At 38.6% G+C, this 64,864-nt stretch overlaps 2 protein-coding genes across 6 annotated transcripts in view; both read right to left on the bottom strand.

Moving 5' to 3' along the window:
* Positions 1-9,307: 9,307 nt before the first annotated feature.
* On the bottom strand, positions 9,308-45,272 carry fermt2 (FERM domain containing kindlin 2). 4 transcript variants are annotated; one of them, XM_083543877.1, is made up of 17 exons: positions 44,958-45,251; positions 44,143-44,302; positions 31,937-32,170; positions 25,835-25,963; positions 24,039-24,071; positions 21,880-22,105; positions 21,687-21,789; positions 21,250-21,357; positions 19,664-19,798; positions 19,410-19,459; positions 18,882-19,006; positions 18,693-18,799; positions 18,366-18,584; positions 13,839-13,859; positions 12,363-12,487; positions 11,949-12,090; positions 9,308-11,493 (listed from the first exon to the last, which is right to left on the bottom strand). In XM_083543877.1, the coding sequence occupies exons 2-17, from the start codon at positions 44,297-44,299 to the stop codon at positions 11,320-11,322; spliced, it is 2,088 nt and encodes a 695-aa protein (XP_083400003.1). In that variant the 5' UTR covers positions 44,300-44,302; positions 44,958-45,251; the 3' UTR covers positions 9,308-11,319. The 4 variants fall into 4 exon arrangements, with proteins under 4 accessions (XP_083400003.1, XP_083400004.1, XP_083400005.1 ...); XM_083543878.1 differs by lacking the exon at positions 13,839-13,859; XM_083543879.1 differs by lacking the exon at positions 24,039-24,071.
* A 6,298-nt stretch (positions 45,273-51,570) lies between these two features.
* Positions 51,571-64,864, bottom strand: part of ddhd1a (DDHD domain containing 1a) — a 21,813-nt gene continuing 8,519 nt past the window's right edge. For both annotated transcript variants that reach the window (XM_083545572.1, XM_083545573.1), the window contains 11 exons: positions 62,496-62,624; positions 62,177-62,324; positions 56,068-56,177; positions 55,738-55,844; positions 55,343-55,596; positions 55,143-55,218; positions 54,829-54,978; positions 54,688-54,752; positions 54,262-54,434; positions 53,008-53,181; positions 51,571-52,724 (listed from right to left, as the gene is read on the bottom strand). In XM_083545572.1, coding sequence (XP_083401698.1) covers positions 52,540-52,724; positions 53,008-53,181; positions 54,262-54,434; positions 54,688-54,752; positions 54,829-54,978; positions 55,143-55,218; positions 55,343-55,596; positions 55,738-55,844; positions 56,068-56,177; positions 62,177-62,324; positions 62,496-62,624 — 1,571 coding nt within the window. In that variant the 3' untranslated portion in view covers positions 51,571-52,539. The remainder of the gene's footprint in view (positions 52,725-53,007; positions 53,182-54,261; positions 54,435-54,687; positions 54,753-54,828; positions 54,979-55,142; positions 55,219-55,342; positions 55,597-55,737; positions 55,845-56,067; positions 56,178-62,176; positions 62,325-62,495; positions 62,625-64,864) is intronic.

The raw sequence follows: 64,864 nt of genomic DNA, 5'->3' as shown, positions 1-64,864 counted from the left end.
GGCTTAGTGTTCTTTCTAAATACAAACATTTGTTATTAATGCAAAAAAGGAACATTTCTGTTATCAAGGATGGTAACATTTATAATCCTTGAGCTCAATTTAAACCTAGAAAATTTCAAAAATGTAGATAAAAATATCATTTCATATATATATATATATATATATATTCCAGTCATTGTTTGCAGTGCTCCATAATACAAAAGCATTTTAAGTGCTCACATCAATGTGATGTGGAAAATAAAGACAAGGAGCCATGGCAGTCATGCGTTGGCAGCTGTAGGTGGCTGTGCCCTTGTCTGGATTAGCAAACACTCAATTATTGTAGCCAAAGACTATTTGTTGTTTTTGTCTTCCCTGGTGCTCAGGACATCTTGATGCATGCTTATCAGCAGGATATTTTCCCCTTTCAGGGGAGGCAAATATTGAAGGATTTATCTTCCTGTTCTTCAATGAAAGAAGCTCAGAAGAATGCAATGGCTTGTTTTTTCTTACAGTCCCAACATGGTAGTTTTCCACTTTTAGCTGTTCCTTACACAGGGCCTACAATGTGAAAAAAGATCACATAAAAGTATAACCATTCAGGTTTTTTCCCTGGAGCTTTCTCAGTGTATAGTACACCATATGCTGCTTATATTTTGAATGTGTTTTTTTCCAATTTGCTGGGCATGTATTGCTTGAAGGGACAAAGTCCACAAAATGGAAACAGACACAGTGATGTGGCAGCCTGGATGTAAAGAAAGGTTAATCGCTGGACCAACTTGTGTAATACATCCTGTAGCTGCACCTTATGACTTGAACATTCCTACCTAAATGAGCAGCCCAATGTAGGCTTGCAAGTGATCACATCTAAGTCTTTTCAACTTTTCAAAACCTTTATCGACAAAAAACTAAAACCACTTGCTTAGAGGGCATTTTCAACTGTGAGAGCGAGACCATAACATGAGAACCCAAAGAGCACTAAGAGAAGTGGTTTAGAAATTGCTGAGAATGTTTTTCCCTCTACCAAGATGCAGGAAATATCAAAGTTCTCATGAAAACTACATTTCCCTCTTGCCATGTCATGTAAAATCCCAATGGTTCTTGCAATACTACAGGTAAGGTTATGTTTGATTAGGGCCCTAAAGCAGAGGAAAGTTCTTTAAATTATAAAATCAAATGTTATTATGATCTTAATATCATTCAAAACAAACGTGTTGATTGTTTTTTTAATGTTTTACACAGCAACAACAGCCTGATGGTTTGTCCCCCATCAAATTGGGATGATTAAATTAAAATCCCTAAGGATTCCAGGGTTAACATATTTTATACAATTCATCCTGTACTAATCCTCATTTTTTATTTAATTAATTTTATTTAATATATGATATGAATACCAGGTGTGAGTCTTGCTCTGCAATAGCAGCTTGTTTGGCTGTAAATTTCCCAATAATATTAATTTCCCATAATGTTTTTATTTAATTTAAAGAGGGTGTACTAGATTCACATTTCACTATTTATTTTAGGAAAGTATTTTATGAATTGTTTATTGACAGAACTTACCATATTATACTTACTCTTACTATAAAGGTGTCAAGTAGTGTTTATTTAAATTGTTAATGAATTATTAGCTTGCCATTCAGAAGCAACAGACACCTCAACCTGATGGCCCAAATTGCTCAGCTGAAAGTCAACCTCGGCTCAAATGTAACTAAAAAAAAACATGGCATCTCATTATCTAATATATATATATCTCCTTAAAAATTAAAATAAAGATGTAGTATAAATATAAGACTTCTCCATATTTAGCTGATATGCTGACATTTTGTTTTGAAGGAAAATTCTAGCATATAAAATGAATTCATGTTTCTCGTCATTTTATGGGACTTTATAAGGTTTTAATGGGGATCCTCAAAAGCAACAAACTGAGGAACATTTTAGGGTGGAAGTACACAAATCCCCATTCTGTTACATATGCAAGTATTTATTTTTTTAGGTTTGACTTATTATAGATTTTTATTATTAGTTATATACACATTATATACACATCAATCCAGACAAATTGAATGTATATGTTTTCCCAATGTAATGTATAAACCCAAAAATATATACATATTTTTTAATAGAACATGCAATGGCAATGCTTTTAAATGTTAGCAAAAGTCAGTTTAACTATGCCTGGTTGCACATATCTACTCTAAGAGAGCTGTTTTTTGTGTTGTGAGATTATTAACTATTACCCATTACACTGTACTCTGTATAAGAGTATAGTCTTATAGCTCAGAGAATACAACCTTTCTCTGGATCGCGACTGTATACAGTACAGTTGTATTGTCTGATTTATTTATTTTTAAGAATGCTGACAATATGCATCATAGCAAAAGTTGCTATTTGTTATTTGAGCGCACATCACCAAATGCATTTCTATGCATATCTGCATGTGTGGCAGAAATAGGATATAGACAGTGAGTTCACATTAGACTGGTTCTACCTAAAGTCTTAACACAAATGTCAATGAGCAAGTGAGTATTTCAGTGAGTCATGTGGTATAAACATTGCTGGCTGGTAAAAAAGAGGGACCAATTGCATGCTTAATCCATCTGGGAATTTGATCAAAAGGGTTGGAGAAACAAAACTGGTTTTACAGAATGGGTTGAGCAAGAGCAAGCCGGTAAATAGAAATGTAGGCTTTCGAGTGGAAACATAACACGTTTTGCTGCATGCTGGCAAATGCTGAAATATAAAAAATACTGTATGTTGCCTTTCCAAGACATCGACCCAGAGAGCAATCCCTAGGTCTTGTGTGTAGAGCACGGTAAACAGTGTCCATCTGTAAACTACACACACAGTTTTGCTCCTCCTCTTTTCCCAGTGGCTAAACTCACACAGTCATGCTCAACAAGAGCAAACACAAGCTTAGTGTTTGGCATTAAACCAGATAGAAACCATCTGCAAATAAGCAGAACTGGGCCTATTTATACATTGGAAAGATCCCCAAATTTACATTAGTGAAATTTTACAGACTGATAGATCGATACCTTTTGCCTTTATTGCTTAGTCAATAAGTTTCCTTCTTGGAAGAAATTAGGACAGTAGCAATGAAATTGCTTTAGTGCCACAAACCCCTTCAGATTGATTCAAAGTCAACAGTTCATGTCAGTAAGAGATGTCAAGCATTGTGCCAGATTTAATACAAAATTCTGAGCAGGAAAAGACAGCGGTAAAGCAGAAAAATCCTTTATCTCCGCTCTACTGAGTGGTGGTCTGATGATGATTAGATTAAAAAAAAAAAAAGTTTTCACTTTTCACAAACTAAAATAAAAAAGGTACCTTAATCAACTTTCATTACTATCTCAAAAAATGGTTAGGCTTCTTCATTCTCCTGACTGTTAATCTATCTTAAAGCATCACCCAGAGGAGGGTATCGCTGTAGCAGTCCCCTTTTAAAAATGCCCCAATCTTTCATCTCATTGAGACGTGCACATGTCAAGTCAAGTCAAGTCAAGTTTATTTGTATAGCGCTTTTCACAACAGACATTGTCTCAAAGCAGCTTTACAGAAAACAACAGTGAAGGTGAATGGTGTGCGTTTGTCCCTGATGAGCAGCCGTGGCGACAGTGGCAAGGAAAAACTCCCTTAGATGATATGAGGAAGAAACCTTGAGAGGAACCAGACTCAAAGGGGAACCCATCCTCATATGGGTGACATCAAAAGTTTGGTCATAAATCTTTCAACAATACAGAACAATTTGTGATCATCATAGATCCAGCATCAGCTTCTCCATGCCAGGGCCTTTAAACACTCGGCATCTACTTCTCCATGATCATCCATAGGTCCATAATCTTCACGAGGTGGGACGTGACTGGAGCTGGCCAAACCTCAGGAAGCCTCGGGATGGGGAGAGAAAGAGAAGCAGTGGAGAGGAATTAGCGTAGCTGCTGTTCATGATATTAACAGCACAAGTTGATAATGTGCATGTGATCAGATGTTCTGGAGCACAAGGTTGTGATGTGATGTGTGTGATGTGTGTTATGTGTAGGCTTTGCTAAAAAGATATGTTTTAATATGCACTTAAACTGGGAGAGTGTATCTGAACCCCGAACACTGTCAGGAAGACTATTCCAGAGTTTAGGAGCTAAATGTGAAAATGCTCTACCGCCTTTAGTGGACTTTGCTATTCTAGGAACTACTAGAAGCCCAGAGTTTTGAGATCTCAGGGAGCGTGACGGATTGTAGCGTGTTAAGAGACTGGATAGATACATGGGAGCCAAACCATTTAGTGCTTTATAAGTGAGTAGCAGTAGTTTGTAGTCTATTCGAAACTTAATAGGAAGCCAATGTAGGGACGATAAGATTGGGGTTATATGATCGTATTTTCTTGACCTAGTAAGAACTCTTGCTGCGGCATTCTGAACTAACTGAAGCTTGTTTATTAATGATGCAGGACATCCACCTAGTAATGCATTACAGTAGTCTATTCTAGAGGTCATAAACGCATGGACGAGCTTCTCTGCATCAGATATAGATAACATATTTCTTTGCTTAGAAATATTTCTAAGGTGAAAGAAGGCTGTTTTTGTAACTTGATTGATGTGATTTTTAAAAGATAAGTTGCTGTCTAAAATAACTCCCAGGTCTTTTACCGTTGAACTAGTAGTTACAGAACAACCGTCTAAATGCAGGCTGAGATGCTGGAGCTTCTGTGTACTATTTTTTGGGCCGATGAGCAAAATCTCCGTTTTATCAGGATTTAATAGCAGAAAGTTATGGGTCATCCAATCTCTTATTTCTTCAACACACTCAGTTATGCGAGCTAATTGAGCTGTAGCGCCTGGTTTGGATGAAATATATAGCTGGGTATCATCAGCATAACAATGGAAGCTAATTCCATGCCTTCTAATAATATTTCCTAATGGAAGCATGTATATTGTAAAAAGCAGGGGTCCCAGAACTGACCCTTGTGGCACGCCATAATTTACTAGCATTATCCTGGATAGCTCTCCATTTAAATCTACGAAATGGTAACGATTGGACAGGTAGGATTTAAACCAGCTTAATGCCTGTCCCTGAATACCGATGTAATTCTGTAAGCGATCGAGGAGAAGATCATGATCTATAGTGTCGAACGCAGCACTAAGATCTAGTAAAACTAATAGGGAGATGTAGCCTTGGTCTGAAGCTAAAAACAGGTCGTTAGTGATTTTAACTAGAGCAGTTTCTGTGCTATGATGGGGCCTAAAACCTGACTGAAACTCTTCAAAGATATTGTTCTCCTGCAAGTGGTTACATAGCTGGGCAGCGACAATCTTTTCTAAAATCTTAGACATAAATGGGAGATTTGAAATTGGTCTGTAATTCGATAGCGTGTTTGGATCCAGATTAGGTTTTTTAATGAGGGGCTTAATAACTGCTAACTTGAGGGATTTAGGGACATGACCTAACGATAGTGAGGAGTTAATAATATTTAAAAGAGGCTCACCAGCTGTATATAACACTTCCTTCAGTAGTTTAGTGGGAATTGGATCTAACTGACATGTTGTTGATTTAGCTTTCATAATAGCATCATACAGCTCTTCCTGTCCTATACATGTAAAACAGTGTAGTTGTGGGGTTGTAAGTACGATTGTGTCGGGAGATGCTGTCAGAGGTTGAACTGCCACAATTGTTTTTCGAATGTTATCTATTTTTTCAGTGAAGAAATTCATAAAGTCTTCACTACTAAACTGTGATGGAACACATTTTTCAGATCCCTGATTTGTTGTTAATTTAGCGACTGTACTGAAAAGGAACCTGGGATTGTTTTTGTTATTTTCTATGAGTTTGCTCAGGTGTTTAGCTCTAGCAGCTTTTAGCGAGACATGTGTCCCTTATGGCCAGCAACCTCTCAGTCTCATTGCTTTATTGTGTTTCTGGCAGGTAGCCTTCAAATCTTGCTAATTTATCCAATCAATGGTCTGTCGCCCATGGTCTTTAGCAGGAGCACAGGCTCCTATACAGTTTTCCAAAGTTAAATTGTAAGGTTAAAGCAAGGAAGGCCTGACACAGCATGTCTTATACACAGACACCATCAATAATGCAGAGATGAGTGCACAAAACAAGGAACAAATTCAATTATCCCTATTTTACTTGGAATGAATTGTCACCGGTACAAATTGAAATCTTTGACTATGTCTGTGTCTTTTTTTTATTCATTTTACACATCACTGAGAAGGGCAACTTGACTTATTGGAATTTCAAGTCAATATGTCATGTCACATAAATAAGTATAGCAATGCCAAATGTCTGTCACACATCTCATTAGGAGTTCCTGCTGATGCATTGTATCTGCCTGAATTTCTGACTTTGGGATCAGTTTAAATCTTTGTGAATTTAGACCCTCGTATCTACTTAACGCTTGCAGGCAAATAGAGTCAGAGGAACACTGTGTCTTCGATAGCCTTCGGCAAAACCGACTCTGGCTCTCCTGACACTGGCAACAAGGCTACATATTCTAATCTTCATGCACTTTTTGTTCTGCTGTAGCTTTGGGGAAGAAAATTGAGCTGGAATGCAAACACAAGGATAATCATGCTTCCATTAAGAGGAGGTTAATTATTCAGAAGCAACTAATCTGAAAGGCAGATGTTTTTGTTTCCCTCCGTGTGCAGTTTTGTTGTCAACCAGACCACACATTTGGCGCTTCGTTTCTTACAGAAACAAGTTGATGAATGAAGCACAGACCGTCTTTTTAAACCGTGCGTCACGACCTTATCAGTACAGCACCTGCTTCCCATTTGTATTACACAATCTCTATCTGAGAACAGTTCAAGGTCAGAAGTCAGAAACTTTATCGTCAGGTTACAGTGTTAGCAGAGGTGCAGCAATCAAACACAGGGTCAAGAGCACGAGGCTCTTTTGGTATCAGTTCATGAAACTGGTAATAGCAGCCAAGCAAGGCCGAAACTGTGGCATAAAAATGCAATGAATGGCCTTTTTCCAAAATGTTACTTCTACTGATATATGATATGAGATGATATCATTACCCTGAGACAAGATGAATATGTTGTTTAATTTAACACACTAAGTTCACTACAATTTAATATTGTTCAAACTCAGGCTTCTCTGTTTCCTCAGGACAGCTGGCCCGAAGAAGTGAGCAGCACACATTGAAAAGACGTCATATGCAGCCGGTTCTAAACACGAGCACAGAGGGAGTTGTAAAGATCCTAATTTGCCTTAAGGTGATTGCAGCAACGAATGCATGAAAATCCCCTCAGAGCAAGAGGCCATTACTGCAGAGGCACGAAATGGAAAGAACCATTAGACCTTTACGGTGACTCACAAAAGCCATGAGGTGATGAAAAGCTCAGTGCTAATAAGGAGTGCAAGCTCTTTGTCAAGGATCGCACAAATGCTCATAACAACAAGCTGTGCGACTGCAGGCCTCACATCGTTAGCAAATCTCTGTTGCTGAGGTCTCTGAGCTTAAATATCAGTTAGGGATATTACAGGCCTCCAACGATTGACGTAACACAAATGTTTTGACCAGAAAGGATTCTCGACTAAAGTAAATTGCAGGTCCAGAGTCGTAAAGACCTTAAAAAACCATGCAATTATTCACGAAATTAGCCAATCAGCCATTTATATAGCACCAGCAAAACAACTTCAGAATGGTGAAAAGTGATTTAGTGACAGGGTAGTTGGTGTCAAAAAAGCATTTTCCAGAAATTGCTGATGTCTTTGTTTTTTGAGATTGTTGCATGAAAACCCGTCAATGCTTTGCTGATGAAGGAGGTCAGAGGAGAATAGCCAGATTGGTTCAAGCTGACAGGTCTTTACAACCACGATGAGTAGAAAAGTATTTCACAACATGAAACATCAAAAAATTCACATGGGAGGACTATAATCTAAAATTTAACCTTTTCCAATTTTTAGCTGACCAGTGTTCTGACCCAATGTAGCATCAGCTTCCATGGTAGTCAGTGATTTGACTGAATGCAGCTGGAACAAGCTGCATTTCATTTTAAATTTCACATACAGTATACAGCCTCCTCATTCAGTGTCTAAAGCTGTACCTTTAAGTACAGGAATCTGGGACTGTGGTAGATACAATGTAATGGATGTATTCAGTACATTAGGATGTGATTGTTAATTTTGGAATTATCTCCACCTTTTACAAAACCCATGAATGTGCATTGTCAAAAAAACGAAAAAATGCATGGTTTTTTTTTTTTTTTTTTGGGCAACCAACATGATGGACAAGCAGAGATGATTTTTCTGTCATTTTGTCTTTACCGAGTAGATGTTGATAGTCCACATTTGAATTTTTTTTTTCCTTTTTTGAAATTGACAGCACAGCTGCTGGACTTTCTCCTCCAATCTTTGGCCCATCAGAAAGTTGGTGATGGACGTTCCAGTCTGCTATACACACTAATTAAATGCTATTCAAACAGACCGTTTCATCTACAAAGTAAATTAATATGCATCCAGTTTATGAAAAAGATGTGACTGCATATCCCCCAACATCCCTCCTACCAATTATTTAAATAGCCCTCCTACACACCACACACTGGAGCTGCAAGCACATGTGGCTTTCAAGGATTCAGTCAAGCAAGACCTAAACTGTGGCATAAAATGCAAAACGTTGTCTTTTTCCAAAACTTTACTCCGTTAGATCTATGATATCATTATCTTGAGACAAGATGAATATATTGTTTAATTCAGCTCTCTCAGTACACCAATTCAATCCAAAATTCTAGAAGAGTTCTGAGGCGTCTCAGGGTTTTATTAACTGTATTAAACAGCTGGGAGGTTTGTGAGTTTAAGGAATAGCAAGGTAAATCATATTCATGTAAAATACATCATAAAAAAACAGAATCTTATAGATTATAACACACAAGATGTACACGAACCTTACCACTCACCAGGTAACATGGCAATGATTATAAAGTGTGTGTTTGTGTCAGATGGCCAAGAACATGTGCCATATCCAGCACGGTTCCACTGTGCTCTGCAGGAGAGACAAGCAGAGCACAATTCCGTGATCTCAATGCAGCGTTACAGATGAACTACTCTCTGCCTCTCCAAAAAAAAAAAAAAAAAAAAGGCCCTAATTACGTACACGGTAATTGAAGTGGTATTTGCTATACAGATATTCAGCGACATCTGCTGGTCAAATGTCAATGCAACATACAGTAACGTTCTTCTCATTGGCTTTTAAGAAATAATAAAAAAAGTGTTTTATTTTTTTTTAATAAATGCATTTTTACAGTCTAAAACCAGCAGGACATGCACTGCTGTTAAAATCTGAGGCAAACAAAAACAAAAAATAAATACAAAGAAAGGAAGAAGCTATGCTAAATAAAAGCTTTTATTGTACTTCATTTTATGACAATTTGTCTCAAACTCCAGAGGGCGATGGTTCTCCTTCATAGCCAAACACATTCATAGAGCACTATTAAACAGCTTCTAACATTTCACTAGTAACTTGCAATAATCGACAGAGAAAAGAATATCGCTGCTGAAAGATAATTCATTCCTGTGTGCTAACAAATAACACCATAAAAACTAAATAACTCTCAAATTCTCTAAAGCGTCAAACAAAAAGTAACATACAAGTAACTGTGTTTAATTTAAGGCAAGGTAAAAGTAACAGAAAAATGCAACAAGCCCTTTGATGTGAGTGTTGTGCAGCAGCTTAACCTGGAGCTTGAGACATGCTTCATCACATTATATATACTTATATATATATATATATATATATTTTTTTTTTATCTTAAAAACTCAATAAGACCTTAACATGGGCAAGTACACATATCATACCAAGCAATGCTCAAAAAGATGGCTTTTTTCCTTCTCTTCTGGAAAAAAAAATGCATTTCCAAAAAATTACAGAAAAAAGCAGCAACAAAAACAAACAATACCTGTACAATTCTATAAAATTGTTTTTACATTAGTTACAAAAACTAATACTTCATTTAGCATTCCTTCATATTCATTGGAAAAAAAAAAACAGTGACCTATTGCTGGTGCATGACAATATAACAGCTTAGAATAATACTATATGGTATAGTGTAAATGATAAAAATAAAGAGAAGGCTGTACAGAAAAATATGAAACAAACACGTCACGGTGCTTCTTGTAGCCAAGAGCCAGCAGGCTCCAGAGCACAACTGAGGTCATCTTTACCAACTCCATACTGAATAAAAGGGTAGAGGCTGTGCTCACTTAGATGACACACAGGCCCTAAAACTGCACAAAGGTCTGCTTTTCATTAGCATTTTCTTCAAGACGTGTCATTTATTTTAGAGATTCTGTAGCAAGCAGGTTAAGATCCCTGGAGTAATTCCTTCATCATGTGGCCTTCATCATTGTGTTTATGCGCATTTAAAACGGCTTGTTGCAAAAATAAACCTAAAAAACTGCTGTGTTTACTTGGGGGGAACAAAAGACCCAAAGGCCATCGACTAATGGTTATAGTGCTGAAGATCAATACACTGTCTCATGCTGACTCGGGAGTTCAGACCAAGAAAAGTAAACTTACAGCTTATTAATGCGGGGAGCTTTAATTCAACGTCGCAGTGCTTGCTATCTCGTCAAGAGATCACACTAAAACAAAAGCCTCTTCTTAGCTGTAAAATTGCCTGTAGTGTTGCGTATTCTGTTCGGCACTGATCCCAAAGGACCCTGCAAACCCATCTCATGTAGAGCAATACGTGAGTGCTGGATATTTCCTTCGATAAAATAGCTGCTATTTGCCAAAGGTGGTGTTAAAAACATCTGGACAGTGAATGGAATATAAATTGACGTTATGACGTACAAAATAAATGGCGCAGCTTCGGGACTGCAGAAGAATAAAGGCAAATGAGCACCTTGACAACCATAAAAGTCTTTGGGGAGGGAAAAAAAAAACCCAAATCCGAACCCGAGCAGTGACATTTAAAACAAGCATGCAAGGTGGAAAAGGAGGCCACATTAGCCCCTCTACTATGCATGGTGTATAGAGGTGGCGAAAAACCATTCAACACTGCAGTAACTATACACACTAAGCACTCTGGAAAAAGAATAAGAAGCAGCAGTCTCTGTAAAAGTAGCTGCTTGTTTCAAGAAACATACGTTTTTGTCAGCAGAAGGTGAAGCCTTGGGCGGATGAGAACATTCTCATTGTTCCTCGGAGTCAGCTCATTAGTGTTTTAAAAAGGTGTTTGTAAGCTTTAAGGCAGGAACATAAGAATAAAAAGATGGTAGATTTCAAACATATCTGTGGCCAGACATGTGGCATGATTAAAAAAAATAAAAACATACACAACAGTAAATGAACAAAAATCCCCCCCCCTGTATGGCTGCCTTCAGAGCTTCTCGCTCTCAGACCCAGCCACTGGTGAGCTTGTAGAACATTTCCTCATCAAGAGACTCGTTCTGGTCCTTGGCCCTCGTGGACAGGAAAATGTAGCCACCGATGAACTCGTGCACCACCTTACAGTCCACCTCGGCACAGGTGAACGACAGACTGGGCTCGTCAGCAAACTCCACGGTCACCTACAGATGAAAATGAGAGCAAAATAAAGAAACATTCCAGCATCTTTTTCCCCAATCTAACCCGTATCCGTTGCCCAAAAATACAGTATATACAATAATCACAGTGCAGTGAATAATGTAGAAGGTCTGCATAAAGCGGTTTTAAGTCTGTTATGAGAGTGATTTAGGAATCTATGCATCACAAATAAAACAGAACTTTGTTGGGAGCCATAAAAAAAAGAAGACAGGATTGACACATTTTGAACCACCCTCTGGAGGGCGCCCTAGGCAATTCCATATATACATATATATTTTGTCTGGTTCATCATTCCCCATATTTATCTCATCCTAAGGTTTATTTTTTATTGCTTTTATTTAAGAGACAGCTGCCCTTAAATAAAGTTATTTAATAGTGTTTATTTACAAGATCAAATTGTGGATTGAAACCGGAGTTTCAAATAAGAAAACCACTTTACCATCTTGATCTCCCAGTTGACGTTCCACTGCTTCATGTTGCTGAAGCGCCAGGTCTTAATGGCGTCTCTGGTGCTGGCGTCTATGCGGATCAATCTGTTGTAGGTGATGCCAATCAATTCCTCTCGTTTACTGCCTTGGAACCTTGAAAAGACATTTGAAAAATAACACTCGTTTACCATTGACATTAATTAACACACAACATAGATGCTGACCACATTTACATGCTTTGAGTCTGACTTGTACATTTATTTATTTATTTATTCATTTATTTTTATTATAACAGAATGGAATGATAAAAAATAATAATTTGTAAAATGGGTGTGCCTGTTTTGCCTGACTCACAAAACATTTGCAGGAACCAGAGTTTGAAGACTTGTAAAAATGATTAACAAGATTATGCACAACACACTCACTTGGCCAAGAAGTGAGTGATCCCAAACTCTGGCAGTGATTGCCAGGCCTGAATGAAACGCATTTTGGCTTCGATGAGACTCATCTGAGCCACATTTTGATGGGCCTCTAGGATGCGAGCAGAGATCTGCAAACAAATGCAAAAACACGTTTAACACTGCTACTCAGCATGTCACCACCCACCCAACATGCGCACACACACACCAACACCAAGGAATAGGTGATGTCACAAATCTTCATGCTATTACAAATGGTTACCAAACAGGAAGTGAATGCAGTAAAGAGTGAGAGTTGATGAAGCAGAAAAGGCTCTCCTCCCCAGTGAGAGAGCTCAGTGGTGGGGTTCACTTACACCTAACCACAGTAAAGTGATGCATCAGACACATGACTAACCAAATCACTGCAGAACAACATTCACGCCTAGTGAATAGGTTAAAGTACTATTAGTTCCCATTTCAGGCTTTCTCTAGTTCTGACACCACCACCATTTAGTCTCCAAACATGTTCACATTGGGTTAGTATGGAAATGTAAAAGAAATCCAAGTAGTTAACAGAGAAGATTAGGCAACACAGATTTAAAGTAGGGCCCAATTTAAATATCAGTACACCAATTTAATTAGCATATATTAACATTTTTGAATATCCAAACATGCTGTATCACTCGCTTTCATTTAATGAGATTTGTAAAGTTTACTTTATGGGTAAATACTTTGCAGTTAGGTACATTGCTTACTTTCTTAAGACAGATATTCACATGAAATCGATGTAGGCACGTTTGTATAATAATAAATTATTAAAAATACTGCACCCACACTAAGTGCAAAAATGAAGGAGAGGGGAGATAAAAAAAAAAGAAAAAAAAAAATCTCCCTCCACCTCCTGGATTTTGTGGTATTTAATGGTTTACAGAATATATTTATCCATTTAAACACAGCTCAGCCATTTCAAATGTTTATGCACCAACATCCATAAATTATGTACTTCCAAGATGTTTGTCACAAGACCACAATAAATGGTCATACAAGTGTGGTCTGTGGACATTTTTACAGCTTCTTTATTTTAACTTGAATATATTGCATCATAACTCATATTCATAGTCATACAAGAGCACATTGTGAACAAATAACCGAGCAATATATTCTAATGCACATGCAATTTCTACTGACTTGCTTTTCCTACAGAGAATAATACACTCATTGTGTTTGTATTTTTGTTGTCACACGTATTAGCAGTAGGGAGTCTGTATATACACATGCAGCCTAAAGCTACATTAACTGCATATATTATTCATATTGCTTCGATCGTTTCATCATATGTTGCTGTCTGTAAACCTTTTTTATTTTTTTTATTCGTTTTTGTTTAAATTATTCAGGCCCTAATTTAAACCACACAATTTCCCTACTTCACCACCAAATTAGTAAAAACAAAAAAGAGAACAACAAAGTAAGGAATGAAATCACTGCAAGCAACTGACTTACCAGGTCCCTGATATAGCCTGGCTGAGAAGGTCAGGGGCAGGAGAAGAGCAAAAGAAGGGAAAAAAGAAAAAGAATGTAAAAATAAATAAGCAAACAAATGAACAATAATAGCAAGTGAGAAAGTAGCAAACAAGCAGACAAGTTTAAAACGGAACAGACAGGCTTTTATCCATAAGAATGTCAAAGAAATAGATAAAAAAAATAATAAAAACGCAAAAAACAAATGTTAGCGGGCGAAGCTCATGCAGCGGCTACATACACAAGAAAAAAGGTGGTGTGTAAATAGCAGCGAACACGCTTATTAAGAAATATACCATAGATGAAAAGAGATTGCATAAAACAGCACAATTTCATATTTGTACTTAATATTGATCAATGTGTGAGTAAACTTTAGATTAATACTACAAACAAAACAGTCAATGCCTAAACCGCTAATACATACTACCAATTAGCTACATATCCTATATAGACAAAAAACTAAACACAAGGCACGAGAGAATATTACTGACAGATACTGTACATTTCCACAAGAGGGTGCTACACCCCAAACTAAATCCTAGCCAACTCAAAACGCCCTTCTTTGTGCATTGGATTAACAGGTAATGTGTTGGAAAACACTCAAACACGATATAAATAAAAGCAAACAGTAAATCATGGCATTAAAGTGCTTAAAGCATGAAATGCTCCAATTAGCCGAAGAAATGTAAGGAAATAGCTTGCTTGTTGGTGGAAAAAAGGCTGATGTAGAGATGGAGAAAAAAAAAGCTTTGCATCTTCTACACAGCTGAGAGCGCTGGTTTTGTTTGTCCTAAGCCACATTCACAGGCAGCTCTCATTTCCTGCTGCTTTCCCGCCTGTTTTGCCCGTCCCCACCCCCCTCAGTTCTAAACACAGACTCGGGATCAGATGGCTTGGAGCTTTGATGTAGTGACGACAGGGTGGAGAGCAGCTGGGGAGGGATAGTCATATTACAAGCCACTACCCCTTCAAACATTGCAATCTCTGGATTTAAGCCAGAACCACTGCCCCTTACTAACACAACACACTCAGGCCCTAGTGGCCTCACTCACTCCCATCTAATTTCCAACCTTCTTCCTGTTTCCGGGTCGAGGGGAAAAAAACAATGCAAATACACTTCAAACAATAACACTGTACACTTAAAAGTTATTCCATTCAATGCTGCGCTAAGCTCAAATGCAGGGTTTTGGAAGTTTCCACACTTGTATTAAACTGCATCGGTGCACATCCTCCCTTTTAATAAGGCATTTCCTGCCATTTCCTGTGCTGCCAATTTACAGCCTTCTCAGCATGATGCCGAGAAGCTGGCCAATCAGAGTACACATCACACTACGTCTGGGTTCTTACCATTCCCTGCACACTTCTGACTCATCATTTAAAGCAGCTACACCTCCTCATTCAAACACCCCCTCCCACCATCTAATCACTTACACACTGTTCACATTCCAGCAGGCCAGCAGATCAGCCAAAACAGACCAACATGTGCAATGCTACAGTTTAATGGCTTGCACATGTACATACTATGTAAAAGTTTCCACTATATAATTCAGTGACAATAAATATGGATTATTAATTCTTCATTCACTTGAATCATTCTCTAGTTCACTTCTGTACATGAGAAGAATGGTCAAATATATACAGTGAGGAAAATAAGTATTTGAACACCCAGCTATTTTGCAATTTCTCCCACTTAGAAATCATGGAGGGGTCTGAAATTGTCATTGTAGGTGCATGTCCACTGTGAGAAAAAATCCAGAAATCACAATATATGATTTTTAAACTATTTATTTGTATGATACAGCTGCAAATAAGTATTTGAACACCTGTCTATCAGCTAGAATTCTGACCCTCAAAGACCTGATAGTCTGCCTTTAAAATGTCCACCTCCACTACATTTATTATCCTAAATTAGATGCACCTGTTTGAGGTCGTTAGCTGCATAAAGACACCTGTCCACCCCATACAATCAGTAAGAACCCAACTACTAACATGGCCAAGACCAAAGAGCTGTCCAAAGACACTAGAGACAAAATTGTACACCTCCACAAGGCTGGAAAGGGCTACGGGGAAATTGCCAAGCAGCTTGGTGAAAAAAGGTCCACTGTTGGAGCAATCATTAGAAAATGGAAGAAGCTAAACATGACTGTCAATCTCCCTCGGACTGGGGCTCCATGCAAGATCTCACCTCCTGGGGTCTCAAAGATCCTAAGGAAGGTGAGAAATCAGCCCAGAACTACACGGGAGGAGCTGGTCAATGACCTGAAAAGAGCTGGGACCACCGTTTCCAAGGTTACTGTTGGTAATACACTCAGACGTCATGGTTTGAAATCATGCATGGCACGGAAGGTTCCCCTGCTTAAACCAGCACATATCCAGGCACGTCTTAAGTTTACCAATGACCATTTGGATGATCCAGAGGAGTCATGGGAGAAAGTCATGTGGTCAGATGAAACCAAAATAGAACTTTTGGGTCATAATTCCACTCAACGTGTTTGGAGGAAGAAGAATGATGAGTACCATCCCAAGAACACCATCCCTACTGTGAAGCATGGGGGTGGTAGCATTATGCTTTGGGGGTGTTTTTCTGCACATGGGACAGGGCGACTGCACTGTATTAAGGAGATGATGACCGCCGCCATGTATTGCGAGATTTTGGGTAACAACCTCCTTCCCTCAGTTAGAGCATTGAAGATGGGTCAAGGCTGGGTCTTCCAACATGACAATGACCTGAAGCACACAGCCAGGATAACCAAGGAGTGGCTCTTTAAGAAGCATATCAAGGTTCTGGCATGGCCTAGCCAGTCTCCAGACCTAAACCCAAAAGAGAATCTTTAGAGGGAGCTCAAACTCCGTGTTTCTCAGCGACAGGCCAGAAACCTGACTGATCTAGAGAAGATCTGTGTGGAGGAGTGGGCCAAAATCCCTCCTGCAGTGTGTGCAAACCTGGTGAAAAACTACAGGAAATGTTTGACCTCTGTAATTTCAAACAAAGGCTACTGTATCAAATATTAACATTGACTTTCTCAGGTGTTCAAATACTTATTTGCAGCTGTATCATACAAATAAATAGTTAAAAAATCATATATTGTTATTTCTGGATTTTTTTTTTTTAGATTATGTCTCTCACAGTGGACATGCACCTACGATGACAATTTCAGACCCCTCCATGATTTCTAAGTGGGAGAACTTGCAAAATAGCAGGGTGTTCAAATACTTATTTTCCTCACTGTATATATATTTTTTTTTTCTTTTGCTTAAACAACTCCACATTAATACTAAACTTTAATCAGACATGTACTACATGCTCTACATAAAGGGAAAGGAAAGACTGACATATGATAGTCAGCTGATCACACAATTTTGGCCATATGGTGCATTATTGAAGCCCTGAATGTTTGTATTAAACTCCTCAGTCTGACGTAGCGAGATATTCTGGACGTTCCCAATTCAGGAACACTCCTCTAACAAGGTCCTGTCATATGATTGTTAACTTGCTCATATCCCACCCTCTGGGAAATAAATAGTGTGGGGGATGAAGCACACAGCCTAAAATACACTTATGTTTGCATCTAATAGGCTCTGACTGTAGAGCAAAAGCAACAGAGGGCATAGAGATTCTTAAGAGCATTTCATTGGACTAAAATAACCAACATGCAAATGTCATAAAAAATATAATTTTCCTACAGATTAACTCTCTTTTACAGAGAGTTAGAGTTACAGTATATATTTACTGTCATATTGGTGTTTTTAAAAAAATACATTGAAACTATATATTTTTTTCTGGGGCACTTTAACATGATTTCACATTAAAGCAATGCAGCATCCAACTGTTGTTGATTGGGTTGATCTATGTAAAAGCCTCACTCAGATTACTTCCTCCTTCAGCACAGGCTTTCATCTCATCTCACTACTACTCAGCATCATGAATAGTAGACATAACAATTGTACAAATTCTGCCCAAACTTTTAAAATCTTCCATTTTGTCAGGCAACAAATAAAAAGAAGTGAGGACTACCACATGCAGTTGTTAACTTGCTTCCTATTGTTTTTTTATTTTATTTTATTTTATTTTATGCATGTTCAGCTTTAGCGGCACACAAATTTTATTGAAGGCCGTGGTTTCATTGTGCTGCAATATATGATGAGGGAAGAGGTGTGCTGTAGATAAGTGGAGCAGATACTTGCATTCCACTGAAGAACAGTCTGATACCAAGATGCCATTTGAGAGAATTCACACCCTGTACACTAGTAAGCATAGCATAATTCAACTCCTCTTCTTTTCATGCCTTTTCCCCAGTTACACACCACTCTTTATCTCCATTTCCTTTTTATCTGCATATTACGTTCTGTGCAAGATTTACTTCAGTTCCAAATTCCAATTACGTTTATTATTCTTAATATTTTGGACTCAAGAGCATAAACCTCCTGCTGCTCACCAGGAAACCATGTGCATTTCTTTGACTGTTTTTAGGAGCAGCTACAGGTTCTGATCACCTTATCTTGAGTTACCTGCTTGTTCTTGTACTTCTTCAAATATCGTGGTGAGACAAGACACTCAGGGTTGATATCTGTTGTGATTGGTTCAATAATCTGAGGATCTGGGTTCATGTGCTGCATCTTTAAGAAGGACAGAATGTTCTGAACCTCTAGGTTATAAGAGCTATCTGCCATTGTCTTCCCTTTGGAGGCGAGACGACAGGCAGCCATCCACTGTGCATACTGCTTCTCCTAAACAAGAGCAAAAAAAAAAAAAGAAAAGGTATATTCATAAAAGCATGAGATAAATTTAATGAATGTTTATTCAGTTGTTACTAAAATGTGAGGAAATTTGCTTACACTTTCACAACGGAGCCAGATCTCATTCATGCCATCTGCTACTGGGATTAACAACTTGATGTTAAATTTCTGACCAGAAATATTTACATCTGGGGTAACCTCACAGCCTTAAAAAGACACAAAAGTATTCAACTTCAGCTTCTAGGTCAACGATTTATATTAAAAAACTAAACCCAAAATAGTCTTTACCTCTCAGGTTCATTTGATGGGCAGGTATGCCATGGGCCTCCTCGCGGCTCTTGTAGCAGGAGATTGTGATGTCCTTGAATGTGCACCAATACTGCTTGGGTCCTTTCAGTGTAAGTTTCTTTGGCCTGAGAAATTTAGCAAATGTATGAAGAACAGAAAAAACGTGTGAGGAATTAAAGCAGACGTAAGCAAAAATAATATAGTAAGACGTGTGTGTGTGTGTGTGTAAAAAAAAAAAAAAAAAAAATATTTATTTTACGTATATACTGTATTTGCATACATTTTCATTGTTTACTTTTTTTTAGTTCTCTGCAGTTCTACAGCAGTTTCCAAGCCTTATTAAAACAAACCACTCTGCATAAGAGAACATAATATTTGTACATAACATTCAAGCTCATACATTATAAAAAAAAAAATAATACTAATTAAAAAATACTACTACTACTAATAATAATAATAATAATAATAATAAAAAAAAAAAAAAACATACACTGGGGAACACAAAGAGTTGTACAATGTTTAACTCACTTAAAGACTTTCACATAATCAGCCAGTTCAGGGATGGATGTAATGTCACCCTGGGAATGAATATGGAACACAGACACGTCTGATGAAGGGTTCATTTTATTGTTGGTCAAAAAACACATGTATTCAAACACATATGTATGTATTGTAAATGTACATAGAAACTCAGAACACAGCAGTAAAGACATCAGGACTGTGTTTGTTTGTCTCAGTGAGTGATTCAATTATTGAGTGATTGAGTGAGTGAGTGAAATTACCAATGTGTTAGAGGTCTTTCCTCCCTCAAGGGTGATCTCGAGGTCAGACAGTGCAGCGTCCACTTCATCCACCTCCTTCTCGCTGTTGTTCATGTGATTGTCTGAAGACATGATGGACAGCTTGTTGATATGATACTGAGGGGAAAAATAAAAAGATAAAAATATTTTTTTTTTAAAATTACTGAATGTTAAATCATTAAGTTTCTTCTACAGTACAAGCAGATCATCCAGCCTAGAAAATCTAATATTCCATATTAATTATTTTCCACACTGCACCCATTACTGCGCATGTGTACTCTATTCTTTATGAGTCATGAGGCTATGTGGAAAACGACAATGGAGACTCGTCCCTAAATACAACTTGCTGACAAATGGTATTTGTACAATCAAACAGCTGCCTTCACTCACACTTGCATGCAAACAAGCAGATGGCCTGAAAGGACAGACACATTTTCAGACAGATTTAAAGACCTTGAAATGAGTGGGTCCTGCTACTCTCAGACACTGTGATAATTCAAGATGAAAGCAGTTAGCAGCTCCCACCAAAACTTCTCAGAGATCATCTTCAGCCAGTATGTAACCCAATCCCAACAGTGACCAGCCATCCGAACGCAGCTCTGACGTAGAGGCAGTGTGGACTAATTTAAACTTACCACAGCCAATATCTGCAGGGCAGGAAACACTAGACCCCAGATACAACTCAATAAACTCCATGCTGAAATATTAACACCTCTTAAGCACGGCTGCTGAAGATGGATAAATGTTAGACCGGGTGGTCCTACAACCCATTCAGTGGGCACCCACTCTATATATATATATACACACATAGGGTGAAGACAGTTTGGCGTCCTCGAGTCTTGTCACCCAGCTTTAATGATGGTCTGAAATAGCTGTGCCCCCTGAGGCTTCTAAAGGGGGCATTAGGCTCATATCACACCTAGAACTTTTAAATTCCTCCCCAAGTCTCCTTGTTACATCCTGGGTCAAATTTCCTCGGCGTATTTTCTTACTGCAGCTTAAAAGCTTAAGCATTCATTTGCAAGCTAAATGAGCATTTAACAGCATTCTGTCTGGTCCAACTGATCACAACTGAAATGCTGATATGCAAATATATATACAGACCTACACAAATGCACCAACTGTCACTTTGAGCAAAGGCTCATTCATTTAAATGTAAATTTACATCCAGATGTACAAACACCTCAAGGCTGTCCATGCTTTTAAACTTGACAAATATCTTGTGAGACGTAAAGAATACAAGCTCCACCTACAAAGAAAGATTGGAAAAGCTAAGCCTAAGCACTGCTTATGCACCAAAGAGAAGCTGTAACAGCAAACACACATCTGTGGACAGCATTTAACCCTAGCCAACAACAGGCACACAGCCTAGTCAATCCATTAACAGTGCAGAAGAGCAGGCAGCTCAACATAAACACTGCACACACTCACTCATCACTGGCTTACTAAGCAATCTCGCTGCCTAATAAGGGCTTAGAAATACACCTCCCACCCTTTGGAATCCATACGCACATATGCATGCATGCACGCACACACGAACACACACACAAGCTTTCACTCTTATTTACCTGGAGGGCCGCAAACATCATCATCTCTTCCTCAGTACACTCGATTTCCTCCAGCAGGATGGCCCATTTGGCCTGCTCGTATAGCTGGTTAACCCGGATGGCATCATACTGTGGGGTGCAAGAGACAGCACAGCTTGTTCATCCCAGCTGAGCAAACAGGACAAGTCTGAAAACCACTTCCTCAATTTCACACCCACTGTGCCAGCTGCAACAACTACCTGACTGCTAACAGTTCAGCAAAGTGAACAAGGTGTTAATACTGTCTAATAAAAACACTTACAGTTTCCAGCATAACTGATTACTTTCTAATCAACACAATACGGTTAATAATCTAAACATTCAAAAGAGCAATGTCCTTTATAACGAAAAACTAATCATCTAGCAGACTTGTGCTGAACTACTATACCGCAGTGTAGAATCAAATAATAAACTCTAACCTTGGGGTTGAGATCAAAAAAGCTATGATATTTGAACCGCAAAAGAAGAACTTCATTCTCTTTAACATCCTGCTCCATTAGAGACCTGGAGGAGTCCAGCCACCTTCAGAACATACATAAAAAAAGCTATATTACAACCTGATTATTACTAATCAACAAACTACAATTATTAGAACCATGTTTCCAGACTTACCCCTGATTTATTTTGGCCTTATCGAGGAGGGAGGGTGGTTTGTAGAGCTTAGCTAGTATATCAGGTGAGGAAATTGGCTGACTCACAGCGAGGATGCTGGGGTTACCCTCGGACAACGGACTGTCCCCAAACCAGGCTGAGGTGGGGGAAAGTGGGCTGCCGTCACGAGAGTCATAGGTGGGGGTCATGGTCTTGCTGTAGAGGCCAGGACTCGAATAAATACTGCCTGAAATAAAGAATATGCAATCAGAGGTTTGCTTTCAATTTCAACTGTCCTTTTAGCTCTTCGTACATACGCTATACAATACATAAACTCTATAAATGATAGCCCAAGACTATTGCACAACTGTATAATATAACTGCGTTATTAATGCCCTCTGGTAGTAGAACACAAAACGACTTAATGCAATAAACAAGTAAAAATACTGTTCACACACAATCACTGATGTGACGCCTTAAATGGATGGCAACCTTAAGCAATAAGACAACATGCTGATGCACATTAATACACACTCTTGAACACATTGGGTGCAAAACACAGCAAGCAGCACAACCAGAAGCATGAGGGGTTCTGGAGCTCAGGCTGTGACAGCCAGCATGGCTTACAACACGGTGGGAGGAAAATGCTAAATACGAATTGTGCTAATGGGCTGTGAAGCTGTAAAATCATTATTCCAAGCCTTATATACGTTGATACATTTCTAGTATATAATTACAACAAATGTTCTCATTATTTTCAGAGGTTTCAGACACAATTTTCCTCAACCACATCAATCAATAAGAGTTCAGAAAACTTGAATGGACAATTTGCAGTTTTATAACCCTTCTTCTTCTGGATATAAAACCCACATATGCATGACTACAAAAATAAATTGCAAAGTGACCACATTTACACACATTATATTGCAATCCTTGCGAGGACGATCACCGCAAAACTGTACAAACTTTATTCAGAGACAAAATTCTGGTTCCTAATTTATATAGAATAAATTATATTTAATGTGGTTATCAGATGAATATAAGCATTAAAATGTTCAGACCAATTGTGACTACTCATTTAATACTATCGACATGTAGAGTTTGCATTAAAGAAATGTTTTATTTATTCCCAGCTTCCCCCCCCACCTAAAGCATCATTGGGTTGTTCATCACAAACAGATGACAAACAGGACCAAAACTAAATGGGTCAACCTACCAAACATGCATGTAAATGTGGTCAGGGCCACCCATTACAAACTACACATTTGCGGCACATTTTATACATTTACTTTACAGCTTAAATGAAAAGGCAGGTCGTAGCCCTTGACTTAGAGACAGGCACGTCAAGCCACCAGCATAGCAGCGTGAAGCCACAGTGATCCACCAGGGCAGGAAATGGCTTGTGGAAGGGCGGCGGGGGGGGGGGGGGGGGTCATGAGAAAAGAGGGAGATCCAAAGGAGCAGTGCACCCATAAGCCTTTGGGGAGAACTTGTGGAGGTTCTCATAAACTCACAAGAAGGTCACACAAGGGTTTTCCGCTCCCTAAAGGAATGCTAAACTCGCAAAGAAAGCTGATAAGAACAGCAGCTCTGCTGGAGAGAGCAGTAGGTCAGTGTGTTTATTTTACCCAGTTTACAGTTTGGAGAGAGAGTCAACATGGTCTGGCTCTAAGAATGTTTACATCCTTTATCCTCATCACACACACTGAGATAAAATGGGATTTGTTTGCAAATGAATAGATATACGCAATATATAGGGGTCCAGATCTTGTACTGCATACCAGCTGGTAAATATTGTGTTAGCAAATCCGACCAAGCTGCATAAAATGCCCCTTTGAATCAAACAAAGAACTAAAATGATCAAATATGCAAGCTAATCCGTAGCCTCATCTGCTTTCTTCACAGTCACTCCTTGTCCTGACCTCACAGATCAGGTCAGTCAGGGAAATGAACTCTCAGGGAATATTAAGGGGTTTGTTTGTTTGTGAGGGTTGGGGGTCAAAACAAAAACCACTGTGAGAATTGCAATTTTTTTTAATGGACATTTTCAATTTCTCAATCATCTGAGATCCAGCAGAACCAAGCTGGGACCTCCCCATCTTACTAACTGGCGGGCGTTGGCTCGAGTGCTTTGAGACGTGGAAAAAGCAGTGCATAGAGGCACAGAGAAACAGTCTTACCTTTTACAGGTCCGATGTATATGACCTCAGAGGCTAAAGTGGAGGGATAAGGAAAAGCAAAGAAAATAAAAGATTGGAGAGATTATAGAGATTAACAGATAGGGAAAAAGAAAAAAAGTTAAAGAACATGGAGAAAGAGAACAGCCCACTGATGGAAACCAGTCTCAAATGTCAGAATGTGACTCACTTTGGCCTTGTCTGGGTCACCAGGAAGGGCAAAGATGCGGGATGAATATATTTTACCCAGTGCTAGTCACCCTCTTTGGTTAATGAGTCAGTTCGAGGAGTACATCAATCAGACAATGTCCCTGGTAAAACGTCGTCATTTTTACCAAACCACTCAGCTCTGAGGTCGTGCTCCACTCCCAGATTCCTCCACCCGAGCTAAGTAAACCCTTGCAGAATTACATACCTCTGTTTTGCAGAGGTTACTCTTTACATTAAGCACACAATCTAGAAGGAAGCCCCACAATTTACACATCAACACCTAAGTGTAGGAGAAAAAGAGGGTAAGCTAATCTTCGTCCTGATTGATGATGAGAGCCCACTCCATCTGATTGCATCGCAGTAATTCTTATCTGCTCAAGCCCTTCCCGATGGGTGGTAAACAAATGTGAACTTGTTTCCTGTTGTGGAAATTACAAGCGCTCGGTTCTCAGAAAGAGTTTTTGTAGAGCGAAACATGGAGATCTCATACACACCATGCAGGATCCCTGCTCAATTCTAATACGGGTCAGTCCTGGGTTAAATGCTAAAAATGAAAGGACAAGGGCAGGATTGACAGTGAAGGCCTGAGCTCAGAAACAGTAACCGTGCACACTGGGCTTCTGTGACCCCTCTGCTTCACATCCTAGGCCTGCAGGCTGTATCTATGTGGGTGATGGCTGTTCTGGGGACCTGGGTGGAGCATGGGAGGGACAATGAGCTCCATTCATGAATTCTTGGCAACAACCCTGTCTAGAGATAGTAGCCTGCTATGGTGCCTCTTAAAGTATGTTTACTTCAATGCTGTGGGGCATTGCTTCATGGCTGCCGAGTCTGTTTCAAAATGGCACTGTGACCAAATATGTGGGGAATCTAAAGTATTTGGTCACAACAGCCAAAAAGACCATGCATTATGATTGCAAATCAAATGCTTGTTCCATACCCACATGTTCTTCTGCGAGCATATGCTGAAAATAATCTGCCTTTTGTTTCCCTGCAGTTTAACCACCCACTAAAAACATATTTTCCTATATATGTAATATGTTCTATATTACACACTAAGCCAAAACAAATCTAGTTTGGCCAAACCATAAATACAGCCTATGACTCTGCTGACGTGGAGCAGAATGTATAACATTTCAGGGAATTACCATTAAAATCTTCAGAGCTGGGCTAAAAATGTGAAAGAATTATAAAGTTCTTAGTATGACAAAGAACAGGAGTTAAATACATGACTATATCGTAAACATGAACAAAGACCCATTATAGGCTAATAATATAGGGAATATAGGGTAATATTTCTAAGCTCTAAAACAGCTTTAGTTGAACTTTTTCACCAATATCTAGTTACAACTGCCTAATATTTAAAATTATGTTTAAGCCTGTTAGAAGTCAAACATCCTTTAGGCATGGAGTTCTACCAGACTGACATTATAGCTACAGAAGATTGTGTGTGAAAATGCCATGGATTAGCACACACTGTGTAGACGCATACAGTTGCCTCTGTGGAAATCTGAAACTGTATGACCCGAGTGAGATGGAGCAAGTCAGCAAGAGAAAGAGAGAGAGAGAGAGAGCACAGGCAGATGTACCTGATCCTGGAGTAAGCAGTGGGCCTTCCAGCTCCAGAGCCTCCTCTTCATACTCCTCCAGCTTTTTCTTCTTCTTTTTGGGGTCACGGGGCTTGCGCAACAGGGACAGCTCCTCAGGGTGGCGGATATCTGCAAGACAAAAGGGATTATTTGAATTTTACATCACAATAAACTAAACATTCATTCTGCAACATAAACTGTGTAATTCGTGTTTATTGATAGCACACTGGTCAAATGTAGATTTACAAAATGCTTAGCACACTGTTACAGGGAAACATTTGAAAAGACATATCTGCAAGATCAATAAAAAACAAATGATAATATTAGAAAACAAAAAGAGAATATTACACTTCTGTTTGAGAGTCTATAAATCACTAAACTTTGAACACAGACAATTTGTTTTAAGTCAAGTCAGTTTTTTTTTTTTCAACTACATACAGTGTAGGACACAGTGAAATGACACAAGGTTCCCCTAGGACCATGGTGCTACATCAGATAAAAATAAACAAACAAAAAAGGAACACAAAACTATGCTAAACTTAAAATGTAACAACATAAAATGCACATGTGCAACATTAAGTGCAAAATATTTACTAGAAGGTACTCAGTTACTAGTAAGTAGTAGTATGCTCAAAAGGCAAATGGTGTTTCATTCTTCTCGTTTCCAACATCTGGAGAGAGAGAAAAACCATATGCATTGTATTGTGCATTCAAGTATTCATTGGTGACTTGCTAGAAAAACAATTTTTTTTTTTTATTGGTATATTTTTCACAAAATACACAGAGCAGTGCAATGCACCCATGTGACATTACTCATTATAAATTACTACACACTTTTACTATTATAAATTAATGTGTTTATTGATAAAAACAAAACAAAACAAAAAAACAATCAACCAGCATCACAGCAATGTCTTACACAACTCTCTGCTAGCACAATAGGTCAATTTGCAGTTTAGCATATTTAAACAAAATATAGATACTAGTTGGACTCAATGGATTAGATTTTAGTTGAAAAGTACATCACAGCTCATAGCGTAATTTTTTTAAAAGAACTCGCTTACCTTTTGTTGAGGGTGCAAATACAATGTTCTACCTCAGACACACTCATAAAGAAAAGGACTATGGTTGAGTTGACCCCTATCTAGGAATGTATATACTTGTTTGTGTCAGTATAAATGCACAAGCCAGCCATACATTATTACATTATGTTAGCTACCATTTTTAACCTTGTTTAAGGTTTCTGAGAAACAAGAACACAAGCTAAGAACACAATGCTACATATAACTGATTAAGCCCATACCCTTGTTTTTCAAAACATGCAAATGGCTTCAATAGTAATCCCATGCCCACATTATGTTGATCTTCGTTCACTAATCAGCAACATATTACACATATTGCCCATTAAAACATTTATGCATTGTAACTTTTTTTTCCAATGCAGACTGTTAATTCACTTCTTCACAGGAAAGCATTCTATAAACCATCTGTAATCCCTCTTCTTCAGAAATCTGCACGTTTGGGCCACAAACATTATGTACGACCCACCCTATAAGGATACTCTGGCTCTATTACCGATGAGACAATCTTCACGGACACGAATCAGAAATCTCTGCTCATACAACCATTGCACCGTTTTCAATCATAGTTTGCTGGGTATTATTTTCTGAGGTTGTCAAAGGATCAGAGAAGCAGAAAAGAATGTTCCTCAGGCTGTGATGACTACAGCACATATGATCCTCTACTTCTCCCCTGCTGGCTGAACTGAGAAGAGATATTAGAGCATTTTTGCACATCTAAGAATGCTTTTCAAGTTGGCCTGAATGTAGATATTTTTCTGTCTGCAGGTCCGGCTAAAAGATTGCCTTAAAAATATTTGTATTAATTGAAATAGTGTTTTATTGACTGATGCCCACTGTCCTCTTCTAAGAATTATTGTTCTTTATTAGTTAGTATTAAAAGTACAGCTGCAAGACAGCCTGAACTCCCCTCACTTTTCCACAGCCAGACATCCAGGGAGGGGAAGGAGTGTGTGTCAGGGGGAGGAGAGACTTCTTGGCTTGGCGCGAAATGCTTGTTTAGTTTGTGTTACTAAAGCAAAAGCATTCCAGAGGTTTTAAGAACTACCAGATGGTAGTATTCTCTCTCACGCTGTACTCACTCTGGCCTTATACAGCCATGTGAGCAGGCGAGGCTGTCGCAGGCAGGCTGACTGAAGAAGGGAATGAAAGGGTTTCGTCATAGCTAAAGCCAAGATCTTGAAATCGAAGCACATGTAAAAACTACAAGTTGATCGAATTATGGGGCTTAAAATATTTTAAAAAGTTATAGTGACATTGCACAGATTCACTACACAAGCACATTACACTTGAAAACGCCCTTTAGAGAAAACCTACCCAAGATAAGCACCTAGCTTCTCTGTTACACACAAAGCAGAAGCACCTGTTTGAGCAGCAGCCAGTTTGATGGGAGTAGTTTTCTCCACACTCTCCTGGAAGGCTGTTAGAGGGGGTAAATAATTCACAAAAGATATTCTTTTCATCTCTCACATGAAAAGGAAGAAAAAAAAAAAAGGCAACAGTAATGACAAGAATGCAGAATGTAATACAGTCTGACTAAAAAGCACAGCCCAGAGCATCTGCTAACTGAAAGACTGAGGACAACAGCTCCAACACCAGTACAGTAAATAGATCATCTATACAATTTCATGACTTGAGTTAATGAATCAGTGACTATTTTACTTGTATATTGTCCTGCATCTAAGCACCTAGTTTACACTACAGAGTCTGGTACATAGTCACTAAATGTGTTCACGTGGCACACACTGCAAATAACCAACGACATTTTGTCAACCGCTAACAGAAATGCTCCAAAACATCCTTTTGAGCTTTAAACAGCTCATTGTATCACAATGTTCATACGTTGGCTTGTTTTTCTGTTGCAAACTAGTGCACATAAGGGCATGTTCATGAATGTTTGGACAGCCATGTGACGCTCATTGCCAGCTGATTTTACAAACAATGTAAGTCGCTCGGTGAACCAAAGATTTTTGAGCTCGGACAACGTCCTCTATTTCAGTGTACAACTGTGCTCAAATTCCCAATGGAGTGATAAATCCCAGTCAAAGCCACTGATCCAATACTCTCCACTTTCCATTTAATTATCGTTTTAAAAGCTGCTCATGTATACCGATAAACCTTTACAAATAATTTATCAGTTTATTTTGCTTCAATGAGGTTTCCACAACTAAACCAAGACTCCTTTATATCGATCCTAATTTATCACATTCCTTGTTGCCACGTATTGGACCTCGCAAAACTGGGCTAGTGGATCATTTACTTAAAAGAGAACTCTGGCCTGAACTGCATCATACCTTTAAAATTACTGACAGAAAAAAACACTACTGTAGATGCATATGAGAGTGTGGAAGGTTCAACATATCTTATTGACTAAAATTAACAGGGAACAAGCTTTTCTTGGAAAAGAAAATTATTTAAATAGTTACACTAACAGTCACTAGACAGCAAGACATGCTGGAGCCACCAATTAAACCAGCATGACCAGCATTAAGGACAAACATCCTGCAAGCTAATATATCTTTGCAACAGGACAAAAAGAGTTGCTCTGTTGTGTTGTGTGTGTCTCCCAGCTCTACCGAGTCATGCCCAAATTCTTGGCATTGGCTGTGCCCTCAATATTCTGTGCACAAACAAAAATAGCTGTAAGATACACTGACAGACAGCAAAACTCTAAATGTAGCTAAAGTACCTTATAGTCAAGCTTCTACCAATCAATACTAATACAACAGCACTGACATGCTGCTACACTACATCTACTTATCTTTTTTTTTTAAAACACCACTTTGACATATCTCAAATAATTCAGGTCCAAACACAAAAACAGGTTTCTTGCCTCACATGACACCAGGCTTCCAACAGCCTCTTAAATCGTTTCACTTTAATAATTATGCTGACTCGTAGCTATATTGGACTGTTTAAAAATGATATTCTTCTGTTATTTTTGTACAGTCCAGAGTACACTTCATACTGATTGATGAGAGAGAAAGAGAGCGAGAGGGAGGAATGCTGTCCTTCCCACCCAGAGTGCAGACTGAATTACACTCTCTTGGACTGCTGATGGCAGTGGCATCATTAGGATTTCAGCTCACAACCCAACAATAGGGCGAATTCTTGAATCGTTTGGGAGCCTGATAATTTGTTAAGAAAGAACTCCTGACAGCTGTAAACGCTAAAAGTTTCATTAATGAGACATTTTTAGCTCCACTTGCCCCAATAAGGACCTGCAATTAAATGTTTCAGATCAACCCATCTTACAGTAACTGCACCAGTGCCCCTGAATAGTGATCATTTGAGATGGACCAAACATTTGTGCTGAGAACATGGTAGAATTGCAGCACATACAATCAGATGGAGTTTGGACAATTCCAAAACTACCACTCACTCACAAATGGTCCATTAATAATTTCAGCAGGTGAGTGAACTCTGGGAATCTGCTACTGCATGACCAACTGATTAAAGGACTAGACATTTCTAAGGAAAATCCATCACTAGATGTGGGGGATAGGGAGCCAGAGGAGCATATGAGAAGCCAAGACTGAATAGTGACTGTCTAATGCACAGCTGCAAGAAGAATCCAGTGCTCTCTCATCTGTCTGTAGCTTCAGCCAGTTGGAGGCTGTAAACTTCCTGTCATCATCACACAGCGAGCAAAAGGCACTAGAACAGGAAACTGACAAACTGTGTGAAACGGCTTAAATTTTCCAAACACAAACCTTTAGGAGCATTTTAGTCTTTACTGCACAGAATTCAAAAAGGAGCAGAATATAAAATCTGAAGAGCACAGAGGTACCATCTTGCCAGGCATTGTAAGTTACAGCATGTCACTCAGTCATGTGTAAAGTCAGCCAAGAGCAATTTGTCCTGTATCACGCTGAGTCTAAAATAAGATTTGTTATGCCAGGGACAGAGGCATGCCATACTTGGAAAAGGTACATACATAACCCACTGTTATCTCCATGCTAACCTTGATAGCTGCATGAACGAGTACATTATAAATAAAGCTTAAATATATATTGCAACACTTTTCTGCACCACCAAAACACACCCAGCACATAACATTAATTCAAATAGTGTTGTTGCAAAGTTTTATTAAAGCTCCCTTACCTTACATTATATTACATCCAGTATTGATACAACATAGAATTTCAATCGCTTACACTTGTAGAATAAAAATAGGCCAAATACTCAGTATAGAGATAAGAAAACTACCCATATTAAGTCTGAATAAAGCACATTATTAAAGAAACATGATTGAAGCTATTTAATAGAGAAAAATTATTCATATTTGCACATGGCCCAGGATGGACCGGTGTCACAACCAGGTCATATTCCTGTTTCATTCCCATTGCTCCTAGAATACAAACGATGCTCCTTGAAGTGAACATTTAACAAACTGTAATTTAATTTCTGTTCATTTCTGGGCATTTTTTAATCCCAAAATTTAATAAACATTAATTTATTAATTCATTAATTTGTAAACATTTGAATGTTTATTATTTTTTTTAAAAAGTTGTTCCAAGCAATTTTTTCTCATATATACCAATAACATTTCATCATTCATATCAGTATTTATACCTTAAATAAAAAACTATTAGACTAACTAGAGGACACAGCCTGTGAAGTACAAAGCAGCTGGAAGTTACCACTCAACAAGATTTAGTAGTTGACCTTCGAATCCAAGTTCAGCAGATCTCGAGCACTGACACAGACCGATATTGATAGCAACTACATTTAACCTCTGACCCCTAGTCATGGCCAAATGGGCTAAATATGGACAGTGTAAAATAGACCAATAGCCTGTTGCATTGACAAGCTGAGAAACAGCTTCTCAATGACATATCTACTAGTGTACACCAAACCTTCTAAATTAATGCAACAGGAGACATTAGACATTAGAACCTGAAACAAAAGAACCAAATTCAACAGAAGAAAGAATAGATCATTGAAAAAAATGGGGTTTGCAGAACACAAAGTTTTAAGTTTTTACCCTCTGTATATCAGAAAAACAAAATCCACCACTTACTGAAGGTTTTACAGATGTCCGACACAGCCTTGAAGACACGGTCTGAGAAGTTAACCTTGACCTTCATGTGCTTCATGTTGGGCAGCTGCAGGCGCAGCAGCTTGTGCTGGGGAGTGAAAAGTAGCCTGGCATCGGCCTGGATGCCATACTTATCGAGCGTCCAGTGAGTCTTCAGCAACCACGTCTTCTTCTTCTCCCACCACAGTGCATGGTCTGACCAGTCCTTCTTGACATCTGCACACAAATACACACAAGATATAAGAAGTAATAAACGAGGAGCACCATGGAATTTAATGAAATATGGAAAAGTTGTATACAAATATTTACATGCGCACATGCAGTCTAATAATCTAATCAAAAGTGTAATACTGCTAGTGGAATTTGACAGGGTGGTGTGATGCAGCCTGATGAAGGTGACTATTCATCATAACTAAAGTTAAGAAGGCATGTAGATATCCAACTGATACAACTTCTCCCTGCAGTCTGTTCTAAAAGCACGTTAGTGCCAGAAAACCGGCGACAGGGCTTGTTGATGTATGTTGAGGAGCGAAAGATGGCTTATGTGGTCCGCTCCAACAGATTAGCTGCTGTGGCTCAAATTGCTGAAAAAGGTAATGCAATTAATGTTCGACAGGTCAGGACTGTTTTGGCAGCAAAAGGGGGACCAACATTATATTGGACCGCTGGTCATAATGTTATGCATGATTGATGCAAGATGTTGAACTGACATTAGCTAGTTGTTATGCATGTAGAGGTTTTATGAACCGCTATGAAAAACGCTATGATGCTCCTGGCATATGAAACATTTGGTTTCATGCTGCATTTACACAGAAACACCGTGTTCTGAGTTTAGGGATGGGGGAAACCGCTCTGAATTTATCCGGCCGAGTGGAAATCTTTGTATGTAAATACAGCTAATGTGGTGAGAAAAGGTCAGTGGGTAAGTGGGAGTGATATATGAACCAACAAACAGGCCATTAGGATAGCACAAAGATCGAGGGGTTTAAATGACAGGGGTGCGACACTGCATCTGAAGGGGGATTACTTTGTGCCTCCAGGGAATTCTCGTCAAACATGACATCACTGCAAGTGCCCTAACAGGGGACAGTGTTTATGGGACAGAGCTGAGCTGAAACATCGTGCCAATCATGTATGATGCAGGGGGGTTGGGGAGTATGAAAGGGGCTAGGTTGAGGTAAACGTTTGAATGGGAAAGAACTGTTGCTTGCGTGAGAGAACGAGGAGATCAAGTTCAAGTGTTCTTTGTTCCACAGGCTGCCCAAAAACCGATTCTTTTCCACAGCTGTAGGCTAACAATAGAGCAACTGGGGTGTGTATGTGTATGAGTGTAAATAACAGCAATGACCAGCTAAACATAAGCATTATCCTAGGAGGCAGAAACAAGAAAAGGTCTACAAAGATCTATTCCATGAAATGAAGGCAAAGGCTATATGATCTGCAGGTCTTGAAATATGACACGTTCTTTAAGAACCTAACCAACTTTCTCCTGAGTCATGGGTGGACTGTGGTTGTATAATAAAATTTTCATTGCTAATAACCATTGCAGACCGTCTTGCCTTAATAAAAATGTAGAGACCAATTCAAGCCAGACATTGCAGTAGACAGCCGGAAAGCGGATGTTCCTTCTCCAGCGGTGATGTCAGAACTCAGGCATGCTTCCAGGCAAGCACAGGGACTAGCACTTCCCTCAAGCAGTGTCCAGTTTCCTCATTGCTTCTCCAAACTCGCCTCTCCTCTCTCTGTCTCTCTCTCCCTCTCTCCACTCTACCATACTTATGACACCAAACACACTTCTCCTACATGATGTTGGCTTTCCATCCATATTGGGGGCTCCCTAAACCACAATGTTTCCATTTAAACTACAGCCTCTTATTCTGTAGGCAGTCTGCGGCAGAAACTGCTAGCGTCGCTTTTAACTCTCATACCACTTATACCTTAACCCACAGTTTAAAAAAATGAATGGTTGATCAAAATAACCTATGTAGGACACTGGAAAAAAACATGGACATTGGTACAAAGAACATTACATAATAAAAATATAATATAGTGCAGTGTGTTTGTTTGGACGTGGTCTTTGGACTCATGATTCCCAGCCTCCATTTCTTAAACACTACAAATGCATGTCCTCCAAGAGCCAGTTCCGATAAGCGCAATGGAATCATACAATCTGGACCAAGAAGTAGAGCGTTACACACCATAAATCATCTCGGTTTACAATAATTGTGTGCCGTTTAACTGCGTCAATCAGCAGTCTGATGCCAAGCAACTGTGTTTTGAGAAAACCTCTAATTTGCAAAATAGCAACTGTTCGGTAGAACTTTTCCACTAACTTGACCGAACCATCAACAATCTTCTAGCTGCCTGCACATAAAGAGGAAAAAAATCTGGTTTTGATCCTTGTCTGTTTGGAAATGGAGAGTGGGTGTGCTGTGTGGTAGCTAAGCAGTGTGTGATTTCCCTGTTGTGCGAGCGCCTGCAGGGGTGTCACAGGGGGGTGGAGACAACACAACAGCTACACACAATGATGATTTCTACTTACAGGATTCGATAACTGAAATAGAGGATTGTTGTTTTGTAAAACATTACATCAGCATAAATACAATGAGCATTCAAATGATGTCATTACCGCACATTCGAGCTATACAGCAAATTCATTAATCAGAATCCTTTATTGATCCCATAGGGAAATTGCTTGGATGCAGTTGCTCACAGTCAAAAAATGTAAGTGAGGATTAAAGTAAAATACAAAAAAAGAAAATTTAAATATACATAGTTATTTAATAATTGAAATGAAGTGCAGCAGCATGATATGAAATTCGTAGCAGCCGTGAAAACAGATGACCGTAAAGTCAGACTACAATAATAGTTATATATTAACATAATATAGTAACATAATTGCCCAAGATGTTAACAGTATATAACTGTTGCATGAAATCTTTAAATATAACTATATCTATATTATCTATATGGTGGACTAGCTGTTTAACACTCAGTGAGGAGTTATATAGTTTGATGGCCACAGGAAGAAATGATCTCCTGCGGCATTTATGTGGTGCTAACTAACAAGTACAACACAGTGTAATTTTTTATTGAAAAAATTGACACCACGTCCCCTTCATTTATTTATTTATTTATGTTTATTTAATCCTGAGCATAAGCTGAATTACCCACGTGGAGCCATCTCATCTGTGCACACTGTATCAGAAAATTGACGTACTGCCATGTATTCTCTTGGCAAAGCTTAAAATTATGCTGGGATACAAAGGGGGGGGGGGTGCATGTGGTAAAGCGAAACCTTTACAATTCTAGTGACGGGCAAGAGCTGCATCGGTTGTGACACTCAGCTGTACGTGAACACACAAAACAAATCCTTCTGCGCATTCAGTCCGTCCCATTACCACTTTCATTTTGTATCCGAACAGCATGAGAGGGGGAAAAGGTGGTCTAACGGTCATCTATCACACAGCTTGTATAAAGGCTGGTAATTCAATCTGCTGCTGGCCAATGGTTTTTCCTGGCTAAAAATATAGGCTGCCAGGGGATGATGTAATGTTAAAGCCAAATGAAAGCAGGGCTAAGTAATTGGGTGCAGTGAATGCAGAGCAGGAGTCTGTGGAGCTGCAGAGGCAATAGGCTTTTATGATTTCAGTAGGCATGCGAGAAGACAGGACGAACCGCCATCTAATCCTCTGCTTAAGTACTAATGAGTTGATCCATAAACATAAGCATCATCTTTCACACTTTTTATTCACAATCTTATTTGGGTGGTGAGTGATTCGAGTCAAAGTCAAGTAGGCCGTCTCATGCTGCTCAGTTATCGGCATGATGGGTAATCATTTCAATCAGTCACACTTTATTCCACAATATGAAGTGATCATCCAACCTTTTTTAAAGAAATTGTTGTTCCCTTAAAAGGGTTTGCTTGATTAAAAAGAACGTAAAATGTGAAGTGAATAAAATTTATGTTTATAAAAAAAAAAAAAAAAAAAAAAAAATAGGCAGCATTAAAATATGACTGGTTTGCAGACTCACACTGTAAGCACAGCAACATTTTCCCTGAACACTTGGAGAGAGAAATTAAGAGGTTTAATTTACAGTGTACAGAGTAGAAGCTAAGATGCCCACATGCCTCCTGTACATACTGGTGCCTCTACACTGCCTTTTGTAACGAGCCAGCTTGACGAATATTAGAGTATAAATCACAATCTAAAAGCCACACAGCTGAGAATTACTAATGCTAATGGAATCCCAAAAGAGATGCTTGTTCGATGTTTTTAAAGATCCAAGTACAGAAAGCAAAAAAACCCTCAAACAGCACATACAATTATCGACTGCGGAATGGACTGAAAGCACCGTTGATGCACTCAGGTTCTGATGACTTCCCAAATGTATGTTGTGTTGCCTGGAACAGGTAGGATATCGAGCTACTTTTATAACCAGATCAATACAAAGTGACAAGCAGGGACAAATATCAGGATGAAGTACACAGATGAGCGATAGCACAGACATTGCAAACCTCAATCCTGCATTGTTGCTCCATTCTATCAATCATTACTCTTACAGATTGAAGCCTAATGCATTCAAGTGCGTCCGTCTCAAACATACACATGCATAGCCTCAAGGGAAGGCTAAAGGTTGGGGTTAGCTGCTGATATAAGTCTGATAGCTGGGACTAGATTTTTTTTTTAAAAGTCAATACATTTTAGAGAATAATTCATACAGCTGAACATTGAGAGAAAAACCATGCACAGCTGAACAATTTAGCGCTTTATGCCAGGTTTATTCGTATTCAGATATCCAGTGCCCACTGCATGCACCATGGTACAAAGAAGGTACTGTCAATGAATGGCTCCAAGCACATCACAGCAAGCTTTCATAGTTTCAGTTGCCTGCACAGTCTAGGATCTCTACCAAACAGAGCAAATTTGTGATTAAATGGAAGGAGTTGTTTTCAACATCCAGATAGCAGTAACTACGCACTGTAATCATTCCCATAAGGTACAAGATTCCTAGGAAAAAAAGCATCCAATATATAATAAAAATAATACATGACCAGGAAAATTCATGGTATTGTGAAGACTAGATTGGTGTACTTATTATATTGCCAACTTGGTATAAATCAGTTATCATTCCCCTCTGAATATACTGAATTGCTATAACAATTGTGTTTTTGTTGTTCCCAGAGGGCATTTGGGTTTGCTAAGTGCAACATGTTGGATCAGAATTTCTTCCAGTTATTTACAACTTTTGGAATATTGCAGTTTGTTTGAGGCCAAACTCATTTTCATTTGATCAAAAATAGCGAAATGTGTATGTTTTTTTGTTGTTGTCCACTTTAGACTTTAAACACTTTAATCGCTCTGAATACTTGCCAAATAAACTGCAATTGTGAGTAAAAAGGATAAAGTCTATGGGAGAAAAGCAAATCTTTTTTTTTTTCCACCTAAAAATGTGGTGGTCGGCCACCAAAAGTGCTATGTTCTAAGTTTAACAAATGTTTATATCCAAGTTGCTGAAAATGAGTAAATCAAAGCAGAAATTCTGATGCATCATAATTAATCTACTGACCTCAAAGCCAGATAGCTTAAACATTTAACAAAAGCAAAAATATATGGCCTATCCTTTTCAATTATATTGCAGGGAATTATATCAAAATCATCATAAAATATGATAATTGTGAGAGAATATAACCAAAAAAGCATAAATGCATCTGTGCAGGCCACTCGAATTCTTCCACACCAACATTGGCAAACCATGTCTTTATGATTACTGCTTTGAACACAATGCATGGAACACTGGAACATAAGTCTTTTACATTCATTGAATGGAAAAGTACCAGTACAACATGCAAATACATTCTATACAAAAGTGTGATTCCGAATGTGTGGCAACAGTTTGAAGAAGTTCCACATAGTGTTATCACGTGTTCACATACATTTGGCTAGAAATTTTACATATCTATTTTAGTTTTTTAGCAATTATGCAATGTCGGCAAGCCGCTAACCATTCTTCGGGAAAAAACTAAAACGCACAAACGCCACCTCGATGAACCCCAGTGATTTAAAAACATTCTGAAAACAAACATTCAAATGTTACTAATGACATTTTAAGGATCTACAAAAACAATGGACCAGAGTTAGTGCTGCGTTCCAGTTAAGTCAGATTTCTGGCCCATGGCTACAAAAAAAAAAAACCTATGGGAGAACAGAGCTCTCTTTAAATTCTCACCAGGCGAAAACATCAGCAGACACTCCAAAGCTCAAGTTTCATCCTCTCCATATGGAACCTTTCCTCCCATATGTTTACAGCTGAACACAAAGCTCGAATGTTTTCTAAAAGCTTATAATCAGAGGTTTACAAATTCTACAATATGTTGACAATAAGAATCTTTTCTTCTGTGTTATCAGACTGCTACCAATTTGCAATATTTTATACGGCTTAATATTAGTGTTTCATGATACGCTAGTGTTGAGGAAACACAAAAGACGTGAAATCATAATACCATGACCAGAAAATTTTAAATAAGCCTGCTGCTCTTTCTCAAGAACATTTCAAGGACCAGTAAGGGGTCATGGTCATCTAGAGAGCAAGCTTGATCAATAATGGTCCCTCTGATCTTGTTTTGTGACACTCAACCCTCCCTGAGGATGCATGCAATGATCCCTTTAACCTGAATGGGGGGGGGGGGGGATAATGGCTGAGCACAAAACGGTGGGAAAAACACTGCCACCGGTTAAGCAAGCCAAAAGCTTCCCCTGAGATTTACCACAGGCCCAATGAGGACACGCAATAGCCTGGAGATTAGCAGAGGAACCAGGTAGATTCAGAAAGATTCAAAGATCTGGCCAACCCAAAAGTGCAGAAATAATAAAAAAAACCAAAAGGGCTTCTCGTAGTTGAGTCTGAAATAGGTGATGCAGTGACCTTTTTTTAGCTTGTCCTTAGAAATGGACAGTCATACACATTAGTATTGCAGTCCGAACATGCAGCAGCACTCTCTTTTGCAGCTTTATACAATTATATGCTACAGCTAAAGTCTTTTAATCGCATTACATGAGATGTCACGGACATAAATCAATGCGCAAGAAAGCCTCAAGGCCTCACAGACCTCAAAATTAGAACAGCTGGGAAACATCATCCAAACCACCACAGATTTTTTCTGACATCATCGAGCAACTTCTACATCACGTAGTCACTTACTTCATGAACAAGGTGGAGACTTTCATGAGGAAGTCAAGCGTAATGCAAGGTTTGCCCAAATGGATGCTACGATAGGCTGCGTGCTAAATGAAAGGTTTGATTGGTAAGCAGTATGGCACAAGTAATAATACATTTTTACAGGTGGGTAGCAGAAGAAAAGAGAAGCACGTTTATTAATATTTGGAGTGAAGGTTCTAATTCAATAAATGTAAAGCTAATCAATCTTTTCTGTGATAGAAATGAACATCTGAATGATTAAAGAAAGTGCATGCAGGAGACTTCAGCGGGAGTGAAGAAGCCACAGAGCTTCAAAGAAATACTAAAAATCACAGCAGGATCTGATCAGAGCAACAGGAAAGATCTGCACTGGGAAGGGCCCCTAACTACTTCCTGTACACTAGATTAGAGTGTCGAAGAAATTGCCATATAAATTACCTTATAGAACCAAAACTGTCCAGTAATAGGAGTAGACATGCACAGACTCAATACAATTTCAAATTACATATCATTGAATAATAAAAAGAAATGAGATTTGTGATGCCGATAAAACATGGCTGGTCCAGAATGTGCATTAACAAATGCAATATCCAACCTTTTTCACCATTCCATCCATCCATCCATTATTATTATTATTATTATTATTATTATTATTACTACTACTACTACCCCACTGAAATGTTCAGGTTCCAAAAAACCCAAAGGCCTGGAAGTGAAGCGAAACATGAGCATAATTTGACTCTAGCAAAATACATTTCACAATGCTCTGCTAACAGGGGGGAAAAAAAATCATGTCCCAGGTTTCCCCATGACCTCATTATCGATGCAGATAATTGTAACTTAATTTCAAAACCGAAACCCCAATGCACAGAGGTCAAGTGAAAAAAAAAAAACCCTACACAGGAACTGCTGCTTCCTGTGGAAAACGGTATCCGTTTCCTTAAAAACCCCTACTCCGTTATCAACAATGGGTGATCTTCCCCTTGCTTCAACACTATAATGCGAGAAAACATGAGCTAAACAAATCAAGAAACTCAGCTAGTCAGTATTTCAAGATTGCTTCAGTTAATTTGTGATTTGCTGCTGAACTATAGTCCTTGGCTAGATTATGTTTGCTCATAACACTAGGTCATATTTCTAGCCTGCTTGTCAGGGTAATGATTGCGCAACATCTGGAAAAATAGCGCTCAGGTCTAAAAAAGGAGTAATACACCGCATGCCAGAAACGGAGTAGAAGCAAGGAGCAGAAGCAGGCAGCAGAAAATACTGTGATGACGGCAGTGTCCAGGGAAAATGCCAAACCCTGAAAGTCATTTCCTGTTCAACAGAAGACTTTTATGGAATTCTAGTAGAGCATCTCACGTCACATGCTGGGGGCCCAACGCACATAATCCACTCCCTTTAATCCCCTTTCCCCTTAGTTCTCTGGCTGGAAACAGAAACAGAGGGCCAACTCACTAACTTAGCCCATCGTTGTGTGCTTTAAAGCATTACTGACAAAAGTTTGGCAAATATTTAAAACAAATGGCTGCTGACTCAAATGCAAATAATTACCAAAAAAAGTTCAAATTCACGTTCAAATTCCAAAGGTTGCTTTCCTCATCTCGGTATTATACAAATTTACACTTTACGTTATTCACAGTTAATAACGAGAAGGCAGCAGCTCTTCAGATGGTATCTCGATTAAATCACTATGATTCCTAAAAACCTCACAGTGTTCTGTAAGGCAAAAAAAAAAAAAAAAAAAAAAAAAACGACGACGCTTTAAAAAGACTTTTTTTTTTTTAAGATATACCAGTCATTTTAAAAATGGGAGTGTAGCCCAATGTATGAGAACTGAAGTTGTAGTCAAACTGCATTGCAGGCCATTAATGATCCTGATCATGAAATCTTAAATAACGTTCCTAAAAGATTGGGGCGGAAATAACCGCTACGATCAATAAAGCACTTTCCTGGCATTAACTTTTAATCCATTAAGACAGTCAGTAGAATTGCTGAGCGAACCTCTATAGCATGTAAGAAAATAGATCAAAGATGTTACAGTAATCGATTTCACGTGTGAAAACGTATATCTCCGAGTCCGACTATACACGTAGGCAAGTCATAAAATACAGCTGGCGCATGAATTCATTAACCTACCCAACAGGCAAGTAAGACCTTCTGGTTGTTGTATCCACATGTCCACAACCATGAAAAAGAATTAATAGCCCGGAAACAAAACGCGCCAGCATTTTTATTCTATGTGACGGCATACGAATGCTATTGCGTGCAAAAAGAAATACAATAGTGAATACTACAGCCTAGCAAGATCAAACTAAGCATGTTATTGGGACTGCACCGCAGTGACTGTGTGTGCTAGGATTGTCTCACATGTCTCAAGAAAAACTGCCGTGCTGGACAAAGCTTTTAAAAATAATCTCATATGGACACAAAATTGCAACAATGTCAGAGTGGGCAGAGAGCAAGATTAAAACAAGAACAGTAATAGAAAGAGAGGGAACAGAACAAGAGCTACCCATTTCTAAATGGCTCATCTAGAACCATATTAGGTCAATGAACCCTCTTACACATGACAATGCTGGCCTTAAAGAGAGATGGCCTCAAAGGCACTGCAGGAAATCTATAATGGGTATGCTTTCAATTTAAATTTGTCGAATGTTACCCCTGACCATCCTCCATATTACATCGACTTGAGTAAATTGGTGTAAAAGGATTCCCCTCGTAAATATTGTTAAGATACGATACAGCTTACCGTGATGTGATATGCACAGCAATTAAGTCAGAGCAATTTCACAGTATTTCCCTGTATCTCTTTCACTCATGAGTAATGAAGCATGTTGACTAAATCGGTTATTTCCACAGAGAAAGACTTCCCACTAAGTTACTTCTCTTAAGGGTTAATAATTGCCATTGCTTCTATTCTGACCTCTCTTGCACAAACACGGCTGGGTCTGCAAATGTTTACTGGGGGCTGGTCAACAAATTCAAGGGAATAACATGTACCTGATAAAAAACCAGTACAAGTCATATCTCTGAGGGTACGCTATGCTTGAACTACAAATACACTTCTTTTTTTCCACCTGTAAATATAAACAACATTTGATAGAGCTGGAGATAATCACAGTAACAAGGTTGAAATTCTTTGTACCGACAGAGTCCACGGACATTATTTCTGAAATATGTAACCATCAAAATAGGACAACTGAACATTCAAAATGTAAACTGATCTCCACAAGATCAAAACGGTGGGCCATTGTTGGTGCAACAAGTACAAGAACAGCTCAGTTCTTTTCCTTTCTAGGTCTTGCCTATACTATTCTATGAACAGGTTAGACAAGACTATCCTGACAATACATGTCACTAACAATACAGACAAAGACATGCTCTGCCAGGACAGGCTGGAACAAAATTTGCTACTCTATAAACAAACAAATAAATAAAGTTCAATTTTCCATTCCCCCAACCTCATTAACCATCAATAAATGTTTTCAGATTTTTTCTTTTCTTTTGTCAAAACAAATCAAATCCAACACCCCCATAAAATGTCGAGTAAAAACAAACATGGTTGGGGCCAAGTGTGTTTCTACCACAGACTGGCATTTAATTGATCAAATCTAGTGGATGGTTCACTTTTTCAGGTTTTAACATTGAAGGTAGCAAATGTATTTACACCTGTTTCACTGTCACACATTAGCATTGCACAGATTGTCGTAAACAACAATAATCTGTGCAATGAACAAACAAAGTGGATTATTTTCTTGATTGATTGATGCACTGCAATGCCTTTGGAGTTACTAAAAGTAAATAAATGCTTAAATCATTAAGTCAAAATTACAAACTAAACACAAAGCAGAACTGAACAATTTGGGGTTAATGGTAAGTGCTTACTTTTGTGTTTACCGTGTTTGCCATTAGGAAGAGACTCGGCGGGACTTGAAACGCTTAATAAGATTAGCAAGCACGAATGATGCATAGTTCCATAATTGTGTGTTTGTGTTTAAACGAAAGCTACGTCGTGCCGCATAAACACATGGAGCACGATTTTTTACCACAGAGGATTGAAAATAAGACGGACAACTACAACCATGAAACACTAGGAATGTGGTTCTAAAAATAAATAAATATAAAAAGCTTTTCCACACTAAGCTATCCATCATCTACAGCTCAAAAGGGGGGGGAAGAAGTGACTCATTTAAAGCCTAACAACATATCAGTTACTGTTTTATCATGTGGACTATTACTAATGAAGCCTTTGCTCTAAATACCTTACAGTGACATGGAGTTTTAAGTTTTTGTTGTATGACGTTAGTCAGCAAGCAGAGTCAGAAGACATTCAGTTTTGACTAGTTTCGCAAGGGGAGATGATGTATAGTAGTATGTAAAGTATAGGGGTATATTGAGATTTGTCCCATTCAAATCCATCATATTATACATTTCATTGACTGCTCATGTAGGTGTCTGGAATTCCAGTATATTCTGGAGGAAATTAGATTGTGTGCCTTTTCTGCGGTGTAAAAATCACTCCAGGAAGTAAAACCAAAGTGAAACAAAATATTGGTCAGGTTTAAAATGCAGATCAGGAAAAAGTGGACAACATTTAAAAAGACCCATCAAGACAATGACACTTCAATGGAAGTTTTCAAGAAGTAATTAAGTACATGGATACAGCCCACATTCTAACATGACCTTTTAATGGTCAAATGTAATGTCCCATTGACAAGGCCAACACATAATTCCAAACTATTTATATTAAAATGAGGAGTAAGAACAACGAATGGAATTTCCAGTGTAATAAAAGACGCATCCATTGTGAAGACCCTCCCACATGTTATACACAAATTGCTTATCCTGTGTGAGCTGAACAATCATTACAGCCCCTATTATTTAACTGATGTGCGTCAGGAAATCCTGTCCAAATAGTATTACAGAGTAGGTATTTTAGAAGTACAGGCTCTAGTGAGCACCATGCCCATTGAACCGAAGCTTACCAAGTTTCTCGACGAGCTTCAGCATGACTCCACCAATGTGGATTTCTCCTGTGACTCTCAATGAGACGTCCTTGTTCAGGTCAGTCACATGCATCTTCAATTCCCAAGTGCCATCGGCGTAGCAGCCGTCAGGCATCCGTATACCATCCAGAGCCATATCCTGTTTTAAAATATATCAATGTATATAAAAAGCAAATCAGCAAGAAAAAAAAAAGAATCATTTCCAATATTCATACCTCATGTTGGATTAAAAGTGAATAAATGATTTGGTTTGACAGTCACTACGTCATGACGTAGTCCTTTGACACACTGCACACTAGTGTGCGAGTTGGGATGGAGCCCAACGTGGGAAAAGGGGGCTCGTGGGTCAGGATATTTTTTTGGCCACGTGCCTAGTACGAGTTGGAAATTAGAACATAGTAGCATACACTGGTGCAAACGTGCGCGCGACTTGTGCTCCTGTCCGTGTACAAGGGGGCAGGGTGGAAACAAAAAAATAAGATGGTTTTTCAATAAAAAAAAAAAAGAAAGACACGCAGGGATTATGATGTAATATAAATAGTCTGGTTGTGAGAACATAAAGCAGCTGAATGTGTCAGAGCGCGTTTACCTTTAGTCCTTTTAACTAACGGTAAAGCTCAACTCGGGAATATGGCTGATTACGTAAGCAGTCCTCATAGGGAGAGACTCTAATAAACTCTCAGCTCAGTGAGTGTAGTAAACGTTGGGATACAAAGTTACACAAATTCCGAAACTAACACACCGCACAACGCGACTCGGACAAATGGATGAATTGTACAATAAGGTCCACTCACCTTCACGAGTTCTCTCTGAACGTGTACCTCAAAGTGAAGCCTCAAAGTTCCTCAAGAGCTCTGTTGAAACACCGTTCCTTTTCCAAACGCGTGTTTAATTCTAGCATGGAGGAAATTTGTATTTCCCAAAATGAAACACCGCTCCAACTAAAGTCCTGTGAAGTGCGTCCTCGGGGTTTAATGGAGTCCAGCGGCTTTCTCTCTCTCTCTCTCTCTCTCTCTCTCTCTCTCTCTTTCTCTCTCTTTCACACGCACACACTCTGTCTCTCTGTCTCCCTCCCTCCACCAGTGAACGTCACTCAGAGCTCCAATCCCGCTTTTCCCTTTCCACCGGGACTGCTTCATTATCTCAGCTTGGCCACGTCCCCTTAACCCCCGCCTCAGTCCAGCGCCTTCATCTGGACGAGTGTGTGATTTCTCCAATACACAATTCTACTGCTAGTTACTGCTATTTAGTGTCATTATCCCAACGCAGGTATTTTTTCCCTTGTTGAAGTTGGAACATGACTAATGAATTAGCAACAGTTTATTTCTTTTCAAGTGTTCGAAGTCATGATGATGGATTTGTTCTTGTACATGTTAAAGTGATCATATTGTGACCAACATGATCACACCAACCCTTAGAGAAAACAATGGTAAATAAAAGGTTCAGCGATTCAGTTCAACTTTATGTATAATGAAGGCCTGGTTACTAGCCTCTACAGAGATAACAGCAGCACCTGGAGTTTCAACACTAATACTCATCGAAAGCTCTTGAAAAGTATTTGACTTGCAGATTTAAGTCAATTGCAGGACCAATCAATTTTTAGGCATTTTTATTTCCATTCTTCACAAAATGCACCAAGAAACAGGAACAGTTCACAAATCTGTCTCATATCACTTAGTCCTTTTGATTACTGATGACAAAGTATAAGGATTGTGCAGGAAAATATTAGCTAAGGCTAACTAGTAACAATTTTATTAATACCCTTTCAAATGCTACCTAGCATCAAATCTCTAAAGATACAAACTAGTTAAATGCTAATAGCTAGCTCTCCAGCTGACAGGCATTTTTGATGTCACATTTATAAAAATTTTGATTTGCTAGGAGATTAGGTACAACTCCTCGAAGCTTAAGACTTTAGAAATATGATTACAGAAACATGCAGTAACGTGATAAGTAGATCTTTTAAAGTTCCAATCTTTGGTTATGTGTTACACATTGTATTTCCAAAACCCGTCTGACTTCCACCATGAACAAGGGATTCGAAAAGTAGGATGCTTTTGAAACTATCTGAGAGTATATCAGGAACAAAAGCCTTATATGGGAACAAGGCCTGTTCTTGCTATCTCCTTTCACTTTTCCGTTTATTTCCCAAAGCATGTGTCTGATATGAACGAACAAATGTGTCAGAGATTTGCTACAGAAACCCAACACTAACACCATGGCAAGATTTACACCATGGCAAGACACATTTCCAGCAAAGGTGACTGAAACCATGATATCTGATACAATGTAAAGTGATTCATAAAGCAATCTTTTTGATGCAAATGCAGATCTTGAAGACATGGTCTTTCACAGTCTTTCTCTCCCCAGATTCTTTTTTTAATCTCTATAGAAAACAGTAAGGAAGAAAAAAAGTGCAAAGGCCTTAGCTGAAGACTCTCCTGTATTGGAAATAATAAAAAGCCACCAGAGATTCACCAGATGCTTCTTACAGAACGCTTAGACATATCACCAATTCTATGGTCTTTGTTTAATAACATATTAAGTCCATTGTACGAAGGAAAATAAATTTTTTTTTTTAAACATTATTTCTGTGTCCATTTAGCAGCTTGCTCTAGTGATAAACACTTGTTGTAAAAGCCTAAAAATTGTCAGGCGTGTTGTAATCACGGTTTATGAGAGTTTCATTGAACAAAGGTATTCACTCCCAGTAGTCTTGAAACCCCATTTTTGTTTCTCCTAATTAGTTGTCCTGTCCTGCAGAGGTCTTTTAAGATACAGGATGGTACAGGAAGGATTAAGGAGTGCTGGCTGCTCCACTGCTGGGCCACTTCGGTTCAAGAATGCGAGCTGCCGCCTTGGAAAGCATCAAAGCGATTTATAACTCTTAGCTCCATGCTGCTCTGACCCCCTCCACGATACAGCATCTGGCAACAGAGCCATTGCCTTTTATAGGCCGTGTTTTAATTACGGTGTAAACAGTGAGTGAGATGGTGTGCAGAAAAGTGAAATGGGTGGATTGGGAGAGGGCTGGAGGAGGAGTCCTGAGATTCTCTGAGTCACACTGGCAACACGAGACTGCCACATACAGGACTGCTGAAGTCATACACCTTACTTTCAATCTAAAAACGATTGACTCATACAATACCTTTCTGAGTCAAGAAAATATTTTCATAGAGGAATAATCACTTTGCGCTCATGCTGAGGTTATAGTTCCAATAAGGTAATGTTGGCAGCATTGCTAGAACACTGTGAATTTAGCTGCAATGCATCATTACTCCCTCTTTTGACTTATTGACTGAACTAACAACAGAGTAAAACACTGAAGATTTAGGAACTGGATTAGGTCTAAACTGTCTAAGAACCTAAGAAATCATCCTGGACTGCCTTGCCCTCTGGTGGCCAAAGCACAGAGGTGCTTTATTCAATCCTGACACCACTAATCCACGGATCACCTTAGCCAGTAGACATGGCAAACGTACACAGATCCTTCACTCAAGTAGAAGTACAGATACTCATGTTTTTAAATACTCTGGTAAAAGTTTAAGTACTGACTACACTTTTTACTTAAGTTAAAGTAAAGAAGTTTAAAATTAGCTATTACTATTACCTGTTTTTGTGTCATGCTGGTAACGGGACCTCTCATCACATTAATTTATTAATACAAAATCATTTCAAATGTTATTTAATGAGTGTATACAGATATACCCTCTGTCTTATCCACATTAGCCCCATACTTTTTGTTGCCCTCTGCCTTGCTCACTGTGAGCTTTGTAAACTAGTCTACACCTGTGGTGTGTGAGAGCCAAGAAAAGATACACCAGTGGTAGAGCAATGACAAGAAATCGGTTAATGGGCTGAAAACGGTGTGCAGTAAGAAATACAAAAATTGTGATCATGTCACCGAACAGATTAAGACTAAATTAATGAGCCTGATTTGAAAATGTAAGAAATAGAAAGTACAGATATTTGTATAAAAATTAGTGAAAGTAAAAAGTTGTCAGTAAAATAAATAGTATAGAATCTACTTTTTTGTCCATCATTAGTTCCCATCTATATTACCCAGTATGTGTTTCAGGCCTCTGAAAGCAACGACATCCACCGTGAGCAACACTGATGTAAGTATAGGATGGGACTTTCCATCAGTCTGATTCAGCCACAACGCATCCTAAAGTTGCACCAGCTCCATTCATGTCCCACCTCATGAAAATTACGGACCTTTAAAGTAGTAGATGCTATGCCCGCAAACATCTTGAACCATCAACAGACGTACCAGCGCTATTTGGATCCCACTTCATGTAGAGTTTGGACATTGAACCTCAGTTTTTAAAGGCTCTGGCATGGAGAAGCTGATGTTGGATCTATGATCATGTAAAATGTTGAGCTATTTTATGAGTTGCTCATAGATCCTGGTTCCATAACGTCAACTGACTGTATAAGACTGTAGAAAGGACATTACTCACAATCTTACATTCGGGTCTCATGGTAGATGAGGTGTTTTGTATTGTTTAAAGATTTATAATCACACTCTTGATATCACCCAAGTAAGGATGGGTTTCCCTTTTGAGTCCGGTTCCTTTCAAGGTTTCTTCCTCATAACATCTAAGGGAGTTTTTCCTTGGCACAGTGACCTTGATGACCATCAGGGGTAAATACACAAAATTGACTTTAATTCTTCAATTCTGTAACGCTTTGAGACAATGCCCATTGTGAAAAGCGCTAAAGAAATAAACTTGACTTACAAGTCACAAGACTAATTGATTATCATATGAAACGTATACATCTTGCCAAAAATGCAACAAATAATCTTCTTCTAGAGCTGACAGAGCTCTGATATGAGAAATGTTTTAATTACAAAGGGTCTCTGGATATCTCTGGATTTTAATGGAGCAGCACAGTCCCACAGTCTTGGTTCTATTGAGTGTTTCACATGGTGTCCAGTTACCCCACGTCCTAAAAACATGCAGGTATGTGGATTGCCTACTTTAAATTGTGTTAATAAGTGTGTGTGCAAGGTGGCCTGCAATGGACTAGTGACCTATGAAGGGTGTATTCTATCACAACTTACCAGAAAAATAAACTTACTGATTATGAATAAGAATTTTTGTGTCTTCTATATACATAATCATCCATCCATCCATCCATAAAACTGCACAGTACAGAAAGACAAATAAGGTAATGCCTTTTATCATGGTGAAATGAATGCAGGCAATGTGCATCCTCGAGCAGGCAATTCGTTTAGACGGTCTTCTAAATATTTTGAAAGCACCCTTCACTGTGGAATTCCGCTCGTCCCACACACATTTCAGGTCTCCCCCACTTACACGGTTCAGGCAACAATATTCTGTGTAGGCAAAAGTTCAGACAAAGGCCAACATAGCAGCTGTGTGCATGAAGAAGAAAAAAAAAAGAAAACAGAACTGTACCCATAAAAAGAACAATGCTTTAATAAACTGAAATAAATACAGTGTTATTCGGATGGCAGTTTGAATCCATTACAGGCATGGGTTATTGCACAGCATGTCTTTCCAAGCTCAATGTCTTCAGTACATTTAAAATAACAGTCATTTGGGACTTTTGTCATATTCTGTATTAATCAATAACTTGTAGTGAAAACTGGCCCTTCAACTCAATTTTACAGAACAACTGAAAGATTAGTTACAAATTTCTCCAAAGACAATTTGGTGAGATGCCCTGATAAAAAGCAATTATAAATTAGCAAATGTAAAAATGGCATGTGTAGCTTAGATTCAAAGTTATCAAGAAGACTAGAGATCAGAGATCTAAACATCACAAAAAGAAAAAAATCTCAAACCTGAGCATGCATCTGAGTAAAGCCCACAATCTGCCTATTGTATATTGAAACATACATTTAATTATCGTGCCCATGCCAATTATTCAGGTAAACAATCTGATTCTGATGCATATGCCAATCACTTTATTACTGGTTTGAAAAATCTAGAAGCAGCATCGATGCAGGAAAACATAGCACTGCATTTAAAAAAATGTAATTGCTTCAAGATTTTCCCTTAGTCATTAGTATTCTGAGATACGGCCTTCAGGAAAACAACCAAAAACATATCACGAAGAACAAACCCTCTATGGTGGCATAAGAACATCTGGCGCTTTTTTTTGCCAGTGATTACTGTATAAATGGTAAATGTTATAACAATTCTAGAAACCGATTCTTCCATAATGCAATATATGACTTAGCAAAAACAGAAATGCACATCAAGAGAGGGACTTTTAGTCTGTTCAGTGCAATTTATAGCATGCGGTAATGTGCAAGGTCTGGTCCTTCATTAATATCTGTGTCCTATTGCCAACAATAACAGTGAGTCATAAATAGCTCTAGTTCATCGTTCAGTACGAGGGGAAAAGCCACGTCAGCTTCCCAACAGAGGATTGGCTCTGTGGTCCTCAAAGGCAACCTGGCCATTTTTAAATATCCACACAGGCTAGCTAACGTACTAACAGCACTTGTGTGGGCACAAAGATTAAAAACTAAATAAATCATAAAATCAACATAATGCAGTCCTTGCCATAGAGGTGTGAAGCATGGCTTTTGGAATTTCAAAGACAATGCAGACATTATACATGGCAGATTCTGGCTGTTAGTACCATGCCTTTTCTTTTCTTTTTTTTTACCAATTAGATCCTCTTATTCAGGTGAACAATTGATTCTGATGCATATGCCAATCACTTTATTACTGGGTTGAAAAATCTAGAAGCAGCATCGATGCAGGAAAACATACCACTGCATTAAAAACAAATTAATTTGCTTCAAGATTTTCTTTCACCATTTTCTTCCTATTGCATATCTAACATCTCAAAAGTGCTTAAAAGACACAAGACTGAAAGCTTAACATGAACAAGTAGCATTTCTATGAGCTAATTGTAAATCTAAAACATTTGGCCCATCAATGAAATCACAAATTTGAAGGACTGTCATTTCACAATTGATAACTAAATATATATAAAATATATAATCTGTTTCTTACTATGGACCTAAAAGGAAAAAGGAGCCTGAATACCACATTACCATGAGGCAATGGAACATTGGGAAGTGCTTCCTTATCTCGGAGTCTAGTCCCATGATCTTGGCCTCATTACTAGTGTAAGTACATAAAGCAGATCACCCAATCAGTTTATAAGATTGAACTTCACTGTTTTTGGCTGATTTGATTAAGTTGTAATGATAAACAATGAGGCGATCTCTTTGAAGCTACACAGTAGTTCTAATACTCCAAAGTAACAATGCACCAGCCCACATATGCAGAATGTTAATGTATCAGCACATGGCAAGATTGTAAAAGTGTAGGTTTGGCTACAGAATCAATGAAGCAGCAATTTCATCCTCAAAATCCATGCTCAATAAAATCAGGCATATTACTGTTTTGAAAAAAGAAAAAAGCACTGTTAATTTTGCTTCCCGACAGCACCATCTGGTTGTTGAAACAACAGAATATGATAATTGCTTCTTATTATTCATCTGTTGTAGAAAACATTTTTTTTTAATGTTAATAGTTCAACCTTCTCTGGGAATCCAGATATTGTCTGTTAGTCATGAAAGAGGTCCAGTATTCTCCAGGAATATTTAAGTAAAAATAAACGTTGAAATACTCTTCCCAAAAATTAGAGTACTATACACATCTCTCTCTCTCTCGTATTATTTATATATATATATATTTTACTATATCAATAAATAAAGATATCATAGTGTTGCATTGACCATTTGTTTGGTAATTGTATCCATGAGGATATATTTACCATGGCATAAATTATGAATAACAATCAAAAAATATACATTAACAGGACGGAGGGCATGATACATGCTTGTATGCTGTGTGCCTAGTTGTCTGGTTTACAGAAACCATGTGGACTGGCCCAAAGTTGGTGAGCACGCACACGCGCGCACACGCGCGCACGCGCACGCGCACACACACACACACACACACACACACACACACACACACACACACACACACACACACACACACTGTCTCTCTCGCGCTCTCTCTCTCTCACACTCACACACACACACACACACACAGCCAATGGTCTCTAATTCTAAGCATGGAATGGGACTGGCAGAAGAGGCTTCAACAGCACCCAAGACAAAGCATTAGAAAATTTTCCTAGGACTAGAGGTTCACTCAATGTATCAAATAGTTCACCCAGTAGGAGTCGATGGTTACTGGATTAATGGGAAAGGTTGCTGCACAAGCAACAGGAAAAATGGTAATCAGTCTTTGTATGACAAAGAAGCATTTATATGAGGCAAAATGAAAGAGGGAGTGTGCTTGAGTGTTTTCATATCTCTACAGGAGAAGATAGATCTCTGTGGGGGTCTTTGTGTGTGGTAATGGTTTTGGGTCACTCAGGGTCAGGATTGTCTTGGCATGTCTCAGAAGAGCTCTGTGATTTGTATATGAAGGTCAGCAGGAACAGAGCCACATCATGAGAGTTCCAGTAGGCTGTGTGTGAGGTGACTGCTGACCAGTAACGGCTTTCAACCAACCCTTCCCGCAGTTCAAAGTCAATGCGGTGCTCCATCTCCACTGTAATAACAAACATTTAGAATTGTTACCACTGAACACAAACTGACTATTTACAGCAGCATTTCGGTTGCAAGCAACAATAACAGCAATCTATCCAATATTCCCAATACACATATGGACATTATATGTACACTGGGAAATATTTTATATATATATATATATATATATATATATATATATATATATATATATATATATATATATATATTTCTTTTATAAATAAATAGCATAAAATCATTATAAATGAGGTGTAGGGTTAGGGTTATAATCCGTTTATGCACACCTGCAGTATCACTGATGGTGGAGGTAGACTGAGACATGGTAGAAAGGCCATATGCCGACTGGCTTTTCTCTTCACCCTCCACTGCTGCAGAATCCACTCCTGATGGTTGACTACTAGAGCGCGAGAAACGAGAGAACAACATTCCTCCAATTCCTTTTCCAATGCTGGCGGCACCTGAACACAGCATAGCATAAAAGTCAGCACAGAAACTTCATACAATCTTCTACCCTCATTAAACATTCAATGTAAATCTAACAAAGTTTGTTGCAGAATGATACAGAAACAAATAAGTGATCTGACGTCTCTACTGCCAGGTGCCATATGCACTAGTGAATCACTCTTGCTGAATTTGGATACCCTTTTTTTTTTATATTATGTATCGAGGGTTTAAAAGAGAGACAATTCTTATTTTTCAAAAGGAGCTATTATATAATAAGAATTGGCTTCCAGGAAAAAGGTTCTGGATTTGGATTATAAATCATGCTGTACACATACTCCATTGTATTGTGGTAAGTACCAACTGGAAAAGCTAAATCTCCAAAATAATCCACTAGATGTCACTACTTACAAACAAGACTACATTTTACTGCCAATATTATCCACAAGATGGCAGTAAAGATGTCTAAATGAACTTTGAGGACGCCAGGCATGTACATTACAATATAATAGAAATAAACCTAAGTGCTCTTTAAAACGTCAGTAAACATGTTGGAACAAAGTATTTAAATGATTTCAAATCACAACCAAAAGACCACTGTATGTAATTAAATATAAATATAACACACATAATATACACACTTTTCTTTACACCATTTTCACACTTCTTGCTTTGCATCCCTATCTTATGTTCTGTTTCTAATCTTAGCTGGGGTCTTTTGCAACCTATTTGGGCAACATTATTATTATTTTTTTTTATTTAGAATACTTTATTTATCCCACAGGGAAATTGTTATTTCTTCACATATCCCACAGATGTAGAAAACTGGAGTCAAAGATCAGAGTCAGACATGTTACAGTGCCCCTGGAGCACAAAGAGTTAAGGGCCTTGCTCAAGGGCCCTACGAGTGGCAACTTGCAGATACCAGGGCTTGAACCCCCAACCATCCAATCAGTAACCTAAGGGCCGTAACCACTGAGCTACCACCTCCCATTATTATGATGTGCCCTTTAGACCCCTTACCAATAATCTAAATCTAATAGATATAGAATGAGTTTGTAGAATAATTTAACATGTGGCTTTGAAGCCTGATGTACCCAGTATGCTGGCCTTGCCCAGCGTGGTGATGGAATCTCCATACAGACGGCGGGACATTACTGGTGATGTACTGGGACTGGGGAGGCTCTCTGTGTCTGAAACTGGATCCTTCACTGGGTTCAGGAATATAGGTTTCATTTCATCATATGGAGTGGAATTGGAGGTGTTGCACCTGCAGAAACAGTTTACAAATAGCTGACAGATTAAAAAAAGGACATGAGAAAAAAAAAAAAAAAAAAGGCAACATTATGGCACACAGTTTATTTTCCCTTTTTTTGAAATATAAAAATAAATTAAAATGTGTATACATTTTCTTGTGATTTCACCAGGGGGCAACATTCTGTCTGGATGTATAGCAAAACTATATACACAGTTCTGGACAAAATTTATTGCCATTCTTTTGAAAACAGCCTGACAGCACTTACCAGTGTATTTGGACAGGTGCAATGTTGTTGTAGTGTTTCAACACAAGAGGCTCCAGTCGATAGGCCTGCAATATATATGGACAAAATGTTTTTAAAAATGGTTCCTGTCAAATAAAAACTGAATAATGCTGATTCTCTTACCACTGGGTCGGTTGGGTGGAAGATATTAAAAAAGCGCTGGCAGATGGATTTCGGCATAATGTGGTCCTGGTATCCACTGTTACCTGGTCGAATGCCACGCAAGGCCAAAAACACAGCTAGGGGAGAGCCCATGCAAAAGTAGTTTTCCACCTATATGAAGCAGAGTAATATAGATAGAGAGTGATGCATCTTGTGCCAAAAAAAAGTATGAATGAGTAAATAATTACATTTAATGCAATAATGAATCTCATGGTCAGCTCACTTCTTGCAAAAACTGATCTATGTTTGCAGGAAAGATAAATGGCTCAATATACCTTAAACTTTAATTCAGGAGCAGCTAGGGGTTTAGTAGCCTCCAGACCCTGAAGCTGATCCTCTAGTTCTCGCAACCTGACACAAACAAAAAATACATTTATTATATTTATCTAGACTGCGGTTAATAAAGCCTTTCGAAAATTATATTGAAATACAACTGGGACTTTCCTGTAAATACAGGCAAGCAAAAATTCAGCACCTTTGTCTGGCATGTTGCACCTGTTCCAACAGATGGCGCTCTTTGTAACTCATCCACCGCATCTCCTCATCTTCAGGCTCCTCTTGCATGCGAAACCGCATTGGGTCCCAGCCTGTCATGATGTCATACGCAATCACACATCCTAGCGAGTGGGAAATGATGGATACTTTGCCCCCATTCTGCTCAAACTCTGGGTTTCGAGAGCAGAAGAGCGAGTAAAGCCTGTTGAGTTCCTGGGTCAGCCCTTTAGTAATCTATAGAAAACAACAGCACAGAGGATCACATTTGGCAAAATAAAAATAAATCAGTGCAAATGCACTTCATGTACACTAGCTATTGACACTGAACACCAATAATTAGATATATTTTTAGGAAGTGGGAGGAGTCTAATTTACCTCATCTCTGTAGAGGGGACTTGTGTAATACATGATGTCCATGGCACTGCTGTTCAGTAAGTCTCTCAGCCCCCGCACCTTATCTGGCGTAATGGAGTCGACTGTGTCTACAGAAACAACAGTGTGTGTACTTAGCATTCAATTGAAATATTCATTGTTCTTGCTTATGCATTTCCTGAAGAGAACCTAAAATCTATAGACAGATCACCGACAACTGATTATAGATTGCCATGTGTGTTTCTGTGTGTGTGCACTCCGGTATTAGTGCTAGACAGGTGGGTGTAGCTGTTGTGTATATGACAGGTTGCCTGTGCAGTAGCAGGCCAGTACCTCCATCCAGGGTCAGTTTAGAGCGCCACTCTACTGGCAGAAACTCCACGTGCTCCTCTGTGTGGTCAGCAAAGTGCTTCTCTTCCATTTTCCGCACAGCCTCTCGCAGCCTATATATAGAGATGCACAGTAAACAACAAGGCTAAGTATGTTTTTTTTGGTTGCTTTTTTCTGGTAAACAGAGTTATATGATCATTAGATAATATAGTGTTATTGCTTCTTATGCATAGAAAATAAAGCTAATTTGAGGTGTGTGCATCTACGGTCCTTAGAAATCAGCAGACACTGACAAGAGAGCAAGGTTGCCTGTGGAAAGGACAACAGTAGAATGCAATCAGCCTTTTGATCATTTTTGAAGCATAACCCCATGTAGAATGACAAGAATGTCTTTAGGCTGGCCTCTGCTATGTTGTCACACACTAGGGCTCGGTCACGTCATTGCCTGACTAATAGCAGCACTGCCTACTAAAATCCTATTATGCCACCAAGGCCTTACACTGAACTGTGCAGGACAGGGAACACTACATTTTTCATATATTAAAGTAAATGTTATTTTAATTGTTAGATTCATGATTGTTAATCGTTTTCATCCCATGATGATTAGCTTTTAAACACTTGTTTACCAGCCGAATTCAATATAATATAGCATTAGATAAGTCAAATCTCACTACATTATTGTGACATGACTGTTGGTTACTACAAATACGAGCTAGACTTCTCGTTTCAAGGAAGTCTTTATAATAGCAACAGAGTTTAATCAGGCACAGGGGATTGAATAAGAAGCACACTTGGGTGTAAATTAAGAGACATGCACTTATACATAGGCACAAAAAGGACACTGAACAAAAAAAAAAAGAAAGAATAGCGAGGAGATAAATTGAGACAGTAATGATCCAACTCTTTATAGCAAGGTAGAGGGTAATCTATGCTTCCTCAACAGAGTGAGCTTAGTGCCTGGATTGATCTACTTCATCTAAACCCACTAAGCTTCTAGAAGAGATCAGGCACCAACTAGTAAACATTACACTCTGTGCAGCTTCAAGACAGCAGAAAATAAAATAAAAAGGTCATGTGAATAGATATTTTCCACATATTGTATGCAGGTTAAATGAATTCTAATCTAGGTGCTTTTTTAACCTTTTTCTTTCTGTAGGATGTTCAGTAGGATTTGCTCAAATAGCATTGTTAAACACAATAAAGTCTTATCTTGTTCATAAGCAATAGACACAAGCCTCAGAGAAAAGGTCTTTTATTATATGCTAATGAGAACCATCTGGACTCCTTGTGGTAGACTTCAATTATCCTCAACTGAAAAGGCTTAAATTTAAGGGTCAGATTTGGAGAAGATTAAATATACCAACACAAAAAACAGACTGAACCACTGGTGCTTAAAGCAAAGTGGAGAGAACATTGCACAATAGCGAAAGAACAAATAACCAACAGCCTCAGGTAAAAGGCACTCTCGTTCAGTGGTTGAGCGGATTAAAAGGTAGAGGGCCATAAAAAAAGGTATTACAAGTGTTAAGCATATTTTATAAATTGTCTTGCTTTAAAATGCCCATTAAACTTCATCTAATAAAACCATCTAGATTAACCAATATTAACACAGAAATCTCACAGATGAACATCGTGGTCATTAAAGACTCTGAAAATAACATTTTACATGCTGTACCTTTCCTCTCACTAAAACCTGTGAGGCAGGTCTCGCACATCCAGTAACACAAGACATGAGGAAAGGTGTTCATGACTCATCACACCTAAAAATTTAAACAGCGCCTGAGTCCCCTATTGACTGATTAATATATATTTTGCAATCTTCAGATACATAATACTTCCCTTGCTCTTTTTAAATATATATATATATATATATATACACACACACATACACACACATACATACATACATATACATATATATATATATACACACACACACACACACACACACACACACACACACACACAGTGCCTTGCAAAAGTATTCGGCCCCCTTGAACTTTGCGACCTTTTGCCACATTTCAGGCTTCAAACATAAAGATATAAAACTGTAATTTTTTGTGAACAATCAACAACAAGTGGGACACAATCATGAAGTGGAACGAAATTTATTGGATATTTCAAACTTTTTTAACAAATAAAAAACTGAAAAATTGGGCGTGCAAAATTATTCAGCCCCCTTACTTTCAGTGCAGCAAACTCTCTCCAGACGTTCAGTGAGGATCTCTGAATGATCCAATATTGACCTAAATGACTAATGATGATAAATAGAATCCACCTGTGTGTCATCAAGTCTCCGTATAAATACACCTGCAATGTGATAGTTTTAGAGGTCCGTTTAAAGCGCAGAAAACATCATGAAGAACAAGGAACACACCAGGCAGGTCCGAGATACTGTTGTGGAGAAGTTTAAAGCCGGATTTGGATACAAAAAGATTTCCCAAGCTTTAAACATCCCAAGGAGCACTGTGCAAGTGATAATATTGAAATGGAAGGAGTATCAGACCACTGCAAATCTACCAAGACCTGGCCGTCCCTCTAAACTTTCAGCTCATACAAGGAGAAGACTGATCAGAGATGCAGCCAAGAGGCCCATGATCACTCTGGATGAACTGCAGAGATCTACAGCTGAGGTGGGAGACTCTGTCCATATGACAACAATCAGTCGTATACTGCACAAGTCTAGCCTTTATGGAAGAGTGGCAAGAAGAAAGCCATTTCTTAAAGATATCCATAAAAAGTGTCGTTTAAAGTTTGCCGCAAGCCACCTGGGAGACACACCAAACATGTGAAAGAAGGTGCTCTGGTCAGATGAAACCAAAATCGAACTTTCTGGCAACAATGCAAAACGTTATGTTTGGCGTAAAAGCAACACGGCTCATCACCCTGAACACAACATCCCCACTGTCAAACATGGTGGTGGCAGCATCATGGTTTGGGCCTGCTTTTCTTCAGCAGGGACAGGGAAGATGGTTAAAATTGATGGGAAGATGGATGGAGCCAAATACAGGACCATTCTGGAAGAAAACCTGATGGAGTCTGCAAAAGACCTGAGACTGGGACGGAGATTTGTCTTCCAACAAGACAATGATCCAAAACATAAAGCAAAATCTACAATGGAATGGTCCACAAATAAACATATCCAGGTGTTAAAATGGCCAAGTCAAAGTCCAGACCTGAATCCAATCGAGAATCTGTGGAAAGAACTGAAAACTGCTGTTCACAAATGCTCTCCATCCAACCTCACTGAGCTCGAGCTGTTTTGCAAGGAGGACTGGGCAAAAATTTGTGTCTCTCGATGTGCAAAACTGATAGACATACCCCAAGCGACTTACAGCTGTAATCGCAGCAAAAGGTGGCGCTACAAAGTATTAACTTAAGGGGGGGTTAATTATTTTTCAGGCCCAATTTTTCAGTTTTTTATTTGTTAAAAAAGTTTGAAATATCCAATAAATTTCGTTCCACTTCATGATTGTGGCCCACTTGTTTTTGATTCTTCACAAAAAATTACAGTTTTATATCTTTATGTTTGAAGCCTGAAATGTGGAAAAAGGTCGCAAAGTTCAAGGGGGCCGAATACTTTCGCAAGGCACTGTATATGTATATATATATATAAATATACACACACAGAACAGACCAAAAGTTTAGACACACCTTCTCATTCAAAGAGTTTTCTTTATTTTCATGACTATGAAAATTGTAGGCACTGAAGGCATCAAGGGCTACAGTGAGGAAAATAAGTATTTGAACACCCTGCTATTTTGCAAGTTCTCCCACTTAGAAATCATGGAGGGGTCTGAAATTGTCATCGTAGGTGCATGTCCACTGTGAGAGACATAATCTAAAAAAAAAAAAAAAAAAATCCAGAAATCACAATATAAGATTTTTAAACTATTTATTTGTATGATAAGGCTGCAAATAAGTATTTGAACACCTGAGAACGTCAATGTTAATATTTGGTACAGTAGCTTTGGTATGCAATTATAGAGGTCAAACATTTCCTGTAGTTTTTCACCAGGTTTGCACACACTGCAGGAGGGATTTTGGCCCACTCCTCCACACAGATCTTCTTTAGATCAGTCAGGTTTCTGGCCTGTCACTGAGAAACACGGAGTTTGAGCTCCCTTCAAAGATTCTCTATTGGGTTTAGGTCTGGAGACTGGCTAGGCCACGCCAGAACCTTGATATGCTTCTTACAGAGCCACTCCTTGGTTATCCTGGCTGTGTGCTTCGGGTCATTGTCATGTTGGAAGACCCAGCCTCGACCCATCTTCAAAGCTCTAACTGAGGGAAGGAGGTTGTTCCCCAAAATCTCGCAATACATGGCCCCGGTCATCCTCTCCTTAATACAGTGCAGTCGCCCTGTCCCATGTGCAGAAAAACACCCCCAAAGCATGATGCTACCACCCCCATGCGTCACAGTAGGGATGGTGTTCTTGGGATGGTACTCATCATTCTTCTTCCTCCAAACGCATTTAGTGGAATTATGACCCAAAAGTTCTATTTTGGTCTCATCTGACCACATGACTTTCTCCCATGACTCCTCTGGATCATCCAAATGGTCATGGGCAAACTTAAGACGTGCCTGGACATGTGCTGGTTTAAGCAGGGGAACCTTCCGTGCCATGCATGATTTCAAACCATGACGTCTTAGTGTATTACCAACAGTAACCTTGCAAACGGTGGTCCCAGCTCTTTTCAGGTCATTGACCAGCTCCTCCCGTGTAGTTCTGGGCTGATTTCTCACCTTCCTTAGGATCATTGAGACCCCACAAGGTGAAATCTTGCATGGAGCCCCAGTCCGAGGGAGATTGACAGTCATGTTTAGCTTCTTCCATTTTCTAATGATTGCTCCAACAGTGGACCTTTTTTTACCAAGCTGCTTGGCAATTTCCCCGTAGCTCTTTCCAGCCTTGTGGAGGTGTACAATTTTGTCTCTAGTGTCTTTGGACAGCTCTTTGGTCTTGGCCATGTTAGTAGTTGGATTCTTACTGATTGTATGGGGTGGACAGGTGTCTTTATGCAGCTAACGACCTCAAACAGGTGCATCTAATTTAGGATAATAAATGTAGTGGAGGTGGACATTTTAAAGGCAGACTAACAGGTCTTTGAGGGTCAGAATTCTAGCAGATAGACAGGTGTTCAAATACTTATTTGCAGCTGTATCATACAAATAAATAGTTAAAAAATCATACATTGTGATTTCTGGATTATTTTTTTTTAAGATTATGTCTCTCACAGTGGACATGCACCTACGATGACAATTTCAGACCCCTCCATGATTTCTAAGTGGGAGAACTTGCAAAATAGCAGGGTGTTCAAATACTTATTTTCCTCACTGTATTTGATAGGGTGCTGCGCCAGATGACCTGGCCTCCACAGTCACCGGACCTGAACCCAATCGAGATGGTTTAGGGGTGAGCTGGACCGCAGAGTGAAGGCAAAAGGGCCAACAAGTGCCAAGCATCTCTCGGGGAACTCCTTCAAGACTGTTGGAAGACCATTTCAGGTGACTACCTCTTGAAGCTCATCAAGAGATTGCCAAGAGTGTGCAAAGCAGTAATCAAAGCAAAAGGTGGCTACTTTGAAGAACCTAGAATATGACATTTTTCAGTTGTTTCACACTTTTTTGTTATGTATATAATTCCACATATAATTCCACGTGTTAATTCATAGTTTCGATGCCATCAGTGTGAATCTACAATTTTCATAGTCATGAAAATAAAGAAAACTCTTTGAATGAGAAGGTGTGTCCAAACTTTTGGTCTGTACTGTGTGTGTGTGTGTGTAATATATTATATATATATATATATATATATATATATATATATATATATATATATATATATATATATATGCGCTGATATAACCTTATCTGGAATCACTGGTGTCTCTAACATCTGGTTAGCCGTGGTCTCTGTCTATTATTAGATGGGTTAGTAGCAGCTAATGATTTATGTAAAGCTATATTTTGACTACTGTGAGCAACTACATACCAACACAGTGTCCTTAAAGTGTTAATAAACATAATAAACTGACATTTGAGTGTAAGACATTATATTGAACTTATTACAGGAAAAAAAAAAAACTCAGTCAACTTGTGAATACTTACATGCCGGTGTTCTTGATAATGCGGTCTTTATCCATTTTCTGTCCAATGCCATGCACAACAAAGATAATGTGCGTCGTGTGAGGGGGTTTATCTTCCAAAGAGGCCTCTTCCACGTAGCCTCTATGAAGCCGGGTACCACTGCTTGAGGCTGGAATCCATAAAATGAAGAAAGATTATTACAATCAAACTCGTGCAACAAAACACCTGCCCTGTTTTAAAATTAAACGACAGGTTCACAACAGTTTAAAGCAGAAGCAACCGGTCCATTTTCATGCCCGCATGCTTGTACAGAAGGCTGAGCTGATGTGTAAACACGGACCTTTCGAGAAGCCGAGCTTCTGTGTGACAGTGCGGGCAATCTTGGAGGTGGTGGCATCGCTGTACAAATACACTTCGTCAACACTGTGCCAGTCGACATGGCTGCGGCTCAGCTTTAAGCTGTGGATGGCTGTTAAATAACAAAAAGGGTGGCAAGGGGAAAAAAATTACAGAATTTGCATTAGATATATGGCTGTAATACATTCATTGGATTGGATTGGATACGGAATAAAAAATAATGGAAAGTGAGGGGAAAGACTCAAATTTACTAAGATTTCAATTCAAACTTGCCCCATGCATTCAGCGCACTCTAGTTTGAATGGCTCACAGAAATCCTTACATGAATTACGTGTTTCATGGGAAATATAAGGCGAATTTCTCTAGCAGATACACACTTTAATGTTTCACCAGGTGTTTATGGTAGAAAGCATCTGTATCAGGCGTATTCATTAAATGTCAAAAGATTTGTGGACACCTGACCATCACACCTATATGTGCTTGTGCCTTTTTTGATCTGATAACAGTCACTCTTTTGAGAAGATGCTTCAGTAGAACATGACTGTGCTGCTTTGTGCCCATTCTAACACAACAGTATTATTGATGCCAGGACCTGTTGGTGGGTGAGAGGACCTGGCAGAAAGGCAGTGATTAAATTTATCTTAAAGTTGTTAAGTGAGATTAAGATCATGGTCAGGGGTCTGTGCAGGTCATTAAACTTTTCCCACATGAACCTGGTCAAAACATCATTAAAAACAATTAAATTATTACAATGTATTGGGAAATGCTTGCATAGTGTACATACATAAATAAATACAAGCTAATTTAGCAATGCTGGTTGCACATATGCAGGCAACAGTGTTAACATCTAAAATTCAATAACAACAGAAAACTACAGGAGTCCAATTTTATTTTTGTAGCATAAATGGGACTAGCAAGAACTGAAATATCATGAAAAGGAGGACTCCTTCTTAGTGAAAAACCCCCACCAAAAAGGCTTAATAATAAATTATGCTTAATTACAGAATCACATGAGTGAAGCTTTGAAGATGTGTGCACTTAAATCTGGAACCTTGGTTTACTGCAGTTAAAAACTCCACTATCAACAGATGTTCAGTCCATTAAGTGGGTTTAGACAGCATCACTACAGCACAAGCCAAATACATAACGAGACATTTATGACCGATTGACTACAGTTAGCACATTACAAATGAGAACAAAATATACCTTCAGAAAATAGTCACATATTCTATATTTATCAAAGCTACAAAAGAGAACTGTGCAGAACTGCTGAGGGCAGAAAAATCAACACTGTTTCTGCATTGTAATGGTTTTGCCCAGTAGCATTCATCATAGTGCCCCAGTTGTGTTAGCTCTGGTAGCACACAACAGGACAATGTGTGTCTCTCTTTAGGGCTGGATCCTGTTCGTGAGTCATTTTTGCTTGTAATTTTCCTATAGCAGCAGGAGATACCATGATCATTGCTGTGGACAAGCAGCTTTTTTTAAAACATTTTAAAATAAATATAAAAAAAATGTACACAGTTTTACATTTGTTAAAAGACTGACTTAAAAAAAAAATAATGGTACAGGACACTGTGATACTATGCTGGGTGCCATAATATCTCTGCTGTATGCTGGATTCATTTTTCTCTCTTCAGTTCTGAACTCCATCCAACCCCTGTCCCTTTTCAAATTTTAATCATTTCAAATCTCCACATTTTTATGTCAAACCTTGTAGAAATTGTACAATTGCTTAATTACCATATGTCATCACATTATATTCTATCTGACAATCTGACAACATGGCAGCTACATGAACAGAATTAGTCAAAAGCAAACCGCAAACACACCACACAGAAGAACAAACCCACACAGAAACACACTGTAAAACAGGATTAGAACTTAAGTGCAATATAGAACTAAGTATTAATTTGCTGCCTAATATATATATATATATATAAATATAAATCTCATACCAATTTAAAAGGAGAATGGAATCCCATTTTACAGGACAAAAAGACACACCAGGGTCAAACATCTGTTGTTTTCACAATCTAGGATAAATCAATGTATATCTCTGACATAAAGCTACAGCAAAGAGATACATTTCTTCTGTATTGATGGTATGTTTGACTCTGGTTAAGTGTCAGTCAATCTGTAATACAAGGCATAGAATCAAAAGCACACTGGAAATGCAGCCATGAACTAGTGAGGTAAAAGGTGTAAGAATTCCCAGGATTTTGGAGGATGAAGGAAAGTGATGAAAATGTATTACCATACTAAACCAGAGAAAAGCTCATAAGCACCAATTAATGCTTCATACATAATTAATAAATCCTTCTTTGCCTTCTTTTTTCATATGCAAAAATG

Source organism: Silurus aristotelis (genome assembly GCF_946808225.1).
Source record: "Silurus aristotelis genome assembly, chromosome: 6".
Lineage (NCBI taxonomy): Eukaryota > Metazoa > Chordata > Actinopteri > Siluriformes > Siluridae > Silurus > Silurus aristotelis.
Note: the sequence above shows the minus strand (reverse complement) of the source record. Positions and strands in the feature narration are given on the sequence as shown.

Bases quoted from the DNA above. Each gene is read 5' to 3' on its own strand.
- fermt2 (XM_083543877.1), bottom strand. From the start codon at position 44,299: ATGGCTCTGGATGGTATACGGATGCCTGACGGCTGCTACGCCGATGGC. The intron at 21,358-21,686 runs GTTAGAGTTTAT...TGCACCCCACAG, and splicing joins TTTTTGATCTCAACCCCAAG to TATGATGCCATCCGGGTTAA. The intron at 13,860-18,365 runs GTAACTCAAGAT...TGACCTTCTCAG, and splicing joins AGAAGTACAAGAACAAGCAG to CCAGGCTATATCAGGGACCT.